This window comes from Aegilops tauschii, chromosome 1, assembly GCF_002575655.3.
Source record: "Aegilops tauschii subsp. strangulata cultivar AL8/78 chromosome 1, Aet v6.0, whole genome shotgun sequence".
Classification (NCBI taxonomy): Eukaryota; Viridiplantae; Streptophyta; class Magnoliopsida; order Poales; family Poaceae; genus Aegilops; species Aegilops tauschii.
The window spans coordinates 67,095,983-67,168,071 of record NC_053035.3 but is presented as its reverse complement, the minus strand read 5'-3'; the positions used below and the strand labels follow the sequence as shown (position 1 = coordinate 67,168,071).

The window sequence follows — 72,089 nt, the reverse complement described above, 5'->3', positions numbered from 1 at the left end:
TGTCAGGTTCTGATCCAGCAATTCCGAGAGAAACAGCCTAATGAGAAGGAAAAGGAATCAGACAAGGATGAGGACAAAGAGGAAGATGATGGTTTTCCCAATGTCAATTCCACCCTAGTGATTTTTGCTGATGTTGAGAGCAAAAGTCGACTGAAAGTGATCAACAGAGAAGTGAATATGGTTGCTCCGGCAACGACAACATACCACAAACAGCTATCACATTCAACTAGTCTGATCACCCTGCTCGCATAGCCACCCCTGGGAGGCAAGCGTTGGTGGTCGACCCAGTTGTTGGAGGCACTCGATTGACCAAAGTGCTAATAGATGGTGGTAGCGATCTGAATATCCTTTATGCTGAAACCTTGAAGGGGATGGGCATTTCGGTGTCCAAACTTAGTGAGAGCAACATGAGTTTTCACGGCGTCATCCCTGGCAAGAAGGCTGAATCACTCGGCCAAATAACCCTTGACGTGGTTTTCGGTGATTCAAAGAATTACCGTAAGGAAAAGTTGACATTTGAAGTAGTGGATTTCCAGAGTGCTTATCATGCTATTTTGGGGAGGCCGGCGTATGCACGATTCATGGCTCGACCATGTTACGTGTATCTCAAGTTGAAAATGCCTGGTCCCAGAGGAGTCACAGTCACTGGCAATCGGCAGATGGCAGAAGAATGCTTCCAGAAGGGTTCTAAAATTGCTGATGCACAAATGGCAGCAGTCGAAATGCAAGAGTATCGGAAAAATGCATATCCGAGTGATTTATTGCGAGCCAAGAAGCCTGCCACAGATTCTGCGTTTCAGTCGTCCGGTGAAACAAGCCGATTCATATTCACCCGACCGATCCTAATGCTGCTCCTACTCATATCTCAACATCACTCGACAGCAAATAGGAAGAAGCGCTCATCCAGTTCCTCTGTGAGAACTGGGACATCTTTGCATGGAAACCTTCTGACATGCCGGGTGTACCCAGGGGACTAGCCGAGCATCGTTTGCGAGTCGACCCGAAAGTGAAACCAGTCAAGGAACATCTTCGACAGTCCGCCGTACAGAAGAGAAAGGCAATTGGCGAAGAAGTGGCTCGGCTCCTAGAAGCTGAGTTCATTCGAGAGATTTACCACTCCGAGTGGCTCACCAATGTTGTCATGGTTCCCAAGAAGGACGACTCACTTCATATGTGCATTGACTTCAAGCATATCAATCGGGCCTGCCCGAAAGATCATTTCCCTCTCCCCCGTATCGACCAAATCATCGACTCGACTGCGGGGTGTGAGCATTTGTCTTTTCTGGACGCCTATTCCGGGTATCATCAGATCCGACTGTATGGACCCGATGAGATAAAAACAGCTTTCGTCACTCCATTCGGGTGCTTTTGTTATGTCACCATGCCATTCGGTCTCAAGAACGCTGGTGCCACATTTATGAGGATGATTCAGAAGTGTCTGCTCACTCAAATCAGTCGGAATGTGGAAGCATATATGGATGACATTGTGGTCAAGTCGCGTAAAGGTTCCGACCTGCTGACTGACCTCGCTGAAACCTTTGCCAACCTGAGAAGATATGATATCAAGCTTAATCCGTTGAAATGCACATTCGGAGTTCCAGGAGGAAAGTTACTCGGTTTTCTCGTTTCTGAACGAGGGATCGACGCGAACCCAGAGAAAGTTGGGGCCATACTCCGGATGAAACGCCCTGTGCGTGTGCATGATGTTCAAAAGCTTACTGGTTGCTTGGCTGCCTTGAGTTGATTCATCTCTCGCCTCAGTGAAAAGGCATTGCCTCTTTACCGACTGATGAAGAAATCTGATAAGTTCGAGTGGACTCCTGAAGCTGACGCAGCATTTGTAGAACTCAAAACTCTGCTTTCCACCCAGCCGGTGCTTGCTGCCCCAATCAACAAAGAGCCTTTACTGCTTTATATTGCAGCCACTAGACAAGTTGTCAGTACAGTGCTCACGGTCGAGCGGGAAGAAGAAGGAAAAGCCTATAAAGTTCAGCGCCCAGTGTACTATATTTCTGAAGTCTTGACTCCATCCAAGCAAAGATATCCACATTATCAGAAGCTTGTCTATGAAATTTACATGACCACGAAGAAGGTTGCGCATTATTTCTCTGATCACTCCATTACAGTTGTCAGCGACGCACCATTGTCAGAAATTCTGAACAACAGAGATGCAACTGGTCGAGTGGCAAAGTGGGCGATTGAACTCCTTATCTTGGATATCAAGTTTGAGGCAAAGAAGGCTATCAAGTCCCAAGCAATAGCAGATTTCCTCGCTGAGTGCGTTGAGCAGCAGCAACCGACTCAGATTCACTCGGAGCATTGGACCATGTTCTTTGATGGATCCAAGATGCTGAATGGCTCTGGTGCTGGGGTGGTATTGGTATCCCCCCGAGGATACAGATTCAGCTATGTTCTTCAGATTCATTTTGATTCCTCCAACAATGAAGCTGAATATGAAGCACTTCTGTACGGGTTGCGTATGGCCATTTCACTCGGCGTCCGTCGCCTAATGGTCTACGGCGACTCAGATTTGGTGGTTAATCAAGTAATGAAGGAGTGGGACGTCAGAAGTCTGGCTATGACTGGTTATTGTAATGCAGTGAGAAAACTGGAAAAGAAATTTGAGGGGTTAGAGCTCCACCATATACCCCGACTGAAAAATCAAGTTGCTGATGACTTGGCAAAGATAGGTTCCAAGAGAGAGACCGTTCCCAGCAATGTGTTTTTGGAGCATATTCACACACCTTCAGTTCAGGAAGATCCTTTCACTAAAGAGCCCCCACAGCCTAAGAGTGCCACTGATCCGACTGAAGTCGAAGTCCCAGCCGTGGTCGACTTGATCATGGAGGTTTTGGTCGTCACTCCCGACTGGACAGTGCCATACATTGCATACATTCTTAGGAAGGAACTCCCAGAGGATAAAGAAGAGGCTCGACAGATCGTCCGTCGATCCAAAGCCTTTACTGTGATAAGAGGACAACTGTTCAGAGAAAGTGTAACTGGAGTCAGCCAGAAATGCATCACGCTAGAAGAAGGCCGAACGATACTCAATGATATTCACTCAGGGACCTGTGGTCACCATGCGCCCTCTCGGACCATCGTGGCCAAAGCATACCGAGCCGGATTTTACTGGCCACATGCCAATGAGATGGCGAAAGAAATAGTAGACAAATGTGAAGGCTGTCAGTTCTACTCCAACATGTCCCACAAACCCGCATCAGCCTTGAAGACCATTCCACTCGTCTGGCCATTCGTTGTTTGGGGATTAGATATGGTTGGGCCCTTGAGGACTGGCAGAAGTGGTTTCACTCATGTGCTCGTAGCAGTCGACAAGTTCACCAAATGGATTGAGGCTAAGCCCATCAAGAACCTCGAAGCGAGTACCGCTATCAGCTTCATCAGAGAGTTAACTTTCAGATATGGAGTCCCACATAGCATTATCACGGATAATGGACCAAACTTCAATTCAGATGAATTCAGAGCTTTCTGTGCTTCCCAAGGCACTCGGGTCGACTATGCTTCAGTCACCCACCCACAGTCGAATGGACAAGCAGAAAGAGCAAACAGTTTGATCCTCAAAGGGCTGAAACCCCGACTGATGCGTGATCTCAAGCATGCTGCAGGAGCTTGGGTTGATGAACTACCGTCAGTACTCTGGGGATTGAGAACAACTCCAAATCGGTCGACTGGTCGAACCCCGTTCTTCCTTGTCTACGGAGCTGAGGCTGTGCTTCCGAGTGACTTGCTTCACAATGCACCCCGAGTAGAACTTTTCTCAGAAGCCGAAGCAGAGCTGGCACGGCAAGATGCTATTGATCTTCTGGAAGAAGAAAGAGAGTTGGCCTTGATCAGGTCGACCATCTATCAGCAAGATCTTCGTCGATTCCACGCTAGAAACATGAAAGGTCGGGCATTTCAAGAGGGAGACCTGGTTCTTCGAGTGGATCAGCAGAAACCACACAAGCTCGCTCCTGCTTGGGAAGGCCCCTTCATCATCACCAAAGTGCTCCACAACGGAGCGTATCACCGATACAACGTCGAGCACAAGAAGGACGAGCCACGCGCTTGGAATGCAGAGTTGCTCCGCCGTTTTTATACTTAAGCACTCAGTCTGTTGAGATGTAATAAGAAATAACTTTTAGTTTGTTTATCAAAGACAAAGTTTTACAGTCCTCTGAAATGATTCTCGTTGCTTATTCATATGTTTAAAATCCCCCAGTGGGTGGCTTAGCTGCGAATCCATTTCGCCTAAGTCTAAAAAATCCTACCAAGTGGTGAGCAACCCTCTCACTCGGGGGCTTAGCTGCAGTCCAGTACTCGCCTAAGTTTGAAAAACCCACCGAGTGGTGAGCAAGCCTCTCACTCGGGGGCTTAGCTGCAGTCCAGTACTCGCCTAAGTTTGAAAAATCCCACTGAGTGAAGAGCAACCCTCTCACTCGGGGGCTTAGCTGCGAATCTGTTTCGCCTAAGTTTAAAAAATCCTACCGAGTGGTGAGCAACCCTCTCACTCGGGGGCTTAGCTGCAGTCCAGTACTAGCCTAAGTTTGAAAAATCCCACCGAGTGGTGAGCAAGCCTCTCACTCGGTGGCTTAGCTGCAGTCCAGTACTCGCCTAAGTTTGAAAAATCCCACCGAGTGGTGAGCAAGCCTCTCACTCGGGGGCTTAGCTGCAGTCCAGTACTCGCCTAAGTTTGAAAAATCCCACTGAGTAGTGAGCAACCCTCTCACTCGGGGGCTTAGCTGCAGTCCAGTACTCGCCTAAGTTTGAAAAATCCCACCGAGTGAAGAGCAACCCTCTGACTCGGGGGCTTAGCTGCAGTCCAGTACTCGCCTAAGTTTGAAAAATCCCACCGAGTGAAGAGCAACCCTCTCACTCGGGGGCTTAGCTGCAGTCCAGTACTCGCCTAAGTTTGAAAAATCCCACCGAGTGGTCAGCAACCCTCTCACTCGGGGGCTTAGCTGCAGTCCAGTACTCGCCTAAGTTCGAAATATCCTACCGAGTGGAGAGCAAACCTCTCACTCGGCGGTTTAGCTGCAGTCCAGTACTCGCCTAAGTTTGAGAAATCCTACCGAGTGGTCAGCGACCCTCTCACTCGGGGGCTTAGCCGCAGTCCAGTACTCGCCTAAGTTTGAAAAATCCTACCGGGTGCAGAGCAAACCTCTCACTCGGGGGCTTAGCTGCAGTCCAGTACTCGCCTAAGTTTGAAAAATCCTACCGAGTGGTGAGCAAATCTCTCATTCGGGGGCTTAGCTGCAGTCCAGTACTCGCCTAAGTTTGAAAAATCCTACCGAGTGGTGAGCAACCCTCTCACTTGGGGGCTTAGCTGAAGTCCAGTACTCGCCTAATTTTGAAAAATCCTACCGAGTGGAGAGCAAACCTCTCACTCGGGGGCTTAGCTGCAGTCCAGTACTCGCCTAAGTTTGAAAAATCCTACTGAGTGGAGAGCAAACCTCTCACTTGGGGGCTTAGCTGCAGTCCAGTACTCGCCTAGGTTTGAAAAATCCTACCGAGTGGAGAGCAAACCTCTCACTCGGAGGCTTAGCTGCAGTCCAGTACTCGCCTAAGTTAGAAAAATCCTACCGAGTGGAGAGCAAACCTCTCATTCGGGGGCTTAGCTGCAGTCCAGTAGTCGCCTAAGTTTAAAACACATCCCGATCCGCAAGGACGATGAGGTGCAGGTGAGGGAGTCCTGGACTAAGGGGTCCTCGAGCGTCCGACCTGTTATCTGTTGGTCCGGACTGATGGGCTATGAAGACATGAAGGCCGAAGATTATACCCGTGTTCAGATTGGACTCTACTTGGCGTGGAAGGCAAGCTAGGTGACCGATTATGAAGATTTCCTCCTATGTAACCGACTCCATGTAACCCTAGATCTCTCCGGTGTCTATATAAACCGGAGGGCATAGTCCGGATAGGACAGATTCATTACCATATACTCATAGGCTAGACTTCTAGGGTTTAGCCATTACGATCTCGTGGTAGATCAACTCTTGTAACACTCATATTCATCAAGATCAATCAAGCAGGAAGTAGGGTATTACCTCCATAGAGAGGGCCCGAACCTGGGAAAACATTGTGTCCCCCGTCTCCTGTTACCATCGATCCTAGACGCACAGTTCGGGACCCCCTACCCGAGATCCGCCGGTTTTGACACCGACATTGGTGCTTTCATTGAGAGTTCCACTGTGCCGTCGACATAAGGCTCGATGCACCCTTCAATCGTCGATAATGGCGTCATTCGGGGAGAAACCTTTCTCCCCGGACAGATTTTTGTATTCAGCGGCTTCGTACTGCAGGCCAACTCACTTGGCCATCTGGAGCAGGTCGATAGCTACGCCCCTGGCCATCAGGTCAGATTTGGAAGCTTGAACTACGTCACGGATATCCGTGGAGACTTGATCTTCGATGGATTTGAGACCGCGGCGATCGCTCCCCTTCTCTCTGATGAACATGACTCAAATCTATCACCGGAGCACACCCAGGAGATGGATCATGTTGCTGCAACGGCCCCAGTACCTAAGCAGATCATCCCCTCCGAGGCCATAAAGTCCGCGGCGTTGGAGCCGCACACGGACTCGACATCCTGCAATGCTTGCGTCAATGGAACCCCGGACTCGTCTCCGGCTACACGTTCCGGATCAAGTGCGCTTGCGGACACCGAGCTGGATCGGTTATCAATTTTCGAATTTAGCGCCGCAGACATCTTCCAGCATTCGCCTTTGGGTGACGTACTAAATTCTTTGAAGAAAGTGTCCTTGGAGGGTGACTCACAACCGAACTATGTTCGGTTCGAGCTAGAAGCGGACGACGAGGAATTTTGCTTCCCACCCGCCACCCACTTCATAGCCACTGTCGACGACTTAACCGACGTGCTTGACTATGGCTCCGAAGACATCACTGGTATGGATGACGATGCCGACAATGAGCAAGGCCAAGACCCGCCATTCACTGGACGTTGGACGGCCACCTCTTCATACGACGTGTACATGGTTGATACACCCAAAGGATCTGGCGACGACAAAGAAGAGCCGGATAAGAACAAACCCTCCAAGACACAGTCCAAGCGCCGACGCCCCAAACGCCGCTCTAAGCCTCGCCGCTCAAAGGATGGCAACACTGGCACCGGAGAAAATAGTACTCCGGGTGACGCCGAAAACAATGACCCTATCGGCGCTGCATCTGAACAGGAGGATTATGACAACACGCAAGACAACCCTGATGAATAGGCCTTAGAAGATAACTCGGAGGACGATAGTTACCATCCACCCTCCAAAGAGGAGACAAGCCTCGGCAATGAAGACTTCATCGTGCCGGAGGACCCTCTGGAGAAGGAGCGCTTTAAGCTTCAGCTCATAGCCATTGCAAGGAGCTTGAAAAAGAAACAGGAGCAGCTTCAAGCCGAACAAGACCTGCTCGTCGACAGATGGACCGACGTCCGGGCAGCCGAAGAATACGGCCTCAAGTGCCCAGCCAAAAGCTACCCGAAACGCTGACTGCTACCTCAATTCAATGAGGAGGCACCGGAACACATATCTCCCTCGCATAATGCGGAACGACCACCGCGTGGCCGAGACAGGGCGGCCGACCGGCCACTACGCGGTCGGGGTAAAGCAGCAACTCAGGCCGAACAGTAGCCTACCTCACCACCCCGAAAAAATAAAGACGAAAGAGTTCGGGGTCACACATACGACCTTCGGCAGACCCTGGACAATAAAGCAGGACATACAAGATCGATCTACGGATCGCGCGGATGCGCCACAAGGCACGAAGATGGCTGCCTATTCAGACGTGACAAACCTAACCACGCCCGGGCCGAATGCCGCAGACGGACTCCATCGGAGCTATGCCGCGACACGGCCCGGTACAGAGGTGCCGCACACCCCCTCTGCTTCACGGATGAGGTACTGGATCACGAATTCCCCGAGGGATTCAAGCCCGTCGATATCGAATCATACGACGACACAACCGATCCCGCAGTGTGGATCGAGGATTTCATCCTCCACATTCACATGGCTCGAGGAGATGACCTCCACGCCATTCAATACCTCCCACTCAAGCTCAAGGGCTAGCTCGGCACTGGCTTAATAGCCTGCCTGAAAATTCTATCGGCAGCTGGGAGGACTTGGAGGAAGCTTTCCTAGACAACTTCCAAGGAACATATGTCCGGCCACCAGACGCCGATGATCTAGGCCACATAGTTCAACAACCTGGAGAATCAGCTAGAAAATTCTGGACTAGGTTCTTAACCAAAAAGACCCAGATCGTTGACTGTCCGGATGTAGAGGCCTTGGCAGCCTTCAAACACAACATCCGGGATGAATGGCTAGCACGCCACCTCGGCCAAGAAAAGCCGAAGTCAATGGCAGCCCTCACGGCACTCATGACCCGCTTTTGCGCGGGAGAGGACAATTGGCTGGCCCGTAGTAACAACACGGCCATCGAGACAGGCCCCTCGGAGGCCAAGAATAGCACTGGCAAGCCCTGGCGCAACAGACACAAACGCCGAAGCAATGACAACAACACCGATGACGCAACAGTCAACGCCGGATTCACTGGCTCCAAGTCCGGCCAACGGAAGAAGCCCTATAAAAGAAATAATGAAGGACCTTCCAGCCTAGACCGCATACTTGACCGTCCGTGCCAGATACACGGCACCCCGGACAAGCAAGCCAGTCATACCAACAGGGATTGTTGGGTTTTCAAGCAGGCTGACAAGTTAAATGCCAAAAACAAAGAAAAGGGATCACAAAGTGAGGACGAGGACGAAGAGCCCCGGCAGCCGAACACTGGGGGACAGAAGAAGTTTCCCCCTCAAGTCAAAATGGTGAACATGATATACGCTACACACATCCCCAAAAGGGAGCGTAAGCGTGCACTCAGGGACGTCTATGCGATAGAGCCAGTCGCCCCCAAGTTCAATCCATGGTCGTCATTTCCGATCACCTTTGATTGTAGAGACCACCCAACCAGTATCCGTCATGGCGGTTCGGCCGCATTGGTCCTCGACCCAATCATCGATGGATTCCACCTAACACGAGTCCTAATGGACGGTGGTAGCAGCCTCAACCTGCTCTATCAAAACACAGTTCGGAAGATGGGCATTGACCCCTCATGAATCAAACCAACAAAGACTACCTTCAAAGGAGTCATACCAGGCGTCGAGGCCCGCTGTACGGGCTCAATCACGCTGGAAGTGGTCTTTGGTTCTCCGGACAATTTCCGAAGCGAGGAGTTAATCTTCGACATCGTCCCATTCCGCAGCGGCTACCACGCACTGCTCGGACGAACAGCGTTTGCTAGATTCAACGCAGTGCCACACTACGCTTATCTCAAGCTCAAGATGCCCGGTCCACGCGGCGTCATAACAGTCAATGGCAACACGGAACGCTCCCTCCGAACAGAGGAGCACACCGCCACCCTAGCAGCAGAGGTACAGAGCGGCCTTCTCAAACAGCACCATAGTGCGGCTGCCGAGCCCCTGGACACCGTCAAAAGGTTCTGAACTACACTACAGCAGGACAGCAAGGCTCGTCAAGAGCTCGACTAGCAATTCGGCCTCTGTCCCAGTCCCGATGAAGCAGTGGCATTCATACCACGCGTACATAATTACGCACTCGAAATTCCATGGACATCGACGGAGGCACATGCTAACCAAGGATCTACAGTTCGGCTAGACCGACCCCGGACACACTTTTTCCTTTCTGTTTCAGGTTCCTTTTCCCGTGAGCCTGATCACCAGCCCCTTCGAAGGATTGGCATACAAGGGGGGCATGTAGCATAGGTGCGTAGGGTAACCTCCATAAGTTCTTCTTGACGGTATTTTTACTTATTGCCCAGGACCCGCACGCTGCTCCTTCTTGATCCCAGCATGTTAAATAGTCCGGGTGCTTATTGCACTATTGTATAAGATACGCCTTGACGTATCCATTCAGTTATAAAAAAATGATTTGCGGCCCAGTTTCTACAGTTTTCGCTTCTTACTTCATTTTATTTCGATCTGCTTATCAGCTACATTGGTACTCTTTTGTACGTTTCATATTCGCCAGGGGCTGCTTATCGCCCCATAACACGGCAACAAAGTCCGAACCTTCTTATATACAAGTTCGGCACCCCGAATTTAGCATTATATGCCTTGGCTCCGAATCATGTCTTTGGTCAATAGTTGGGTTGCCCGGCTGCTATGCTTGCTACCCTACGTTCCGCTCTATCGGCTAGGGTAGTAAAGGGAGAACTATTGCGATTGTGCCCTGGCCCTGACCGGATGAGCACCTCAGTAGAGAAAGCCGAAAACTGACTGTCACGATACGACAAGAGCCGGTCAGCTGTTTGAGGGTTACAAAATCGTTGGAGATTTTTTCCGCGTCACGCGAAGGGTCGGCACTTCCCGATCAGATGCTGACAGCACCCTGGCTTGGACCAGGGGCTACGCACTTGCTTAATTATAAAACTCCTATGGCTAAGTGAGGGCGTTTAAGCCGTATAGTCTGATTGCCTTGTTTGTTGCGCTAAACATCTCCTTCAAGGAACATATAATTGGATCAAGATTATTTAGATCCCATCCCGAACACCTCCGTACTAATTACGTGAGGGCAGAAGCCGACGACTGGCCAACCCTCAGATTGCATATAACACGGCCGCACAGGAGGAAACAATTTAAAGCATAACGAAATTACATTACAAAACAAGCTTTGTGTTTATAATACAAGGCAAAGGACAACATGAATGTATTCATTCGAAAATAATGTCCTTCGAACATTGAGCTGCCACAAGTCGAGACCCTTCTATGACATCCGCGAAATATTTCTCGGGTGTGCGGTGCTCCTTGCCCTCCGGCGGCTCGCTGGCAACTTCAACAGCGTTCATCTTCGCCCACCACATCTTGCGGCGAGCAAAGGCCATACGGGCACCTTCAATACAGGCAGAGCGCTTGACGACGTCCAACTGCGGACAGGCTTCCATTAAGCGCCTCATGAGTCCGAAGTAGCTGCCGGGCATAGCTTCGGCTGGCCATAGCCGGATTGTCAAATCCTTCATGGCTAGTTTGGCCACCCGGTGCAGCTCCACTAGCTGCTTCAGCTGATCAGTGAAAGACACGGGATGCTCTAGCGCCGCATACTGCACTTCTCCGTAGAACCTCCTCCTTCGGCTCGGTAGAAATCTGCAGCGTCCGATACGCTGCGTGGTAGATCCGCAAAAGCTCCTGGGGAACTCCGAACCCGGGTTAGTAAAAGGTACTGCCTCTCCGCATACTTGCTTTGCATCTTAAAAGCCTTACCCGCCATGATTTTCCTGGCTTCCTGGATCTCCTGGATGACGGCCTGGGCCTCATTCCGTGCGGTCTCCACGCCTTGACGAGCCTTGGTGAGTTCGGCCTCCTGAGCCGACGCATCATTCTCCAAGGCCTCACATTTTTTCACTGCATCTTGGAGCTCCTGCTGGATTTCCTTGACACGGGCCTCGAGCTTCTTACGGGCGGCTTGCTGCTGGACAGCCTTCTCCTCGGCCTCGCCCAGGGCCTTCCTCAGGGCCTCGACCTCGGTCGCGGCTCCTGCATACATTTCAACATTACAGTCAATACACAGCGTCTCCGCTTTCCGAACACATAGCAAGCCATTACTTACAGTCAATACACAGCGTCTCCGCTTTCCGAACACATAGCAAGCCGGAACGCCCTTCCCCTTTTTAGGCACCTCCGCCTCCAGATGCACCGGAGCCACCCTCTTCTTCTTCCTCTCCTCAGGGGGAGGATTGTTTTCTTCTTCCTCCTCTCCCCCGTCATTGTCCTCAGGGATAGAGGAATGAGTTTCGTCGTCTTCGGACGCCGCGTCCGAAGTACCCTTACGACGGAGGCCGCTCTTTGCCCCCTTTGCCTTCTTGGCCTTCTTCTCCGGCGCCTTATACGGCGCCGGTACTAGCATCTCCGCCAAGCACGGGATGACTGGTTCTTCGGGCAGCGAAGCCGGACACTGGATCCGCTTCGCCCTCTCCGTCCAGTCCTGAAGGAGCAATAACAAAAGCTCAGACATCATCCTCGAAACAATTAGGTTGAGGACTCGTTCGAAATAACATACCTTGTTGTCGGGGTGTGTATAATCGTGACCATGGTCCGAATCCGTGGCCGGTGGTTTCTCATTGCCCTTGAAGAGCAATTTCCATGCGCCTTCGTGCGTAGTCTCGAAGAGCCTCACCAAGGTCCGGCGCTTCTTTGGATTGAACTCCCACAGCGGCCGGCTTCGGCGCTGGCATGGAAGGATCCGGCGAACTAACATCACCTGGATCACATCAACGAGCTTGACGCTCTTAGTTACCATGCTCTGAACACACGTCTGCAGCGCTATCAGCTCGTCAGGAATACACCAATCCGGACTCTTCTCGACCCAGGAGGTGAGTCGCATAGGAGCGTCGGAGCGGAATTCGGCAGTTGCGGCCCAGGAGGTGCCACGTGGTTCTGTGACGTAGAACCACTGCTTCTGCCATTCCTTTACCGTATCTACAAAGGTGCCTTTGGGCCAAGAGACATTGGACAATTTACTCACCATTGCCCCTCCGCACTCCGCGTGCTGGCCATCTACCACCTTCGGCTTCACGTTGAAGACTTTGAGCCACAGTCCGAAGTGGGGGTGGATGCAGAGGAAGGCCTCGCATACGACGATAAACGCCGAAATGTTGAGGAAGGAATTCGGCGATAGATCATGGAAATCTACCCCGTAATAATACATTAGCCTGCGGACGAAGGGGTCAAGGGGAAACCCTAGCCCGCGGAAGAAATGGGGGATGAATACCACCCTCTCTGTGGGCTCCGGCGTGGGGACGATCTGTCCCTCGGCCGGCAGACGGTGGGCGATCTCTTTCACCAAATATCCGGCCGCCCGGAGCTCAGTAATGTCCTCCTCCGTGACGTAGGAGACCATCCACTTGCCCTGACCGCCGGATCCGGATATGGTTGCTGGGGTGGAAAGGAGATTGGAACTTGGGCACTGGAGCTCAAGGTTGGGAAGGCAGAGACAAAGAGAAAGCGTGAGAAGAGGAAGGGGAATCCTTATCTCCTTATAAAGGCAACAAATATTAAACGCCTCCTCACCCGCCTTGAGATTCGCCTATTCCCAAGGGCCGTATAAACGGCACGGTTGGGTTACCCATGCCCGCATTGATGAGAATCCCGCGATAAGGGGACACGATCTCTGCTTCGACAAGACGTGCCAATAGAAACCGCGTCTTGAAACATGGGACAAACGGTTCGAAATTATGACCGAACAGACGTAACGTCACATTGCAGAAAGTTGTCAGCGGATGGGACTCGTGTAAAGTATATATATTCTCTCTGCGGTCCTGCATAGTGTGTGACAGGTCCGGATACAATCATTGCATCCGAAGACTTTCTTGGAGTTCGGAAGAAGGGAACCCGCCTTGCAATGCCGAAGACAATCTGCGTGCCGGACTCCTCGTCATTGAAGCCAGGTTCAGGGGCTACTGAGGGAGTCCTGGACTAAGGGGTCCTCAGGCGTCCAGCCTGTTATCTGTTGGGCCGGACTGATGGGCTATGAAGACATGAAGGCCGAAGATTATACCCGTGTCCGGATTGGACTCTACTTGGCGTGGAAGGCAAGCTAGGCGACCGATTATGAAGATTTCCTCCTATGTAACCGACTCCATGTAACCCTAGATCTCTCCGGTGTCTATATAAACCGGAGGGCATAGTCCAGATAGGACAGATTCATTACCATATACTCATAGGCTAGACTTCTAGGGTTTAGCCATTACGATCTCGTGGTAGATCAACTCTTGTAACACTCATATTCATCAAGATCAATCAAGAAGGAAGTAGGGTATTACCTCCATAGAGAGGGCCCGAACCTGGGTAAACATTGTGTCCCCCGTCTCCTGTTACCATCGATCCTAGACGCACAGTTCGGGACCCCCTACCTGAGATCTGCCGGTTTTGACACCGACAGCAGGTCGACTACAGCCTTCTCCTCAAAGCTGCGCCATAAGTACAATGTGCGCTCCATCCTGATCCACAAGGACGACGAGGTGCAGGTCGACTGCGATCTTCTCCTCAAGGACGATGAGGTGCAGGTCGACTGCGACCTTCTCCTCAGAGCTGCATCACAAGTACAAAGACTATTCCGAGTGAAGAACAAGTTCCACTCGAAGACAAACACAAGCATATTCAGAGATAAACCAAGTTCAGATGAATCATGAGGTTCCAGACCACGGATTAAAGTACTCGGGCATCAAGCCCGAAGGAGTTTAACGGTTACAAAATCACTCGGCATCGCGAGGCAAATTTAAGGTGAGGCATAAAGTTTGTTCACTCCGCAGGAGGTGGGCTAGCGGGCTCGACGAACTCGTCCAGGTCGATTCCGTCAGCAATCCGAGTGGCGGCAGCAATGAATGTTTCCATGAAAGATTGGAAGTCGTGCCTTTTGGTATTGGCAACCTTGATTTCTGCTAGCTTCTCTTCTCGCGCTTCCTTGCAGTGGACACGAACCAGGGATAGAGCCACATCAGCACCGCATCGAGCAGAAGACTTCTTCCATTCCTGCACTCGACCAGGAACCTCGTTAAGTCGAGCCATCAGGGACTCGAGGTCATTTTGGAGCGTCGCCATTGGCCAGAGTGCGGTGTCGGTTCGCGATACCGCGACTTTCAGTCGAGCAAGGTAGTCGACAACACCAGCGACACGGGATTCTAGTCGGAGCATGTTCATGGCAGCTTCGTCCTTCACAGGAGAGAGGATGGGGTCCAAGCTTGTCTCAACTCGCCCAGTTTCTTCCTCGAAGTTCTGGCAAAATTCTGCACACACAATACAACGATGAGTCAATGGTTATATATCAAGTCGACAGCAACAAGTCAGTCGGACAAAGGAAAGCACCTTCAAGCATGATGAATAGCTTCTTGGCAAGCCCTCCCAGATAGTTCTCCAGGTCGTCCCGCTTGCGAGCAATGCCTTCCATCTTTTCAGTCAGATTGTTCTTGTCCTTCTTCAGACGAGTCGCCTCCTTGTTGGCTTCATCAAGAGCAGTTTTCAGCTTGGCATTCTCTTCCTCCAGTTTGTCGACTGAAGCCAGCTTCTGGTCAGCGAGTGCAGTTTTCTCTTCGGCTGCTTTCTGCGCGGCTGCGAGGTCCAGATCCTTCTTCGCCAGAGCCTGGTTCATTGTTTCTAAAAGAAATAACACTTGGTTCAGAAAAAGCAAATAACACCCAGTTCAGCAACTGAGCAGTCGACAAGTATTTTACCAGCAGCTTCATCCTTGGCCTTCTGCAAGTTCGTCTTGGCTAGCTCCAGATCGAGATTGAGCTGAATCTGCTTCTGCTCCAGGTCAGCAAAACGAGCTCCAAGTTCACAGGATTTCTGTAATCAAAGGACAGTCAGTCGACAGATGAAAAGATTGGTTACTTCAGAGCAATAGAGTGATAAATTCAACAAATTCTAAGACTACTCCCGAATCAAACATCCAACAGTAGTCCCGGGGACTACACCCAGTGGGTGCACTTAGCGTGCCCCCACTGGTCCAGTTTCCACTCGACATGGTCTATCTAGGCCGAGTGTAAAAAAAGGGTTGTTCTCAGACCATAGTCGACTACCCGCAGTCGACCACGGTCTCGGGGACTACACCCAGTGGGTGCACTTAGCGTGCCCCCACTAGTTCAGTTTCCACTCGACACGGTCCGTCCAGGCCAAGTGAGAAAATTCTGATTCTCACACCACAGTCGACTGCCCGCAGTCAACTATGGTCTCGGGGACTACACCCAGTGGGTGCACTCAGCGTGCCCCCACTAGTTCAAAGATCCAATCGACACAACTTAGTCGACTCAAGATACAAGACTACTCAGTGACATGACAAAACACCTAGTGGGTATACAAATGCAAAACGCAGACTGATGGAAAGATCCTTCAAGGAAAGTTTTCAGGTAGCATATCCTAACAGAACAAGCGACAAGCTAAAGAGTCAGTCGGTGATCAACTAACCTGGACATTGTTCTGGAGAGCTGAGCTGGCGTCGTAAGCAGCTTGGCTGGCCTCCCGGACCACCTTCATCTGCTCCATCATGATGCCCGCCTGGCGTATAGCCTCCTTGGTAGGGCCCACTTGGTCCTCTGGGACGTGATGTGCAATAAAGAGTGAAGATGGATCGGCTGGAGTCTGCGCAGTCGACGCTGAGGGCTGGGCACTCGTCAATGGTATGGCGAAAGTCACAGAAGTCCGATTGGCATCGCCGCCCTCCTGGATTACCTTTCCGTCACCAACGTCGACTGAGGCGCTCTGCCAGTTGACGTCTTATTGTTTCTTCTTCCCAGAGGCCTCAGCGGCACATCCTCGTCGTCGTCTGGAAGATCAATGACATTAGGAGGAGCTGCAAAAAGAATGAATCGCCAGAAATTCAGTCGACCAATAAAATGGCCGAGAAAGTAAAGACAGGATTACGAGAGTCGTACCCGGATTAGAGGTGACTGCATCTTCCATTTCCTCGTCTTCATTCCTGTAAGCAGAAGTCTCAGAGGTAGCAGCACTGCAAATCTCAAGATTCAGTCGGTCATGTCTGCCGCAATGAGTCGACCAAAATTCAATTCATGCTAAACCAAGAAATCAAGTCCAACTATTACCCGGAAGCAATGGGAACGGTCACTTTGATCTTGGGCAACGCCTTCCGCGGTTTTGACGGTGTAGCTTTTGATTGCTTCGGGGCCTTCTCAGTCGGCGCTGGAGAAGACGTCCGAGGGCGTTTTGAGGTCTGTCCAGTCTGCGCAGTCGCTTTGCCACGGATACTTGCCGGGTCGTGGGTTTGTTTGGATCGCCTTTCGATGCGAGGGGGTGAGTCGACTTCTTCGCCGTCGCCAGAGTCGTTGCTTTCGTCATCTTCTCCCCCATCAGAGTGCCACTCGCCGCTCTCGTCTCCGCTCGCCTCCCCTTTCGGATCCTGCTCTTGCTCTCCGTTGGGCATCGAGTACATCTCAGTGAGGGCCTGAAAGACAACAAGTGGAACAATTGTCAGTCGGTTGGCAAAAAGCAATTACACGATAGATCAAGAAAACACTCGGAAATTTAGAGTTGGACCTTATCTGGTTCATACGAGTTGTTGAGTGGAGGGATCCTCCTGGACCCTCTGGGGTTATCCTTGTTACCAGTAATGCCCCTTAGCCACTGCGCCACTGTATCCTCGTCGACCTCCTCTGGGTGGATCCGAGTAGTATCATCAATGCCCGAGTACATCCACATCGGATGGTCACGAGCTTGAAGTGGCTGAATGCGTCGTCTGAGGAAGACCTCCAGCAGATCCATGCCAGTCACGCCGTCACGAACGAGCTGGACCACTCGCTCGACCAACACCTTCACCTCCGCTTTTTCCGCCGGAGTCACTTTCAAGGCAGAGGGCTTTTCGACTCGAGCCATGGAAAAGGGGGGAAGTCCAATCGACTGGCCTGGAGTTGGCTGGTCTTTGTAGTAGAACCAGGTCGACTGCCACCCTTTGACTGACTCGGGAAGAATCATGGCTAAGAAGGTACTCTTGCCTCTCATTTGGATCCCAAGACCCCCACACATCTGGATCACATGCGTCCTCTTGTCACTCGGATTGGCCTTTTTGACCGACTGAGAACGACACGTGAAAATGTGTTTGAAGAGACCCCAGTGTGGTCGACAACCCAGAAAATTCTCACACATGGACACGAATGCAGCGAGGTACGTGATTGTGTTGGGGGAAAAGTGATGAAGTTGTGCTCCAAAGAAGTTCAAGAAGCCTCGGAAGAAAGGATGGGGAGGCAAAGAAAAACCGCGGTCAACATGGGTGGCGAGGAGAACATACTCACCCTCCTGCGGCTGCGGCTCGGTCTCGTCCTCCGGGAGCCGCCCATATCCGTGGGGAATCAGTCCCCCCTCGACCAGATCGTCGATCGACCGAAACCAATCGCGCTGGATCCAGCCGGGCGGTAAGCCGGATCTCGACGAGGACCCTCCCCGGCTCGTCTTTTTCCCTTTCGCCTTCGTCGTCGCCTTCTTCGCGCGCTCCAGAGCCACCGTCTTATCCTTCCCCATTGCGGAGGGTGGAGTTCGGGCAGAGCGGCGGCGCCGAGGGAGGAGGTGGATGCGATGGAAAACAGAGGAGGAAGAGAGGAGATGAGGTGCACTGTGCAGAAAACCCCAGCCGCGACGCCTTATATGGAACCATTTCCGAGTGGCTGACCTGTGGGCCCAGGCAATCCTGTCAAATCCCGCAACAGTTGCGTGCGCAGTACGTGGTGAAAAAGGTGGCACGAATATCGAGGCGTCCCTGCCTAATCTTCTCCGATTACCGCGGCCTCCTCCGCCCCGCACGCTTCCCGAAATTTGAATCCCGCAAGATCCGCGAGCAGCAGAGCAACCTGTCAGACTGAAGATTTTTTCCCATACCAACACTCGAAGCTTAGCAGTAAAAGTTCACTCGACGAACTAAGAATGGATCAAGGCGACTAAAAAAGAAGTTGAAGTCACCATGTTGTTCATTGATCCCAGCGAGACGCATCCGAAGCGCAAAAATTGAGTCGGAAGTATTTTCAACTCCTTCACTCGAACCCTGAACCATTCGGGGACTAATGATGAAGCTATGTACCTAGGGTAGGGTCATAGGACTGACCTAGACACCCTCCCCCAGGACATTACCCTAAAGTCAGAAGCATTCAAGGGATATCATCATTCACTCGACTAGAAGCATTCCACTCGGAAGATTCAAGTTCACTCGGCCGTAACAGGAATCACTCGACAGACAAGAGACCTAAAGTCACTCTGAATGGCAACGGTCAAACGTTTACTCTGTAGACTTAATGGAAATTTATGTCACTTTATTACTAGCGTTACCAGAAACGCCCATCTTTATGTACCTTAAACCCTGTGCAATTGAGGGCGGGAGGGGTCTGGCGAACTCTATATAAGCCACCCCCTCCTTAGGGACAAGGGTTCGCACCCCCTGTAACTCCACACACATATAATCCAGTCGACCGCCTCCGGGCACCGAGACGTAGGGCTATTACTTCCACCGTGAAGGGCCTGAACTCGTAAACCTTGTGTGTACAACTTCACCATAGCTTGGATCTTGCCTCCTCATACCTACCCCCATTCTACTGTCAGTCTTAGAACCACGACACTCCCTCCCATGTATCAGTGATGTGGCAGGGGCTGCCACCCCCACCACTGATGACCCACAAGTATAGGGGATCTATCGTAGTCCTTTCAATAAGTAAGAGTGTCGAACCCAACGAGGAGCAGAAGGAAATGATAAGCGGTTTTCAGTAAGGTATTCTCTGCAAGCACTGAAATTATTGGTGACAGATAGTTTTGTGATAAGGTAATTTGTAACGGGTGACAAGTAATGAAAGTAAATAAGGTGCAGCAAGATGGCCCAATCCTTTTTGTAGCAAAGGACAAGCCCGGACCAACTCTTATATAGAGAAAAGCGCTCCCGAGGACACATGGGAATTATCGTCAAGCTAGTTTTCATCACACTCATATGATTCGCGTTCGTTACTTTGATAATTTGGTATGTGGGTGGACCGGTGCTTGGGTACTGCCCTTTCTTGGACAAGCATCCCACTTATGATTAACCCCCATTACAAGCATCCGCAACTACAAAAGAAGTATTAAGGTAAACCTAACCATAGCATGAAACATATGGATCCAAATCAGCCCCTTACGAAGCAACTCATAAACTAGGGTTTAAGCTTCTATCACTCTAGCAACCCATCATCTACTTATTACTTCCCAATGCCTTCCTCTAGGCGCAAACAATGGTGAAGTGTCATGTAGTCGACGTTCACATAACACCACTAGAGGAGAGACAACATACATCTCATCAAAATATCGAACGAATACCAAATTCACATGACTACTTATAGCAAGACTTCTCCATGTCCTCAGGAACAAACGTAACTACTCACAAATCATATTCATGTTCATAATCAGAGGGATATTAATATTCATAAAGGATCTGAACATATGATCTTCCACCAAATAAACCAACTAGCATCAACTACAAGGAGTAATCAACACTACTAGCAACCCACAGGTACCAATCTGAGGTTTTGGGACAAAGATTGGATACAAGAGATGAACTAGGGTTTTAGAGGAGATGGTGCTGGTGAAGATGTTGATGGAGATTGACCCCCTCCCGATGGGAGGATCGTTGGTGATGACGATGGTGATGCTTTCCCCCTCCCGGAGGGAAGTTTCTCCGGCAGAACAGCTCCGCCGGAGCCCTAGATTGGTGCTGCCAAGGTTCCGCCCCGTGGCGGCGGTGTTTCTTCCCGAAAGCTTGCTTATGATTTTTTTCCGGGGTAAAAGACTTCATATAGCAGAAGATGGACACCAGAGGCCTGCCAGGGGGCCCACAAGGCAGGGGGCGCGCCCAAGGGGTAGGGCGCACCCCCACCCTCGTGGCCAGGGTGTGGGCCCCCTCTGGTTGATTCTTTCTCCAGTATTTTTTATTTATTCCAAAACGTGCCTCCGTGAAGTTTCAGGACTTTTGGAGTTGTGCAGAATAGGTCTCTAATATTTGCTCCTTTTCCAGCCCAGAATTCCAGCTGTCGGCATTCTCCCTCTTCATGTAAACCTTGTAAAATAAGGGAGAAAAGGCATAAGTATTGTGACATAACGTGTAATAACAGCCCATAATGCAATAAATATCGATATAAAAGCATGATGCAAAATGGACGTATCAACTCCCCCAAGCTTAGACCTCGCTTGTCCTCAAGCGGAAGCCGATAACGAAAAATATGTCCACATGTTTAGAGATAGAGGTGTCGATAAAATAAAATACGGACATGAGGGCATCATGATCATTCTTATAATAGCAACATATATATATATATATATATATATATATATATATATATTGTCACATGATTTCTTATGCTCAAGTAATAATCTATTCACAATGTCAAGTATGAATCAGAAGCTTCATTGAGAACTAACAAACTATGATCTCGGTCATTGAAGCAATTGCAATTTATCATAACATCGGAAAGAGTCAATATAAGAGCTTTTCAGCAAGTCCACATACTCAACTATCATTTAGTCTTTCACAATTGCTAACACTCACGCAATACTTATGGGTATGGAGTTTTAATCGGACACAGAGAAAGATAGGGGCTTATAGTGTTGCCTCCCAACCTTTTACCTCAAGGGTAATGTCAACAATAATAGTTCATGATAACTTACATCCAATTGGGTATATATATCAAGATCTTTCCAACACAATGTGCTTGCCAAAGGATAAAATATAAAAAGGAGAGGTGAAGATCACCATGACTCTTGTATAAGGTATAAGACAAGAATAAAAGATAGGCCCTTCACAGAGGGGAGCAGAGGTTGTCATGTGCTTTTATGGTTGGATGCACGAAATCTTAATGCAAAAGAACATCACTTTATATTGCCACTTGTGATATGGACCTTTATTATGCAGTCCGTCGCTTTTATTGCTTCCATATCACAAGATCGTATAAAGCTTATTTTCTGTACACTAATAGATCATACATATTTAGAGAGCATTTTTTATTGCATACAACAATGACAACTTACTTGAAGGATCTTACTCAATCCATAGGTAGGTATGGTGGACTCTCATGGAAAAACCGGTTCTAAGGATATTTGGAAGCACAAGTAGTATCTCTACTTGGTGCAAAGAATTTGGCTAGCATGAGAGGGAAAGGCAAGCTCAACATGTTGGATGATCCATGACAATATACTTTATTTCAGATATAAGAAAACATAACCCATTACGTTGTCTTCCTTGTCCAACATCAACTCTTTAGCATGTCATATTTTAATGAGTGCCCACAATCATAAAAGATGTCCAAGATAGTGTATTTATATGTGAAAACTTCTCTTTCTTTATTACTTCCTATTAATTGCAACGATGACCAAAACTATGTTTGTCAACTCTCAATAACTTTTATTCATCATACTCTTTATGTGTGAAGTCATTACTCTCCATAAGATCAATATGATCTCTTTATTTCTTTTTACTCTTTTCTTTTCCTTTTATTCCTCACGATCATAGAAAGATAATCAAGCCCTTGACTCAACACTAATCTTTATTATATAGCTCACGGACTCGATTACATAGAAGGATCATAAAGCAAAACACAAAACTAAATCATACTAAAACTTTATTCTACTAGATCAAGATATTACCAAAAGGATCGACCTAAGAAAAACGGTAAAGATAGGAGTGTGGTCGTGATATGATACCGGGGCACCTCCCCCAAGCTCGGCAGTTGCCAAGGGGAGTGCCCATACCCGATACTCAGTTCTCCTTTGCTGATGAAGAAGATGGTGGTGATGATGGATAGTCACACATCGAGCGCAGGAGATCCTCCAATTTGCGGATAATGCCCTTGAGTGCGGTGATATGCTCCTTCAACAAAATATTTTCACGTGTGAGATACTTATTTTGTATGCGAGCTAACTCAATCATCTTGAAAGCTTCAATCTCCATTGGGGTAAGAAGATTGTGATGAGGTTGGAGGATGTCTTCGTCTTCTGCTGCCGGAGCTTGGTCCTCATGGCCTTCTTGATCCCATCATCCTTGTTGATCTCCCCGGGTTCTTCTCTCTTCAGCTCTATCTTCATTAGCCAAGCATCATTGCCCTTGTTGTTGGAGGGGGGGCGACATGATGCCTGGCCTTGACAACTCTGGCAGAAAACAGCTCGAAACAAAAACAGAGGATATTTGCGTGGTACGGTGGTCAAAACCTTCGGGAGATTATATAATGAATTTTTACCAACCAAAAGAAGTGTCGTGCAAGAAAACGGAGTCCAGAGAGCACACGAGGCAGGGGGCGCGCCCAGGGGGGTAGGGCGCGCCCTCCACCCTCGTGGACGCCTCGTGTCCTTCCTGGACTACTTCTTATTTTCCTGTTTTCTTAAATATTCCAAAACAGAGAAAAATTGCCATTAGAACTGTTTTGGAGTCGGTTTACTTACCGTACCACATACCTATTCCTTTTCGGAGTCTGAAGCGTTCTGGAAATTGTCCCTTATGTATTCCTCGGGGGTCACGATTTCAATAACATTAATTTCAACATTTATAGGATTACCTGAGATATAATGTTTGATTCTTTGACCGTTCACCGCCTTTGGTTTTGTGCCTTCGAAGTTGTTGATTTTTATGGCACCGGAACGATAGACCTCCTCGATAGCGTAAGGACCTTCCCATTTAGAGAGAAGTTTTCCTGCAAAAAATCTTAAACGAGAGTTGAATAGCAATACATAATCACCTACATTAAACTCACGCTTTTGTATCCTTTTGTCGTGCCATCTTTTAACCTTTTCTTTAAATAGTTTGGCATCCTCATAGGCCTGGGTTCTCCATTCATCAAGTGAGCTTATGTCAAATAACCTCTTCTCACCGGCAAGTTTGAAATCATAATTGAGCTCTTTAATGTCCCAATATGCCTTATGTTCTAGTTCGAGAGGTAAGTGACAAGCTTTTCCATAAACCATTTTATACGGAGACATACCCATAGGATTCTTATATGCAATTCTATAGGCCCATAATGCATCATCAAGTTTATTGGACCAATTCTTTCTAGATCTATTAACAGTCTTCTGCAAAATTAATTTGAGTTCTGTATTACTCAATTCTACTTGACCACTAGACTGCGGGTGATATGGAGATGCAATTCTATGATTAACATCATACTTAGCAAGCATTTTACGAAAAGCACCATGAATAAAATGTGAACCACCATCGGTCATTAAATATCTAGGGACTCCAAACCTCGAAAAAATAACTTCTTTAAGCATCTTAATAGAGGTGTTATGATCAACACTACTAGTAGGACTAGCTTCTACCCACTTAGTAACGTAATCAACAGCAACTAAAATATGTGTATACCCATTAGAGGAAGGAAATTGTCCCATATAATCAAAGCCCCAAACATCAAATGGTTCAATAACAAGTGAATAATTCCTAGGCATTTCTTTACCTCTACTAATATTACCAATTCTTTGACATTCATCACAAGACAAGACAAACTTACGGGCATCTTTGAAGAGAGTAGGCCAATAAAAACCGGATTGTAATACCTTATGCGCAGTTCTATCTCCAGCGTGGTGTCCTCCATAAGCTTCGGAGTGACACTTGCGTAGGATCTGTTCCTGTTCATGCTCAAGTATACAGCGTCTAATAACACCATCTACTCCTTCTTTATAAAGGTGTGGGTCATCCCAAAAGTAATGTCTTAAATCATAGAAAAACTTTTTCTTTTGCTGGTATGTGAAACTAGGTGGTATAAATTTGGCAACAATGTAATTAGCATAATCAGCATACCATGGAGCAGTACGAGAAGCATTTATGACAGCTAATTGTTCATCTGGAAAGCTATCATCAATAGGTAGTGGGTCATCAAGAACATTCTCTAACCTAGATAAGTTGTCTGCAACGGGGTTCTCAGCTCCCTTTCTATCGATAATATGCAAATCAAATTCTTGTAGCAAGAGAACCCATCTAATAAGTCTAGGTTTAGCATCTTTCTTTTCCATAAGATATTTAATAGCAGCATGATCAGTGTGAACAATTACTTTAGAATCAACAATATAAGGTCTGAACTTATCACAAGCAAATACAACTGCTAAAAATTCTTTTCCAGTAGTAGCATAATTTCTCTGGGCATTGTCTGGAGTTTTACTAGCATATTGGATAACATTTAATTTCTTATCAACTCTTTGTCCTAGAACAACACCTACAGCATAATCACTAGCATCACACATAATTTCAAAGGGTAAATTCCAATCAGGTGGCTGAACAATAGGTGTAGAAATCAAAGCTTTCTTAAGTATTTCAAATGCTTCTACACAATCATCATCAAAGATAAAAGGAATATCTTTTTGTAAGAGATTAGGCAGAGGCCTGGAGATTTTAGAGAAGTCCTTAATGAACCTCCTATAAAAACCGGCATGACCAAGGAAACTTCTTATACCTTTAATGTCCTTGGGACACGGGATCTTTTCAATAGCATCAACTTTAGCTTTATCAACTTCAATACCTCTTTCAGAAATTTTGTGCCCCAAGAAAATACCTTCATTAACCATAAAGTGGCACTTCTCCCAATTCAAGACAAGGTTAGTTTCTTCACATCTCTGCAAAACTCGATCAAGGTTGCTCAAGCAATCATCAAAAGAAGTTCCATATGCGGAGAAATCATCCATGAAAACCTCAACAATCTTTTCACAAAAATCAGAGAATATAGCCATCATGCATCTTTGAAAGGTAGCAGGTGCATTACATAAACCAAAAGGCATACGTCTATAAGCAAAGGTACCGAAAGGGCAAGTAAAAGTGGTCTTTTTCTTGATCCTCTTTTGACACAGGTATTTGAGAGAAACCAGAATAACCATCTAGAAAGCAAAAATGCGTATGTTTGGATAATATTTCTAGCATTTGATCGATAAAAGGTAAGGGGTAATGATCCTTTTTAGTAGCTTTATTTAATTTGCAGGAATCAATTACCATTCTATAACCTGAAATAATTCTTTGTGGGATCAATTCATCTTTATCATTAGGAACAACAGTAATACCTCCCTTCTTAGGGACACAATGGACAGGACTTACCCACTAACTATCAGCAACGGGATAAATTATACCTGCCTCCAGAAGCTTTAGTATTTATTTTCTTACCACTTCTTTCATCTTAGGATTTAACCATCGTTGGTGATCAACAACCGGTTTAGCGTCTTTCTCCAATTTTATTTTATGCTGGCATAGAGTGGGACTAATGCCCTTAAGATCATCAAGAGTATATCCAATAGCAGCACAGTGCTTCTTCAGATTTTTCAATAATTTCTTTTCTTCATGCTCTGAAAGGTTAGCACTAATAATAACCGGATATATCTTCTTTTCATCAAGATAAGCATATTTAAGAGTATCAGGTAATGGTTTAAGCTCAAACACGGGATCACCCTTGGGTGGAGGAGGATCCCCTAGGATTTCAATAGGCAAGTTGTGTTTCAAAATAGGTCCCTGTTTAAAGAATACTTCATCTATTTCCCTTCTTTCATTCATAAACATATCATTTTCATGGTCGAGCAAATATTGTTCTAAAGGATCATTAGGAGGCACGACAATAGAAGCAAGACCAATAATTTCATCTTTACTAGGCAATTCTTTATCATGGGGTTGTCTACGAAATTTAGCAAAATTAAACTCATGAGACATATCCCCCAAACCAATAGTAATAACATCCTTTTTGCAATCTATCCTAGCATTAATAGTATTCAAGAAGGGTCTACCAAATATGATGGGACAAAAGTTATCTTGTGGGGAACCAAGAACAAGAAAATCAGCAGGATATTTAACTTTCCCACACAAGACTTCAACATCTCTAACAATCCCAACTGGTGAAATAGTGTCTCTATTAGCAAGCTTAATTGTAACATCAATTTCCTCTAACTCAGCAGGTGCAATATCATGCATAATTTCTTTATATAAGGAATGAGGTATCACACTTGCACTAGCACCCATATCACATAAGCCATGATAGCAATGATCTCCTATTTTAACAGAAATAACAGGCATGCCTACAATAGGTCTATGTTTATTTTTAGTATCAGGTCTAGCAATTCTAGCAGCTTCATCACAGAAGTAAATAACATGCTCATCAATATTATCGGCCAAGAGATCTTTAACCATAGCAATACTAGGTTCAACTTTAATTTGCTTAGGGGGTGTAGGTGTTCTAGTATTACTCTTACGAACCACAGTTGAAGCTTTAGCATGATCCTTTATTCTAACAGGGAAAGGTGGTTTCTTAATATAAGTAGTAGGAACAATAGGATCAACATTATAAGTGATAGTCTTTTCTTCAACTTTAATAGGTGCAACTACTTTTACTTCAATGGGAGGATTATATTTAAACCACTTCTCCTTAGGGAGGTCAACATGAGTAGCAAAGGATTACAGAAAGAAGATACTATCTCAGAGTCAAGTCCATATTAGTGCTAAATTCACGGAAAACATCGGTATCCATAAAAGATTTAACACAATCAAACTTAGGTGTTATACCTGACTCCTTACCTTCGTCGAGATCCCAATCTTCAGAGTTGCGTTTAATTCTTTCCAATAAATCCCATTTGAATTCAATAGTCTTCATCATAAAAGAACCAGTACAGGAAGTATCGAGCATGGAGCGATTATTGAGAGAAAGCCGAGCATAAAATTTGAATAATAATTTCTCTTGAGAGCTCATGATTGGGGCATGAATATAACATTGACTTAAGCCTCCCCCAAGCTTGAGCGATGCTTTCTCCTTCGCGAGGCCAAAAATTATATATATAATTACGATCACGATGAACAAGATGCATAGGATAAAACTTCTGATGAAATTCCAATTTCAATCGGTTGTAGTTCCATGATCTCATATCATCACATAGCCTAAACCATGTCAATGCCTTTCCCTTAAAAGATAAAGGGAAGACCTTCTTCTTGATAACATCCTCAGGCATACCTGCAAGCTTAAATAATCCACAAACTTCATCCACATAGGTTAGGTGCAAATCGGGATGTAATGTTCCATCTCTTGTAAAAGGATTAGCTAGCAGTTTCTCGATCATACCCAAAGGAATTTCAAAGTAAACATTTTCAGTAGGTTCAGTAGGTTGAGGAGAAACTCTTTGCTCTACTGGTCGGGGTGAAGATACCCCGAACAAGCCCCTCAAAGGATTACTTTCCATAGTAACTAGTGACAGTAAATTTCAGCACACTATATAAATTTTTCCTTACCAAATTCCACCTACCAAAGGCGCTTCACTCCCCGGCAACGGCGCCAGAAAAGAGTCTTGATGACCCACAAGTATAGGGGATCTACCGTAGTCCTTTCGATAAGTAAGAGTGTCGAACCCAATGAGGAGCAGAAGGAAATGATAAGCGGTTTTCAGTAAGGTATTCTCTGCAAGCACTGAAATTATCGGTGACAGATAGTTTTGTGATAAGGTAATTTGTAACGGGTGATAAGTAATGAAAGTAAATAAGGTGCAGCAAGATGGCCCAATCCTTTTTGTAGCAAAGGACAAGACTGGACCAACTCTTATATAGAGAAAAGCGCTCTCGAGGACACATGGGAATTATCGTCAAGCTAGTTTTCATCACGCTCATATGATTCGCGTTCGTTACTTTGATGATTGGTATGTGGGTGGACCGGTGCTTGGGTACTGCCCTTTCTTGGACAAACATCCCACTTATGATTAACCCCTATTGCAAGCATCCGCAACTACAAAAGAAGTATTAAGGTAAACCTAACCATAGCATGAAACATATGGATCCAAATCAGCCCCTTACGAAGCAACTCATGAACTAGGGTTTAAGCTTCTTTCACTCTAGCAACCCATCATCTACTTATTACTTCCCAATGCCTTCCTCTAGGCCCAAACAATGGTGAAGTGTCATGTAGTCGACGTTCACATAATACCACTAGAGGAGAGACAACATACATCTCATCAAAATATCGAACGAATACCAAATTCACATGACTACTTATAGCAAGACTTCTCCCATGTCCTCAGGAACAAACGTAACTACTCACAAATCATATTCATGTTCATAATCAGAGGGATATTAATATGCATAAAGGATCTGAACATATGATCTTCCACCAAATAAACCAACTAGCATCAACTACAAGGAGTAATCAACACTACTAGCAACCCACAGGTACCAATCTGAGGTTTTGGGACGAAGATTGGATACAAGAGATGAACTAGGGTTTTAGAGGAGATGGTGCTAGTGAAGATGTTGATGGAGATTGACCCCCTCCCGATGAGAGGAGCGTTGGTGATGACGATGGCGATGATTTCCCCTCCCGGAGGGAAGTTTCCCCAGCAGAACAGCTCCGCCGAAGCCCTAGATTGGTTTCGCCAAGGTTCCGCCTCGTGGCGGCGGTGTTTCTTCCTGAAAGCTTGCTTATGATTTTTTTTCCAGGGTAATAGACTTCATATAGCAGAAGATGGACACCGGAGGCCTGCCAGGGGGGCCACGAGGCAGGGGGCGCGCCCCCACCCTCGTGTCCAGGGTGTGGGCCCCCTCTGGTTGATTCTTTCGCCAGTATTTTTATTTATTCCAAAACGTGCCTTCGTGAAGTTTCAGGACTTTTGGAGTTGTGCAAAATAGGTCTCTAATATTTGCTCCTTTTCCAGCCCAGAATTCCAGCTGCCGGCATTCTCCCTCTTCATGTAAACCTTGTGAAATAAGAGAGAAAAGGCATAAGTATTGTGACATAACGTGTAATAACAGCCCATAATGCAATAAATACCGATATAAAAGCATGATGCAAAATGGACGTATCAACCACGCATGCATTCCACGTACTAACCCCACCCCACGTGTGCCCCTTTCTCTCATCTCCCTCTCTCCTTCCTCCTCCGCCTCCCTCTCCTTTGCTCGCTCCTTTCTTTCTTTGGCCTGACCTCGCCATGGACATCCGGCCCGAGCTCGAGCATCCTCCGTCGCCGGCCACCATCTTACTCCTCTACTTCCCCTATCTTTATCTTTTTCTCCCTGTGCGCCTCCATCCACTTCACACAACCTCCCCCTTCAAGCATGTGCCGCACCACCTCCCTCCCAACGCTGCCGCACCACCTCTCTTGCCATCGCACCCTGTACAACCAGCTTCCCTCCTCGACGTACCTCCCACCATCGTGTAGTTCCTCTCGATGGCCACCTCCTCTACGTACCACAATGGGGAGGGGTGCTTCGATGGTAAGATGGGGGAGTAGGAGGTACATCCACCTCCGACGACACTCCGGCGACGAATCCAGGCATCCCCCAGTCAAATCCCACTGCCACGTTCCCTGCAGGAGGGAGATCTTGAGAGGCTGCCCTCTGAGCACACACACGGGTGGCTGGACATAAACGGCGCAAATGGCTGGACATGTCCGGGAAGCCGGCAATTTTGTTAAATGGAAAATCTTTGTCATCAGCTTCATAGTCAACAGACGACAAAGCCGTGTCGGGGCCCACCTGCTAACAGAGGTCCATAAACCCTACTTTGTCGTCTGCCCGGGAAAATAACCTAACGGCAAAGACTTTGTTGTCAGCCCAACGAAAAGTTGACGGAAAATTAGCTCTTTGCCAATTTATTGTTTGCCCCTTTGTGTGTCATGGGCAAGCTAATGGCAAAGTTTTTGTCGTCTGTTTTCAAGCCTTTGCCGTCTGTTTGAGGCTGACGGCAAATTTTTAGATTTTCTATAGTGACCCCCAACGAATGAGCCTCAAATCACTCGAGGATAGTTTTGAAAATGAACATGGCATCTTTACAAACTTCACGGAGCACACCAAAAGCAAGGAAGCTTCTGGTACTTTACTCCTACTTCCTAGGAGCTCAATCTCCAAGAGTAACGAGTGTTGATGAAGAAATTGAGTGGGGAACACAATCTAGTTTGGTGGAAGTGTGGACCAGGTTTTTCTCACTCAATCCCCCAAGTATTAACAAGTTTGGGTTGAGGGATTGAGAGTATTGAAGCCTTTGGAGCTTTGGGAGCTTCCCAAGACATTAGGGTTAGAATGGAAGGTGGAAGAAAGGTGCCTTTTATACCCCCCCCCCCCCCCCCACACACACACACCCCCAATTGTGACTGTTGCCCTAAAGGCCACACGTGCACAAGCTAAAGTATCACATGCACACGAGGTCACTAGAGACGGGAACCCTAGACCCTGTGACACAGGGGATAGAGACCCCGTGCGCACAGGGTGTCGAGAGAGTTTTCAAATCAACCCCGTGCACATGGGGTGTCCAGAGAGTTAATATTGGACCCCCGTGGGCATGGGGTAGGTTTGCATTGGGCACAATTGAGGTGGGTTTCGGGCTAATTTCAGTGAAACGTGTAGGATTGCTGGTGTATATGTTTTGCATGGTCCCATACTTTCATTCAAGCACCCCGAGCCCTCTTAATTGTGCGGTTGTCTTATGACTCTAGAGAAACCAAACAAAACTCTTGAGTCTTTGGATAACTGCGCCTTTTCCCATTTTAAGGGGGGGGGGGGGGTCTCCATATACATACTTCGAGAGACCAATGACCTAAGATAACTTTAGCAATCATTCTTAGTCTCGCCAACCACATTGAGATCATACCAAAATGCCATTTAGGGATTAAATGCACTTTTAATCTCCCTCATATAGGTGAATTGATGATAATACATTTAGTGCATAGTAATAGGAATAACAATGAGAATGACATGCACTCTACTAATACTAGGTGATGCCAGGCGCGTTGCTATGGGAACTTTATTTGGAGAAATGCATAAAAGATGCTAAAAATATCTAAAACTAATGGGAGTCAAATGTAATCTTAAAAATAAATAAAAATACAACGCTTATAAAAAGAGGAAAATGAATTGCATTTAATACAATGTCATTTCTAAAAAAATGTGAAGGGTGAACTATATAAGAATGTTGCAATCGCCCAACACACATATTGCAAATACAAAATTCAAAAATTAACTTGTGAGTAACTTGCAGGAATTGATGGTGTGGCAATGCTGCAAGCATAGAGTAGCGTGAAATTAAGTATCGGGACGCGCCAACAACCGTGTCTCCACAAACTTGGGTCATGCTGCATGGGTCTTATTTGTTCAATGTTGTATCCGATCTCTTTTTGGTTGGAAAGTTGGGAGCAACTAACTCATGGGTGGGTGCGGCTATGTATCGCTTGTAGCAATCCCGAGTGCAATGTCAGCTGTAGCGCACCCTAAATAGGTCGGCCAAACACATGCAGATGAGTGAGACGCTGCTTTGTTCACTTATCATTCGTTTGTTTTAATTTTATTTTTTATACTTTAACCTATATTTCAACATATCATAAAATATAAATATTTGTATTGAAATGTTTATGCAGTGTAAAAAATGTCTGCAACTTCTAAAATATGTTATGGAATTAAAAACAAGTCATATTTAAAAATATTTATACAAAGTAAATGAATTCTCATAATTCAAAAAAACTGGTTTGTGGCATTCAAGAAAATGTATTTAACATGTTTCAAAAAATACGTTCGTGACATTTAGAAAATGGCATATAGTGTATATAAATATTTGTGTAGTTAAAAAAAAATTAATGCCACTACGAGATATTCAATGTGCGAAAATGTTCAGCATCTATTTACAAAATATTAAAAAACATTTAAATGAAAACAATATACATCATGTATTTTAAAAAATTCAGCGTGTATAAAAAATGTTCCATATGCATAAGAGAAATTTACATGTGCATAAAAACAAAAAGGGACGTATTGGGAAAAAATAATCTTCATTTGTAGAAAACCGATGAAGAAACTCATAAAACCGAAGAAAATGATAAAAGAAACACATAAATCAGCACAACAACAAATAGGAAGAGACCATGTGAAAAACCAATCAAAACAGCCACAAAGACAAACAAACAAAAAATATGTGAATTGTGAAAAAATGGCCCAAACAAACTTATAAATAAACAAGAAAAGAAGAAAGTTGATTAAAAAACTTCCTTGAAAAACCTGACCCCAGGACCCGTATTGAGCCGACCCATATGACTCTCGCCATAGGTGAGACCGAGCCGAAGTCACTAATTGAGGAGTACTCCTTCCAAGATCACTTCCACCCAAGATGCGACAAGTAGCGCACTGCATGTGCGCCACTTGTCGCAACCTGGAAGTTTTCCCTTTTTTCATAGATTTGTTTATTCAAACGTTTTATCTCTTAAACCTTGCGTACAAATCTCAAACCGCTTTCACCATTGGATTCCTCGTGTCGAGGTCTTCAAAACTAGACCCATGTTGATAGGTTTTGACAAACCTTTTTTCATGAAAAAATCCGGACAAAAAAACGAACCAGGAGCACTTTTTTCCTTTCCGAAAGAGGCAGGGTTGTGCCTCTCGCGAAAGCAAAACTGTGTCTCTCGCGAAAGCAAAACCGTGCTTCTCCCGAAAGGAAAAAAAGTTGTTTTTTCTCTTTCTGAGAGGTACGGCCGTGCCTCTCGCGAAAACAAAATGTGCCTCTCACGGAAGGAAAAAAACACGTTTTTTTCGTTTCCGACCATGCCTCTCGCGGAAGCAAAACTGTGCCTCTCGTGGAAGGAAAATAAAAAATAAAACACGTTTTTTCGTTCCCGAGAGGCATGGCCGTGAAAGCAAAACGGTGCCTCTCGTTGAAGCAAAACCATGCCTCTCGTGTAAGAAAAAAATGCATTTTTTTCATTTCCGAGAGGCACGGCCATGCATCTCGCCCAAGCAAAATCGTGCCTCTCGCAGAAGGAAATGAAAAAGAAAACGCATTTTTCAGGCACGGCCGTGATTCTCGCGAAAATAAAATCGTGCCTCTCGCAGAAGAAGAAAAAACGCATTTTTTCGTTTTCGAGAGGCACGCCCAAGCATCCCGCGAAAGCAAAATCATGCCTCTTGCGGAAGCAAAACCATGCCTCTCATGGCTAAAAAAACATGTCCTTTTTTCGTTTCCCAGAGGCATTGCACGAAAGCATAACCGTGCTTCTCGAGGAAGTAAAGAACGCGTTTTTTCATTTATAAGAGAGGCACGGTCGTGCCTCTCATAGAAGAAATAAAAACTTGTTTTTTCGTCCAAAAGCTAAGAAAGACCGATGGAAAACCATAAAGCCAAAAAACAAAGAAAAAAACTGTCTAAAAAGCCGAAAATAGTGCAGAACTTTTTTTAAAATAAAACCCAAAGGAAACGCCCAGAACACTACATGTGGTGGCGGCTGAAAGTGCACCAGGCTTCCGAAGAAGCGGTCGTTAACTGGTTGCTCTCAGACCGAGCGGGCGCCCCAATGTCTCGCTTAGAGGAGACGAAAGGAACCCTCGCATTAGGAGCTGCTGGAGATGGGCCAGCCTAGGTGCGCTGGAGGCCTCCTCCTCGTTTTATTTTTGTTTTTCCACGTATTTTGTTTTCATTTTTTGCTTTCATTTTTTACTTTTGTTTATAATTTCAAATATTATAAATAAATATATTACAAAAGTTAATTTACATAAAATAATTAAATAAACGTTGAACAAACATTTGAAAAATGTTAAATGCGTATAGCAAAAATGTTTACCACGTACACGAAATATGTACAAAAAATATGTAATAAAACAATTTGATCATGTTTTAAAAAAAAGTTAATCTAGCATTTGAAAATTGTTAATCAGGCACAAAGAAAATATTAAATGTGTATAAAAAAATGTTGACCTTGTATTAAAAAATGATGAAATAAATTTGATCATATATGTGAAAATGTTAATGAACCACTTGAAAAGATGTTGAACAAGACTTCGAAAAGTGTTAATCAAGAATTTTGAAAATGTTGAATTTGTACAGAAAAACTGTTGACCGGTTATTAAAAAATGATTGCAATTTTAAGCATGTATCTAAAAATATTAATCAAGTATTCGCAAATTGTTGAACAAGTATTTCAAAAACATTAATCAAGCATTAAAAAAATGTTAAATGTGTTTAGAAAATATGTTGAACATGTGTTAAAAAATTAATACTGCTTTTGTAAAATGTTAATGAAGCATTTGAAAGAATGCTAAATGTGCATAGAAAAAATGTTGACCATGTATGAGAAAATACTAATCTTGTATTTGAAAAATATTAATAAGACATTTGAGTTTTTAAAAGGGTTTTATAAAAAATGCTAAACATCTGTTAAAAATGTGACCTTATATTTGAAATATATTAATCAAGCATTTAAAAATGTTGAAAATTTGTATAAAAAATATTGACCATGTATTAGAAAATGTTAACCTCGTATTGGAAATGTGAAACATATATTAGAAAAATATTTTTGACATATACAAAATTGTATATTGAAAACCAAAACACACAAACAAAACGAAAAAGAAACCAAAGAAAACTAATGATAAATAAAAATTGAAGAAACAAATGCAAAAACAATGGAAAACAATACAAACTAATAAAGAAAAAAAAGTTGAAGACTAAGAAATAATGAAAAGAAAAAGGAAGAAATATGAGAAATAAAAATCAGATAAAAACCATGAAAGAAACAAAAAACAAAAGAAAAAGAAGGAAGAAACGAAAGATATGAAGTATAATGACAAAAAGGAAAACCGAGAAAAAAGAGAAGAAAACAAAAAAGGCAAAGAAAACAGATTAAAATAGAAGAAAGAAGGAAAACAGAAACCCAGTGAAAACCGAGAAATAAATAAAGAAGCATAAACAAAGAAACCAACAAGCCAGGAAAGAAGCAAAGAAAACCATGAAAAAGCAAAAAAAATGGAAGAAAACAAAAGCCTTTGAAAACCGAGAGAAAAAACTAAGAAACCCACTGAAGAACTTAATTTATGACAAAGAGAAAAGGAAAACAATAAAACCGGTGAAGAAAAAAAATCCAAGAAAAAATAAAAAATGAAGAAAACCCATAGCGAGCGAACCTACAGCGAATGCTAGCGAGCGAAGCGATCAAACATACACTAATAGGCCGGCCCATATGCTCACACCCTTCAGCCAGAGTTCTTTTCATATCGCCTGAGGCGAGGTATACCTCTCGCGAGACCGAGCTAAGTCGGAACAGGATTGATATAGCCTTTGAGGAGAGATCCTAGTTGACGCCTATATTGGCATCAAATACAGTAGATTAGCCTACGCTAAGCTAGGCGTAAATCATTGTAGGTCGGCCCACTCTAGTGAGCTCACTTGGTCATTTTTTTCCTGTGGTTTTCTAGTCTGTTATCTCAAAAAGAACCGGAAGATGGATATTTCATAAAGGTAAATTCTAAAAATTAAAGAAAATATAAATATATATTTAATTCACAGTGTATTTAAATATTGTTCAACATTTACTTAGAAACATATTCATCATATATTTAAAAATGTTAATTGTATTTTATAATAATGTTCAATGTATATTTAAAATATGTTCACCGTGTTCGAAGAAACATTCACTGTGTAATTAAAAAATGGTCATCTCATGTTAAAAAATGTTCAGTATATATTTAAAAAGTCTCTTCACATTTGACGAAAGTTCAATGTATTTTTTAAAAAAATTACTGTATAAAAAGAGTTATATGTATAAACAAATAGATTTACAAAAGAAAAGAGAAATGGAGATGGAAAATATATGAAACGAAAGAAGAAAAAACGTCCAAAAAATAAAAAAAATACCTATGAAAAGAAATAACCGTAATAACATGAGAAATCAAAAATAATAATAACCAGCAAATCTGAGATGCACAAAGAAACAAAACAAATCAACAAAAAATAAAACAACACACATGGGTCGCCCTGTCTGAAGGGCGGCTCTCAGCGTAGCCACAACTATATTGCTGGAGCCTCCACGTGGTGAGCGTTGGATACTTCTCCTATAGGAACTTTTTTTTTGTTTTTTGTTGTTTTGTTTTTGTTTGTATTTTGATTTACTTATTTTCTTGGGTTTTGATGGAGCACAAGCATGTGCTTCACGCGGGAGCACAGTTTATCCTTCACATTGAGAGCATGAGTTAGTACTATGTGAAAATATGTGTTAGTTTACGATGGAAGCACATGTGTGCTTCTAGCGGGGACATGGATCTCCTAGTGGGTGGAAGCACGAATAATTCATATTGGAAGCATACCTTAGTGTAGTTGAGAGCAAGAATGTTAGTAATAGATGGAAGCACAAAAGTTGAGGAGCACAAGTTACTACTAGGTGGAAGCATTGTTTAGTTCGTGTTGGCAGCACATGTTAGTTTAGTTGGGATCACAAATTTTCCCCAAAAATATTTCATCAAAACTAATCAACCTCGGATCTCTTTCGATAATCTCGACACGAGGAATACAACAGTGGTACCGGTTTATAATTCGGACTCACGGTTCATGAGATATTTCATTTTTTTAAACAAATGTAGAAAGAAAAAAACATATATTGAACCTCATATCCCTGATGGCAACAAATGACACACATGCATTACGCCACTTGTCATCATCTGAGTAGTTCAGGGTAATCTTTGCAAAGGATACCCTTTAATTAGTGATTTCGTGTAAAATTTGCTATAAGGAACATTTGGCTGTAAAATTCAGCACAACAACATTCCAAAATTATAAAAGGAGCACCTTTGGTTGGTGACCATTTAAATGACTTCTCTTTACAAATATTAGACTTTATTAAATAAAACTCCAAAAACTGAACAAGAAGCAATGAAACATCGTTGCATTTCCTGCAGCCACCCACGCTGAGTTCCATGCATTACGCGAAGCTCACATCAGCAGCGTACATGGTGTGGGCAAAAAATATAAATTTAACCTGTAAACGAAATGAATTCACAAAGTGAACTGTTCTTGAAAAAAAAATCACTTTGCTGACTCTTTCGTGTAACGCCCGACAGCTAGGCGCCACACTACACTGTGCAGCGCCTGACTAACAGGCGCTACACGCCTACCCTATGTCACACCTCGGACTGTCTAAAAATTTCTAAGTCAATGTGCAACGCCTAAGAGTTAGGCGCTATACTATACGGTGTAGCTGCACTAACAGCTACACGAGGGACAAAGCAGATCGTGTACCAACGCACTACACGCAACGGACGGATCACCAAATCACGTGCATGCATGCCGTGTGCGTGCATGCGTGGCCACAGCCTTCCTACAGCAACATACTGCATGCATGAGTGTTGTGTGCTTGTTTAGATCTTTCGTGCTGCTAAATACGAATCCTTTTAATTAACTGGACATCAGTGTATAGTGTAGCGCCTAGCTCTTAGGCGTTGCACATTAACTTAGAATTTTCAGGCAATTCGAGGTTCGACGCTGGTTAGGTATGTAGCGCCTGTCAATCAGGCGCTGCACAGTGTAGTGTGACGCCTTGCTGTCGGGCGCTACATAAAAGGGTCAGCGGAGTGAAAAAATTTCAACAACAGTTCATTTTATGAATTCTTTTCGTCTACAGGTCAAATTTATAGTTCTTGCCCATGGTGTGTGCCTGCAGTTGTAGACAAGACGTACGGGCTGACTTCATTGAAGTGCTTGGGGTGTACGAGTTGACAACACTGAAAGCAGCCTCCACCGCGCTCGAAAGCTTGCGCGCACGTAACAGTACCACAGTGCTTACCGTCGCCATGTGAAAACGATCCGCGTGCGCGCGTACATGCATGGGGAAATGCATATTTCCTGGTAGGTTGGGTGCAAATTGTAATTCAGTTCCTCATCGTGAAAAGGATTGTTTGGCAACAAACCAACATAAAAAGTTCACACCATCCCTCGGAACATACTACGATTGGTTTGCGTTGAGATTAAAAGCTGAGAACTCGGCGAGAAAAATTACATGAAAACAATCATGCGTGCAGAAAAAGAACATAAATGCATATAATGTTTATACAGTTTTGCTTGCAATATTGGTTAGCAACTATGAACGTTTACAAAATAAATAAATAAACAAATACTGTACAAATTATGTAACTTGTGAACATTCTTCTTATGTTTTTTCCACAGATACAGGCGGTCATCCTTTTGTACAATAGTGCCAAGTTACTGTCCATTTTTTCCAGCGAGAAAAGTTGCTCTCCATTTCATACATGCACGAGTTTTTTGTATTGAGAAAACTTAAAAAATATATTTGGTCTTCATTATTTAAGGATCCGAATATCAAGAGAACGTCAGATTTTTAGGCATGGCAAATCGAACGTTTTTCATAGCAATTTATATTCACCGAGGATTGCAAGTTTAGTTGGCGAGCGTGGCAAATCTGTCTCAATTTATTTTATGCCACTAAATTGCTGTCCTTGCCAACTAAATTTGTCATCCTCGCGCCAATATAAATTGTCATGAAAAACGTTCGATTTGCCATGCCTAAAGTCTGACATCAGGTTTTAGCATTTCCCTTATTTAAAAATGAGTTCACATGTAGCCAAGCACTTTCCCTAGTACCTCGCATAAATCACCACGAAATGAAAACATCTAGTAACACTTACTTGCATGAATTTTGCCTTAATCTCGATATGAATCTCAATTTTCCGCAACTAGTTTGATCTTTCCAACAAATTGTTACAGATCTCTACTGAGAACCAATCACTAGGTGGATGGTTCGAAGGGTGGTCATACCTTTGGCTTACCATGGATCAAACTTCAGGCATAGTTTAAAAACCCAAACCGGTAAGGCTGCCAATTCAGGTTATTATTGGTCGGACCGCTAGTGCACCGGTTCATTTGTGACAAAAAATGTAATATTTAAGGTATTTTTTATTTTGACCTTACATGAAATGGATACACATAAAATTGATGTAAACCATTGAAGAAAAATTCAAAAAGTGTTATTAGCCTAGCTGGTTATTGGGCCTTTACCATGCCTTGCCTGAAGGTTAGGTGTTTGATTCCTTGTTGATGCACCTTTTTTAATATATTTTTTAGTAAAAGATTGCTACACCTAACAAACCTTGCCCGGCTCATGGTTTTCCTGTCGGGCCGTTAGTTCGGTCCGGTTTTACAAACTATGACTTCAGGTATGATATTCTATTTATCTCTCTAAAACGGAATATCATTCAGAGGCTAATGTCATTTATGTCTTATAGTAATGCACATGTGGCAATTTCGTCAATTTGAAACTTCCAGCACTCTGATCTTAAGTAGGCCTTATGGCAGTGTGAGTGGGTCTCTGTGAGTGTGGTATATTCGTGTGCATGTGTGCCTAAGTTGTAATCAATATTTCTAGGAATATATTAAACACTTGTATTTTCTAGATTTACGAACATTTGTCTCCGTTGCCAATGAGCTACATCTGCCTATGATTTTTTTCTCAGAAGAAGGCTTTTTTAGGCTTAAAGTATTGTGCTCAGCTCGAGCTCGTATGAGCTTGGTACGAATAGTCAATCCAAATATTTTTAAAAACTCAAATATTTCTTTAAAAATGGTAAACTTTGAAAAATGTTTTGAATGCTTCAAAGTTCCATCACGGAATGACATCCGTGGAAGTCGTGGCAAAAAAAGGATACAAGATTCTTTTGAAAATAACATTTTGAAGCATCGATTTTCTTGCCATGTCTTCCACGAATTAATCCATGATGAAACTTTACAAGCAATCAAAACATCTGCCAATGTTTGCTAATTTTTATTTATATTTTTGAGGGATTTACTGTTCACCGAGCTCATACGAGCTTGATCTTAGATAATCCGCGCATGCTTTAATGATCAATTTTAAGGGTTGCTACCGGGAAACAAAGCTTACAAGAAATCCAACCAACCGCCAAAAAGGCGCCCGGATATGATAAGGTCGCACCAAAACAGAGCAGGACATCACCTAGAAAAATCCACCCGCAAAAAAAGAAAAAAGAAAAAGAAAACCATCCTCTAGAAAGAAAAAAACGGAGCACGACATGCCTATGATCACCGCACTGTTGATCGATGCATCAGTCTGTCACACAAATGCAAACCAATCATGCATAAGCTGCATCCAAAAGAGAGTTAGTGGAGGAACATGTCACTGCTGATGCGAAGTACGGAGTACTAGTATCAGTGCTCAAACTAGTTTGAAGTCTCTAGCTTAGACGGTCTTCACTCAGCAGGCAAAGCGAAAGGCAATTCATCTCAATCTCATCAGAAAATAAAAAAGGCAATTGATCTCACGGTCAGGATCCTCTCCTGGCTTCCCAGCTTGACCAATCAGCGCCGGTCGTTTGGGTCCTGGGGGGACTAAACTAATTGCGGAACCCGCACGAGTGGGCCTGGCCTGCCTTATCTGGTCTCCGACGTCATCGCACCACGTGGGGCCACGCCAGGTTGACCGGGCGACCGTCGCCGGAGACCGGCGACCGCAGCTTTGACCTCCCAGCTGGCACCAAGGACCAAAGCTACTACACGTGACACCTCATGCGCTCGGCCGGTTCGCTGGCTGCGGCTACTCCCATTGCACGTTTATTAGGAGATTTTTACGCAGTCAACTGGACAAAGCCCTCCTTACTTGAATTCGAAAAATACTAGTATCAAGCAAGTATAGTTTACTTGCAATGTTTATTTGTACCTATTTTTGCGTGTCTAAGATAATGGAATTTTCGTTCCATTGGAACCTCTTAGAAGAAATGCTCTGTGTCATGTGTGTAGCAAAAATAACTTCAAGTAAATATGGCATGAAAAAACAAAAGGATAAGCGAGACCAATTGCTAAGAGCATCTTCAGCCGGACATAGCAAATATGAACCATTTGCTCGCGAACGCGCCCGGTCATTGACCGGGCGTGTCTGTTTTGAGCCCCTATTTATCCGTCTGCGGAGCCATGCTTTTTATTTTTCTTCTCATATGTCCGCTCACTTGCACGTGATTGATGAAGATGAAGAGAGAGAAATAAAAGAATGAGTAAAGAAAAAGAAAAGGTGGTCCATGGTGGGGCCGCATCCTACGTGACGGAATGTCCGGGCGCGTCCGCGAGCCCTCGTATCCTTCCCATATTTGAGATGAATATGAGGATTCGCGGACAACTCGAGCATATAGGGATGATATGAGGGCTTCGGTTGGGGACATTTTTCCTTCTCTCTCCTGTCTGTGGGCGCGTCCACGGGCGTACAAGGGATGGTTTGAGGAGTCTGGTTATAGATGCTCTAAGGTGGAGTAATATTTCCAAATTCAAAGGCTACACAATTATGCGGTTTTAACTATATAAATTGCGTTTCCATGCGACACACTTCTTTTAGTAATTGATTCACCAGTCTAAAGAACTCTCAGAATCCCAATTGGTGTTCTAGTTGGTTTTGATATCATGCATGGTGCGATGCATGCATGCATGCCACACTCATGAAACCGCGATTATATATACGCTTAAAACCATTAGCTAGGTCTCCTTACCTAAAGAAAGGTGGAAGCCGTACCAAGGTGAGCTTATCCAGGCATCCTGTAGCTATGGATAAGCAAGCCAAGTTGTGTTTTACATATATTACGAAGACCAGACTTGTCATCTCGCTCAAGTCCTTAGCTTGGCCCAAACTCCAAATTAATGTGTGCAATGAAGTACGTGGTGGAATCTCTCCAATTCACCGACCCCTTATCACACCATTGACTCTTTTTTTCCTTCCTTTTCTCCCTTCTCAAGTCATTGAAGCCATTGGAGAGGCATACTACAAGATGCACAGCAAGCTAAAGGCATTGTGCACTTGCACAACAAAGTACAGAGGCTAACTAATTCTGACTTATTCTTGCTTTTTTTTAGCTGTTATTCTTGCTTCTTTGAATCACATGAATGGAAAACGTCGTCAAAACACAATGGGTTCCTACAAGATCAACAGCCACAAGAATTCGGCATAAGATGCCATTGGATGGTGTACTAGAAATATACACAGGAATCCTTTAGCTATGGATAAGCTAGCCAAGTTTTTTTTCCAAGCATTAAAGGACTCATTTCTACATTTGGATATTCTTTCATGTTGCTTTGGGTCAGCTTATGTGGATAAGATGCTAGCTACTTGAATTCCTTTTATGTTCTGTGCGAACTTAACTATGCAATAAAATTGGTCACATTCATCCATCGATGCAGAGGCCGAGGTTTCCCCTTTTTGAAAAAAAAAACATGAGGATATTTGCCGCTCAAGTGATGAACATTCCTTGAGAAAATAGTACTCATGCCTCATTCAGAAATTCCACATCTTGTGAGCGCAATTGAATATGATCTCGAAAATGTCAATACTAACTAATCTCAGTTCATTCTGGCCTTTTTGCATCACATGAGTAAAAACATACGAATAGGGAAAATGTAAACTTGAGAGGTCATGAGCAGAAGTTTCCTACAGGATCTCAAAACAAAGATTTTTGCATGTCATGTCTTTGGATGGTGTACAGAAGGTAAACACAGATCAGAGGAGCAATTTTCTTTGGTAATTATTGGAGAAGTGCAGAGGAGGGGGGGGGGGGGGGGGTCGAGAGAGTATTGAATTTGAGTCTTTTGAATATCGCCTCCTAAAATGTGATATTTTTATATGATTTCACTTGAAAAATTAACAAGTTTATATACAATGTCCAGAATCATTTTACCCATGTTAAGTATATGGGAAAATTTTGTTTCTGCCACTCTTGCTTTTGCCAATTTTCTTTATGCCATTATAAAAATTGACATTTCACTTTTGGCACTCTTACCTTTTGACCATACACCACAATTGACATTCTGTGGCAAAAGAAATTTGACAAAAGCTAGAGTCGCAAAACAAAATTTCCCCTAAGTATATTCCTTATGTCACAATTGTTCAATTTATTTGAAATGTCAACCACCTAAAATTACATATCATTTAGCCTTAAATTGTAATATCATGCTTTTTTCAGAATGCAATTTCTATTGTGTGTGTTATCTACTAAATGAGGCCAGTATAACTAGAATCCAAGGTTGGGAAAGGTGAATCGGATTTAAAATACACTCCCTTTGTAAATAAATGTAAGATATTTTGGCAGTTTAATTTAAACTGCCAAAACATCTTGCATTTGTTTACAAAAGAGTATTTGTTTGCAGGGATGGATTTAAAAATAATTTGAAGCAACTTTTAAACACACAATCATATTTATGCCGTCCATGCGTATAGTTCCCTTCTGAATTTGGTTTCTCTAGGTTTTAATATTTGTTAGTGTATGGGGGTATAAAATACTTGGTAACTTGGCAGAACCACAGTAATTCGCATGCTTACTGTTTTAGTTTTCTCATGTAAGATTTACCTTTACATATAAGCACAAAAACAATCCAAATCTTCTAGCCGTGTAGAAGAATTAAATAAAATATTTAATATGCACATTTTTGCATGCTATATATATGTAGTCCCTAATAAACTAGTCACTCTATGAACGTGAATTAGTTTCCTGTCAAATTTCCTTTCATGCACCCTCTCTTGTCAAATTTCATTTTTGTTCAGCTCAGTTTGGCGCTCTAGTTAAGTTCATCGTCAGCAGTAAATGTCCTCTAGGCTCCACAAGTTGTCGTCGAAATTTCCGAACTCGAAGTCCGGGATATCGGTGGCGGCGAGGAGCTCCGACCAGCTCCCGCTGAGGCTGTCACCGTGGATGACGTAATGATCGCCGCCTATGGCCCCAGCCTCGGGGCCGGCGCACTGCATCATCGAGCCATCAACGTTCGCCGTGGTAGTGGCAGCGCCCCACGCTGGGAAATGGGCTCCGTGCGACGTCTCCGCCGGTGACAGAGAAGACCGGAGCGTGCTCGAGGTGTCAGGGCTCATAGTCACCGCCACCTTCCGGCTCGGCTCCCCGCTGCTCGCGTGATCGAAGCAGTGGTACTGTGATGCACCGGCCGGCGAGCTCATCGCCCTTGTCAGCGCCGGAACACCCACGCCTGCAGCAGCGGCGGCGGAGGAGGAGCTTTCGGCCTGGATGCGCTCGAGGAGGCGGGGCATCCAGACTTGCCTGACGACGTCGCGGAAGCGGTCGCTGTTGACGTCGCAGTGGAGCTGCTTGGCGTGCTTCTGCACCCTGGTCCGCCAGTAGTTCTTGACCTCGTTGTCCGTCCTCCCCGGGAGGCGCTGCGCGATCTTGGACCAGCGGTTGCCCCACCGGGAGTGCAGGTCCAGTATCAACAGCTGCTCCTCCGGCGTGATGTTGCCGCGCCGGACGTCGGGGCGGAGGTAGTTCAGCCACCGGAGCCGGCAGCTCTTCCCAGTGCGCCTCAGGCCTACACGTGCCGAAACCAAGCCCAGGTTAGCGAAAAAGAACTTGAGGAGGGACCTAGGCGAATAATGAGCTGCAAGTGATCAGTGCACATAGCTTAGCTACACGCTAGGTACGGCAACGGAAAGCGCTAGCTCATCTTATCTCTTGCGACGTGATCGATCAGAAAGAACTAAATTAAAGCAGATGTGATATGCATGATCTTGCCACTAGCTAGATTGCTAGCTAGCTCTCAGTTGCATACATAATTAACTGATTAAGTACCTGCGCATCGAGCGAGCGAGTTCCAGCGCCCCTCGCCGTGCTTGGAGATGTAGTCGACGAGGAGCATGTCCTCCTCCGCCGTCCACGGGCCCCTCTTCAGGTCGCCCTCGTCCTCGCTTGCCGTCGCCGCCGCCATGGCTACCTCTGTCGTCACCGCCGACAGACCGGCCGGGCTCATCGGCAGCGCCTCCATGCCCATGCAGGCCTTGTAGTACTCCTTGTCCATGTCCATGAGGTCGAGCTCGATCGATCAAGCTTCAGGAAGACGTACGCGAGTGGTGGCTAGCTATATGAGTAGTAGTGATTGACCGGCAGGCTGTAGCTTGAGGAGAGTGAGACAGGGAAGATGGATCGATGGTTTTATATAGGGATGGATGAATATCGAGAGAGAGCCGACGACTAATGGCGACTGTGGTTAAGGCCGCAATGAGCTTAAGGATTTGGACTGGTAAAGCCTAAAGTGGAGGGGGGGGGGGGGGGGGGGGGGGCGCGCGTGCCTGTCGCCAGATTAAACAACTCAAGCGGATTAAGAAAACAGCGTGTCTGATTCCGTCCCCGCCGGTCCACCTTTGACCGCTGACCAGCCCACGCAACGGCGGAGCCAGCTGGTAGTACGTAATTCTTCTTCTCCATCCTTCTGCTCCGGAGAGTGAGCTTTGCCTTCTTATTTCTAGATCATTCTTCGGCTTCGGCACAGCCGTTCCCAACACAGCCAGCGCAAAATTGGTTTTCCTCACGGCCACAAGTACGATGCAAAACACTACGTCCATTTCGCCAAGGTAAACCTTTGATAATAAACCAATTTATTAATATATACAGTATTTTTTAAATCAATAACAGTAAATACTGTTTGAAAACATATAATGATACTAATTTCATATATCTATAAGCTCAAATAAGTTAAATATTCCTTGTTTTTAGCACCAGAGCCTCAAATATTCATTTTGCATGAAATTTGACATTAACACATACACCAACATAACATGTGCCAAAAAAAAAACTCATCAAAAATATACTAAAAGTCCACTAAATAGAAATATGCATCTCTTCCTTTCGTAACTCTAAAAATATTTATTTCTATTTAACGGGCACATAAATTCTTGATCTCTAAAAAATATATGTCCCTACTAAAAGTCCCAAAGCGGAGAAAATTGTAGCTCTGTCCGGTAGATTATGGCCTTCGCATACTCCCACAACGATGAATCCAGTGGAAGGGAGGGGGCGGCGACCTACCGATAGAGGGGATGTGGCTGAGCAAAAGCACCCAGAAATTGCCTCTCTAGGGTTTGGAGACGAGAGGACAGTTTGCTGTTTTTTTTAATTGCTTCTTTGACATATGTCAGATGCGAAATGTCGTTGGGTGTTTCCTCTTAAGATAAAAACACAGACAACAATGCAAAAGGTCAATAGAACAGGAGGAACAAAAGCAGCCTGATGATAGAGGCAAGTGTGAAGGAGGAAGAGCGGTTGCTTCACAAAGACAGAGTGTGACCGGCTGCACCAAGTCTAGTTCTACTTTTACTACTGCGAGCTGACATGTAAATCCCTCGATACATTGGCCGGAAATGGGGGGATAATATCACTAGAATGTATACCAGAGATATTCTTCCTGCAAAGTAGTGGTACTTTCAGGAGTTGTTTGATTTAATCGGTGGGATCAATTATACTACCGAAAGAGGAGGGATGTTCAGCTAAGGTCGAACTGATCCTAGTTGAAGCTCTGGGGGCATCTTTGAACAACAAAAGGAACTTCGGCCATTATTTAAAATTCGAATATACTGGTTGCATACAGGCAATTGTTTCTTTTTCATGTTTGGAAGCCATGTTGTAGTTGTTATTCTGAGTCAAGAGAACTAAGTTTATTTTTTCAACTGATTCGGCAATTTTAGCTAGGGAAATTACCGTTCACTATTTTTATTTGGTTCCATAAGAACTACCATTTTAGATATGGTGTAGCCACAATTCGAATAAAGAAAAATAATTGTAACCACTAATATAGTTGTAACCACTAATTTGTACTTCTCTTTCACCTTTGTATTGGTAGGAAACTGAGAGTATTGAAATACATGTACAAAATAAATAAAAAATATAGGAATCTAGAAGTACCTTTCGAGACAAATATTCACATATGAATTTTCAAATTTCCCATATGAATAGTTAAAACGATATTCGCAGTCAAAATTTTGTACCGTCGGCTGATGATACAAGTGTAAACCGCACTTATCCTATTTACTTAAATAATTGATCCACGCTACTTTTATTTACCTCAACATGCAAACATGTCACCTCGTCACATATGGCACATCATCAGCCCCACTACTTTTATTCTCTCAACATGTATGATAAATGTTACTCATACTATTTCTTTCAATATGCACACCTCTCACTTCATCGACCACAATATTTTTATTTCTAACGTACATGGAAAATACTATTTATATTAATATTTTACAACTATAATAGTCACATACAATAAATCATATATATTTTTGGTCTTCATTCTTATTCGAATTCCTACAACCGAGTCTCATTAAAATAACAGATTGCAACCAATTTCCGTAAGAACGCACAGAGTATCATCTAGCTTGTGATATAGCTAGTGGGAGTACTGTCGCATTTGTATTGTAAGGGCATCTCCAACGGCAACCCGTAAAAAACCTCCCACATCCGTCTGCGGACAAGGGGACCAGTTCGCGGACACGGATACGGGAGGCAGCCATCCAACGCTAGCCGCATACATTTCAAACCGCATTTTAACTAACCGGACAAAATTCATGCAAACCGGTTGATATTCATCAAAATTCGGATAGAAAATGGCACAAATCATCCACACATAGCATGCAAATTAAGTCTAGTACAACAAGGTCTCAAATTCGACTAGATCCCGGATGTCCGACATGTTTTTAGGAATGGATCACGTCCTCCCACACATACTTCCCCTTCAGCTTCATCCAGCAGTGTGCGCACGTAAATGGCCGCCCCTCTGACCTGTGGTACAGCACAGCAGCGCGTGCGGGCTACATATAATGTGTAGACCAATATTGAATGAATGAATCAATCAACAAGTTTAGCAAGAGGAAGTAAAACTTACCATCTCCTCCATGCCCGCGTGTGATGGCCACCTTGCTTCGAGCTGGCTGACCAAGTTGTAGAACTTGATGACGCTGACCTGGATAGCATGCCAACGATATGACAATGATCTCACGTTGCATGGTCGCATGATGTACACGTCGTAGGGCGCAATGTGCTTTCCTGCGTGAAACTTTTCATGCACTTGCTCCCAGAAGGGTGGCCCTCTGGTCCTGCCTATGAAATCCGCGGATACGGCCAGTCACGCATAGCACAATAACTCATCCTCAATGGTCGAGTAGCTCACCATCCTTCGTACTCTAAAAAATTACATAGCATTTGAAAATAAGCTCAATGACATTTGACCGAACACCTGCCGAGCGTGGTGTCCGCCATGGAGGTCGTCGACAGGGGGCAGAGTGTACCTGGGTACAAACGGCTACAGGGCTGAAAGCTCTGTCGGAACGGCGAGCGGGCGCGGCGGTGCTAGTTGCGGACATCCAGCAATGCCTCTGTGGCGGCCGGAGACGAACAGCAGCGGCAGCGGCGAAGGTGGAGGGTGTGGATGCAAAGCAAGGGGGAAAGGACGGAGTGGAAGGAAATGAGACCGGGAGGGGGGAGTGGGTGGGCCGGGGGTGTCGGAGTCCTACATTTCGTGTGTCCGGACTCCCGCAAACCTCCTACACTTTTGTCTCCAATTTGCGGGAGAAATCACGTCCAGACCGCCCCGCGGACCGATACAGGTTGGCGTTGGATGCCTTTCAAAGTCCGGGCGGTTGCGGGAGATTAACGGGTCCGCCATGGAGATGCCCTAACTTGTGTTTTTTTAGTAGATCTAAATGATCATATGCCAAAATCTAAAAAAAAAGAAATCGACATCCTTTTCTACACTTGTAATTACTTTGAATTTTCGGAACCTGGAAGTTGTTATTTTTACTACAAATCCAAAAATTAGGTTTATATTTATATACCAGATTTGAAAATTCGGTTCTGTCTATCTTAACCCTGTCCACGGATCCTCTCAACCATGCAGACAACATGAAGGGTTCTTTTCATAGCTCGAACAATGATCCATGGCGGCGCCAAAGCCGCCTATTTAAATAAAACGACACTGAGTACCTAATATAGTGCATGTGTGCTTAAACTCATTGATATTTTGTCTGTGATGTAGAGAGGTTGGTTCTCTACTTGTCTCCTCGAGTCCTCGTAAACCTGTACTCGTCTTCTCACAGTTGGCGTATAGTTTAGTGGGAAACCAGACGAGATTTCAAGTCAAAGAGAACAGAGCATGGTAAAAGAGACTTGGACCAAACTAACATGGTAGTGTGATTTAAGCGATAAGAGCGGTAACTTGTGTTCATACTCCATGCAGGCTAACCTCATTCGAAGTACTCACTAGTTACCAATACACTCCCTTGTACAATTTTGTGACAATGATTTCTCTTTTTTTTTAACAAAAAAGACCAAATAACATATATTAAGTAGCACTGACCTTTACAAGAAAACCCTTACAAAATTTGAAAAATACATCTAAATCATTGGGGGTGTCGAAGTCTTCTTCCTAGTACATCCACAGCCGACGCACCGTAAGCAAAGCTTGTTGCCGCCTTTGGGCATCCAACTCAGCACAACAAATTTGTTGAAACCCAGGAGCTTGTAGAAGCAGCGGCTGGTAAGTCGTCGATGTAAACCAGAAGATGCTAATGACCGCGATTTGCGTAGCAGATCGCCACCCCGGAGAAGAAAATGTTGGAGATGGCATGTGTGACGCCCTAGATCCAATCAGACGGAATCGGGGAACACAACTGTCACACACTCCCTAACGGGGCCGAAATTGGCCAACCTTCGTCTGTCGGAACTAGAGTGGAAGAACCAAGATGCACAACCACGCCATCCCCTCCACATGAAAGCGCCACCGAAACCAGGTCTATGGAACACCACCCTTGACACGCCTCCCAATGATGCCAGGAAGCACCATCAGAACTAGGGCTAGGCTGGGATGATTTATTCCAACCCGACGGCAGGGCCATTGCCACACCGGTGATGACAGTGGGGAGCCCATGCCCTCACCGTCGCCGAAGCTACGGGGCAGAGGGAAAGGGTGCAGTGGTATCTCCGAGAAGGAGGTGGATCGTCGCCACCACCCTAGCTCGTGAGGTATCGCAGGAGGAAGGGAGGAGGAAAAACGCTTCCACGCCCACGAGGTTGTCTGTGAGAAGGATTGTTAGTGGGGAACAGCATGGACAAATACTGAACAAGTATTCATTATATTTTCATTTCTTTCTGTTCTGTTAATTGTATATGCCATGATACTGTAAGTGCACCACAAAGCCCCACAAAAAAAATTAGAACCAAGCAATTCAGATGGCCCATGTATCTGCAACCAAACTACATACTAACTAAAAAACAAATGTTGGCAAACAACTTTTGTCCTGTATCTGTGACAGCTTGATCCCACCTTAAAGGCACCAATATTTAATTTAGTTGCTCGGCACAGCTCGTGGGTTAAGGTTGCCTAAGCAATTGAGATGTAATATTCCAAATGATTAAGCATGTGACCCGCAGCCTCTTTGACTTGGCCAAAAGACCTCTGTTTAATTGTTTAATCATCCACTTAATTCCATTCCTGACGACCTCTCTCTTACTACAAATTTTGACCAGCGTGTGCAATGGATCAACTCCTTAGCTGTAGTCTCTGTCCTGCGATGCCAGGGAAATATAAGTGGTTTACTAATGTCGGATGGTAGGATCCACTAACGTCTTCGACCAAATGTTTAAGTCAGCCTGTCGTTTGACATGAGAATCAATCACTTAAACTAATGAGACAGATGCACTGATGTTAATTGGTCAACCAAGTGTTCGTGTTAAGAATCTGAAGACATGGCTTAGAAATAGGGCGAGTTTGATCTTGGTTTCACCTCTCTCATATATAATGGCACGTTAGGTGACAGACACTATAGACGAACATTTGCGCCATACTTGGCCAAATGCCACCGTTCAAGTTCGACGGTTCGGTCTCCTGCATACACGGGTCATACTTTCTTTTTCGAAACGACGGGTCATACTTAAAACTTGACAAATGAATGCTTCTAGGAAACAACCTTTACAAGGGATGCTATCTCCAGTACAATTTTGGTCGTCAATTTGTGAAATAAAAAATATAACTGTAAATATGTTTTTTTCGAAACGGAGGCAAAAGATTTGCCTCATCTATTAAATAAGGGAGAGTAGATTAGAGTTTTACAGCGACCACCTCAAACACGGCATGCGAACTACTCACGAAATACAATAGGCCCTAGTTTCTTTGCACCAGCTGTAACCCAAAGCTTGGCCTCCTCAAGGATTGTGTTAAGAAGAATAGGCGGCGGAGCACCTTTGTGTCGGAACACCCTAGCATTACGTTCATTCCAAATGGTCCAGGAGACGAGGAGGGTGAGGGAGGCCAAGGCACTCCTGTTGGGGACGTGTCTCCCAGTACCATCTTCCCACCAATCCAGGACGGAGTCATGAAGATGCCATCCGGAGGTGTCAATGTGATGAAGGCCAAGCTTGGCCGCGAGAGACCTCCAAAGCCGAATAGTGAAGCGACACATGAAGAGAAGATGAGCACCCGTTTCCTGCTCCCTAGAGCAAAGAGGGCACAGACCGCAGTTGGCCCACCCGCGCCTCTTCAGGCGGTCCGCAGTCCAGATCCTATCTTGAATAGCCAACCAAGCAAAGAATTTGATCTTCGGAGGAGCCCAAACTTTCCAAACCATGCGATCCATTGGGGACAAGGTTAAGCCAAGAAACTGCGCTTTATAAGCACTGGTTGCCGAGTACATCCCATCATTGGAATGCTTCCAGGTGATGTCGTCCTCCCGATGCTCCTCAAGATGGACGTCATCCAAAAGCATCCAAAGAGTGAAAAACTCTCGAATGTGGTCTCCGGTAACGACGTTGTTGTAGCTGATTTTGAAGATCCAAGCGTCCTCTCTAACAGCCTCCCTGACCTTCCAATTCTTCCTCCTGGAGGCCTCATAGATGTGCGGGGCGATCTCCTTGGGCTTACGGCCAAGGAGCCAAGGAGAATCCCAGAAAGGCGTTTTGGCTCCGTTGCCCAGAGTAATGGTGGTGGAGGCATAAAAGAAGCTGAGATCGTCCTCCGTACAAGGGTTGCCAAAACCAACCCACAATCTGTGGGGCTCCTTCCATTCGTACCAAAGCCACCTAAGGCGAAGGGCACGCGCAAATTTTTCAGAGTTAAGCACCCCAAGGCCACCATACTCCTTCGGCCTACAAACCGTGTCCCACTTCACTTTGCACTTGGCACCCGTAGTCTTGTCAGCACGTTCAATCTTGTTCAGACTCTGAAGAGTGCTTTGAGGCACGACGAGCGGCGTGATTGAGAACACCGCTTGGGAGCAAAGGACTGACTTGACAAGGGCCGTGCGCCCCATAGTTGTGATGTTTTGGCCTTCCCAAGTAACCAATTTGCCGGCCGCCTTGTCTTCGAGATACTGGAAATCCACCCGCTTGAGTTGCCAGACCGAGAGCGGGAGGCCTAAGTATTTGACCGGGAAGGACGCACGGGTGGCCGGTAAGTTCCCAAGGATGGGCTCAAGATGAATGTGGGCGCACCTAATTGGCATGACCGAGCTCTTCTGAAAGTTGCAACAGAGGCCCGTAACCTCGCCAAAGCCTCGCAAGATCGCTGCAAGGTTGTCAATGTCCTGCTTGAAAGGAGCCACAAAGACGGCCGCATCATCAGCATAAAGCGAAGTCCGCATCTCGGCTCCCCGGCCCCGGACCTTGCGAAGGAGACGTTTCCTTGTTGCCAACTCAAGGATTTTCTGAAGCGGGTCGATCGCAATGACAAAGAGCAGGGGGGAAAGGGGATCCCCCTGCCGAAACCCGCTGCCGTGCTTGATGGGAGGCCCTGGCAGACCATTGAGAAGGATGCGGGAGGATGAAGTCGAAAGAAGAGCAGCAACCCAAGCACGAAATCTGTTGGGAAACCCAAGCCGTTGAAGAAGCTCCAGGAAATATCCCCACTTCACAGAGTCAAAAGCCTTCTTGATGTCAAGCTTGAAGAGGAGGGCGGGAGTTTTGCACTTATGTAACCTCCGCGCGAAGTTCCTCACATACATGAAGTTGTCATGGATACCGCGCCGCTTGATGAATGCGCTTTGAGCGTTTGAGACAAGACCATCCATAAGAGGGGCAAGCCGGAGCGAGAGGATTTTGGCGATGATTTTGGCAATGGAGTGAATGAGGCTAATGGGCCTATAGTCAGAAATGCCCTCAGCCCCATCCTTCTTGGGCAAGAGAACAACGTTGGCAGAGTTGAGCCAGTGGAGCTCGTCAATGTGAAGGGAGTCAAAGCGTTGGACCACCCTCATGACCGTATGCTTGATGAGCCCCCAACACCTCTTAAAGAACAATCTCGTGAAGCCGTCAGGGCCAGGCGCTTTATCGGAAGGCATGTCCTTGATGGCCTCCCAAACCTCCTCCTCAGAAATGGTGGCATCGAGGCCGTGCAAATCATGGGGCTCAATGCCTAGCTCCTCCCAGTTAAAGTCCTTGCCGCTCGATCCCCTTCTCCCCATCACCTCATGGAAGTGGTCGTGAATGATCTTCTCTTTTTCTTTGTGCTCGGTTACCCAACCATGTCTGTGCTTGATCCGATGAATGTGGTTCTTTCGCCGCCTAGCATTAATGCGTCGATGAAAAAATTTGGTGTTAGCATCACCATCTTTCAAATTTGCAACCCTTGCACACTGACTCTTTCGAGCCCTCTAGAGCACCGACAGGCTAATAACCCTTCTCTTCAGTCTCGAGCGGAGGTCCCGCTCCTCAGGGGAGAGGGATCTCCCCTCCCGCGCAATGTCAAGGTGAAGGATCACCAGCTGAGCCGCATGAAACTGGACCTTCGCCTTGGAGAAAAGCTTCTTACTCCACTCAGAGAGACGCAACGCGGTTTTCTTGAGCTTTTGATACAGAATCTGGTACGGCTCAGTGTGTCGCACCCGCTCGGCCCAAGCCTTCGAGACCACCTAATCGAAACCGGGCAAGGACACCCAGAAGTTTTCAAACTTGAAGGACCGAGGCCGCCTAGGCCCCCTGTCGTCGGCGAGCAGCAGAGGGCAGTGGTCGGAAAGGGACAACGAAAGGGCGTGAAGCACATGGGTGTTGAAAGACAAGTCCCAGGTCGCATTACAGAAGAAGGAGTCCAGCTTGCAAAGGGTTGGGTTTTCCCTCTCGTTGCTCCACGTGAACCGCCTATTCTGCAGATGGATCTCCTTGAGCTCACATGACTGAAGAGTGTCACGAAAGCGCTTAATCCTCCTCCGGTTGAAATTTCGCTTGTTCTTGTCCCTAGCACGGTATATTTGGTTGAAGTCCCCAATCACAAGCCAGCCCAAACCCGGAAGTGGCTTGTAGGAGCATATCTCAGCAAAGAAAGCCTCCTTGCATGCATAGTCAGTAGGCCCGTAGACATTAGTGAGCTTGAAACACACCTCATTCTCGTGGACTCGGACCGAAGCCGAAAGGCAATAAGCCGAGAAAGAAATGTCGGAGACCTCGAGAACGCTGTCATCCCATAGAAGCAACAGTCCACCCATTGTCCCCACAGCCGGACGTTGTGCAAAATTCCGCAGCCTGTTACCACCAAGAAAGGCAGCAGTAAACACATCCACGTTCTCCAGTTTTGTCTCTTGCAGACACACAATTTGGCAGGAGGAAGACGCAATCGTAGCACTAACAGTTGCCCTCCTGGCCGGGCAGTTTAATCTCCTAACATTCCAACACAGTGTGTTGATGGGCTGACTTAACATGGAGACCACAGGAACACACATGGTTGAGTAGAACCATAGGAGTCTAAGTCTGAGAAGAGACATCGCAAACTTGAAGAAATCAGGCGCATTTGAATTTGAATACTCGAGGCACAACATCCACCCATGGGCAGGCAACGAGGTTCAGAGTACAGACACAACATAGAAGGAAAGATACAGACCCCTCTGGGCCAACTAGCCATACTTGCTAACATAAGAACGTGGCAACATCCAGGGCAAACAAGCAGATCAGACTGCATCAAGGCCCACACTCCCCTGGAGCACAGCGCCGTCCTGAGCCGAGGCAATCTCCAGGGCTCCTTCGCCGCTGTGGTCGATCAGGGCATCTTCAACATCATTGACAGCCTTGTCGTCGAGGCGGAAGAAGTCACGCATGGCCACGATCACCTCTGGGGGTAGCTGCTCCTTGAACTTGGCGGTGAAGTCGTCCAGAGTGGCTTCCGTCACATCTTTGCCATCCTTAGTAATACCCAGGCTGCGAGAGACCAGCCGCTCAGTAGCTTTGGCCACCGGAGCAACCGCCGGGCCACTAGAGCGCCTGATGCGCTGAAGGGAAAGGCCACCCTTGGAGGAAATCCGCACTCCAGCCAGGGTCTTCCTGCGAGCTGCCGGCGGCCTGGGAGGCGATGAACCAGGCGAGGCGAGGATGCCCGGCTGACGCTCCACGAAGAGAGGCGCCACCGCCCCTTCCCCAACCGGGGCCACGCCAACATGCACCGGAGAAGGGGTTCGCGACACCGGACCATCACAGCGCAGCGGCGGCATGGGCGACACCTCGAAGCCCGGGGGCTTAGCAGGAGAGGGGAGCGGCTCCAGCAGCATCCCAGGCGAGCAGAGAGGCAGCGTGACGGGGTTGACATGCAGCAGCGGAGAACTCTGCGATCCAACCCTCTTGGACCGCGGGTTGGACAGCAGCACAGAAGTTGGGGAGCTGGGCGGGGACGCCGGCGGAGTGAGAGCCTCCAGCGAGCGCCTCCGATCACCACGGGGAGAGCCGTGCCGAGAGGTGGAACGCCCCCGGTTCCCAGCACGCTCCCCCTCTATAACGGGCAGGAGCTCGCCGGCACGATCAAGGGCACTGCCACCCGATCCGGAGCCACGCAGAAGACCAGAGCCGGCGTCCACATCCTGAACAGCAGCCGGCACCAGCGACAGGGGAAGGGCGGAGAGCTCCGCCGCGCGACGACGACCACCCGACCGATCCCTGGAGCGATCTTGTCCAGCCTCCCGTTGGCGGTCACGTGTGTTGCGGGGAAGGGAACGACGCACCCTGGCGCTCCAGCCTTCACGAGCCCGGGCACCATCACGGCCACGGCGCCCATCGTGGTCTTCATCATCCCGCCGGTCATTGCGTCGAGCTTCACGGGCCGGAGCAGCGCGCCTGTCCGACGGGACGTAGGTGCCGTCGACGAACTTTCTATACCAAGTGAACTCCTCGACGTCCGGCGGCGGCGGGTTGTCATCATCTTCTCCGGCCTTGGAATGGTCCTCAAGGAGGTCAAGGTGGACGATGACGCGGTGGCGAAGCCCGCGACGCCCACGACGCCGGTGCCCGCGGGCAGGCAGTGTGAGCCATTTCACCTGAGGGATGGCGCTGGGGTCGGCAGTACAAGCCCAGAGCGACAAGTCGCGGGTGTCCTCCTTGCGACGGGAGCGGGGCTCGATGTAGTCCAGAGAGCAGCGACGGCCGATGAGGAATGTCGCCACATACTCGTTCCAGGCATGCAGGGGCACCCCCTCTAGGCATAGCCGGACGTGCAGGAGCATGTCCTCATTGTCAGCATGAGCCTCCAGCCTCCATTGCTGCGCAAAGATGCGATAGCCCGAGCCAGGCAGGAAGTCGCGGGACACGGCATCAGCGCAGTGATGCTGGTACATGAAGCGGATGAGGAATCTCTCCGGGTAGTGCTTGACCACTTCGACATCCTCCTTGCGAGCCCCCAAGGCCTTGGCGATGTCTGCCGCCACCTGCTGGCAGGAGACATCTTGACGGTCACCCTGGAGCCAGGCAACCGCCGCGTTGGTGGAGAGGACGGCCGACTCCGCCTGCATCTCAGGCGTCGCCGGGACGACGACGAAGTCTTCGGCCGGCCTGAGCGAGGCATCCCCAGGCCGCAGCGCCATGCCCAAGGGGGCGGACGGCAACAGAGGCGGTGGATGAGGCGGTGGCACAGCACCAGGCGCAGTCGGCACCCTGGATTCCCACCCTCGGCCTGGGCGGGCAGGAGCTTGGGCAGAGGTCGCAGCGGGGCGAGGCAGAGGGGGTGGTGGCAGGACGGGGCCGTCAAGAAAGCTCAGGGGCATCCATCTGTTACGGCAGCCCCGCGATTTATGCCCGTTCTGCAGGCAGTGGGAGCAGCGAAGTGGGTCTCGGCAACCTAAAGCCCTATGGCCCTTGAGCAGGCACCTGCAGCAGCGTCCGAAGAGCCAACGCGGGATGGGCGGCAGCTTGAATGCCGGAGCAGGCAAGTCCGGCTGGCGCGGCCCTTTACACGACGTGACCAGCGTCCAGTCGCCGGTCACCTCCATCTCGCGCCCCGCGCCACCAGAGCCAGCAGCCAGCAATGAAGGCGCGCCCGCGGCAGGGCGGGGGGAGGCCATCTGCCCCCCACCATCGCAGCAAAGAGGGGCTCCCTCTTGAATGCGCATAGAAAGCGCAGCGGAAGAGGCAGGGCCCGAGCCGACCAGGGCGCGGCACGGAGACGCCCCGACCGGCTGCGAGTCCGGGACGAACTCCACGGAGGCAGCGGGGCTGGCCCGACCCCGACCACCCAGACATGGATCTGGATCTGGGTCCGACGAGGAACGCATCGGGGGCGCCAGCTGCGCAAGCTGCACAGGGGAACGGAGCAGGGCACCAGCAGGAGGAGGTGGCAGGGGCATGAACCAGGTGCCAAGCACCAGGCCTGGAGCAGCATCCGCCAGCGCCGGGGTGGGAGCGGTAGCTGGCGCGGGCGCCGCCGGGAGCCGCGTGGGAGGGGGCATATTTTTCAACGGACCAGTAAATATGTTCTTTGGTAGTACTCCAGCTTGTAGTAGCAATCCAGCGGCAATATTTCTCATGACTGAATAGTTATGTAGATTTCAGTGTAAAAAATGAAGGAATAGTTTTAGGTTACTTTATGACTAGCCGTCACTTGGACCAAGGATAAACTCGGAGACAGATGCCAGTAGTGCTGGATGCCTGGATGTGTATATTACTTCAACCTGTAGCAGCTAGCTCCCAAATGTTGCCATCAAGCATTGAAATGTTCTCAACATGTTGCATTGTCAGCCATGATATATGTTGTCAAAGCGCGCGGTGGCTGCTGCTAATGCAATATGCACGCATGCATGGGTCAAAGCTTTGACTTAGTGACACGGAGTAAGACAAACGGGGCAGATTAGTCTAGAGTATATATGTTGTAGTATTGGTGACAGCCACCGGGTTGTTTTGTTTCTAGAATGTCGCGTCTAGGTCGAAGAATCCTTTTCAAAGTCGGCTCGACCATAGGCAAAAAAATAATTAACATGCCAAACTGATGTTCTAACAAAAGTCAACCGAACAATGTCTGACCTCACAGATTCATTGAACTTGCTTAGGTGTCCATGCACTGACGAGCATATATTGGTAATAGGATGGTTAATAGCTAACACAAAGATCTAGTTGCAAATGGGCAGGTAACACCGGTTTGATCTCGGTTGGTGTTTATGCCAGACTCTTGCCAACCTGATTAACATGTATCTGTATTTCTAAGTTCCTTTTTTTTGGAATGAGTGTATTTTATAAGTGGTCATCTATTTGCATGTCCACTCAACTTTCTTAAATCATGGTTCTGTTTTCAAGATTTTTGGGCCAAGATCCAACCATGATCATCCAATATCACTGTACATACAATACATGCTTAAATTGTGATCACCAGAGAGATGCCATATGTCACGTCCCTCAAGTCGCCCCTTCCATGCGACTCTGGCGCGGACCCTCAATCACAGTCCCCTTCCCTCCTCCTCCTCTCCTCCCTCACCTCGCTGCCCCCAAAGGAGATGTTGGGCGAAGTCTCGCGGTTGCTGATGAAGGGGGTGTGACGGGTCTCCTCATGGTGGAGGCAGTCGAGTAGCACTGGGAGAGGAGGTAGTCGGTTGTAGTGTCGGCACGATGCATCGCAGCGGCGGCTAGCAGGGTCAACAACGATGGTGTGGCGTGGTGGAGGAAGTGTGCGGAAACAGTTCGATGACTGGCCACTTGGTCTGTGGATCCCAATTCCCAGCAGCATGGCGGGTCTCATCTAACCTCGAGTGCATAATCCCCCAGCATCTCGTGGCTCATGCCAACCATCTCGTATCGGTGTATGGTGCTTTAGCAATATACGTGTATTGTGGCAGAGCTAGTGATGTCAGATTGTGCCTAAGAAAGTGGTGGCGCGCAAAGAATTCGTTTGGGGGCAAGGCCTTCCCCAGATCTACTAGTGGCTTACATCAGCGATGAAGGTGCAGCTTGTTTGAGTGTCCCCAAATGTGGGATATTGGCGGTGTTAGAGGCCCTCCCCTCTCATCAGACGGTGCACGCTAGATTCGCCTTTGTTGGATCAGCAAATGGTAGGGGTAACTCATGCGGCTTCATTTTGGTGGTGCTTCCTCGAGTGTCGATCTCCAACTTCGTGCTGAAAACCTTAAGTCCGACATTAATTGGTTGTGCATATCAATCCCGATGTTATTGCATTGGTCCATTGTTGAAGACAGTGTTTGGATTTTGATCGAACTTAATCTTCAGGTTGAAAACCCATGATCTGACCCTAAGTGGTTGGATTTAATAATGACAACGCTTGCACCTTATTCTCTTCCTTGACACCTTGCTTTTTGGAGAACCATTCTCACAATCCACATGTTGTCAAGGGATGGTCGGTGTTGCTTGGATCATCGTTGCTCTTTTTTTAACATCCTCGATGTCTTGACTAGTTTTTAATATTGTGGCATTGCAGATGCCTGGTGTCATCGGCATCTTCTTGATATTACTAGATTACTGTGTATGCAAAAAGCATTAGTACACGGTGCCATTAACGGAACTGATATTACTATAGTTCCATTATGGTACATACAGTTTTGTGTATGATGTTCATCTTAGCTAACTAAGACTTGCAAAGACTTCAGGTAGCTAAAAATGCTGAAATTTGTTGTTTTTATTAATTAGTGAAAAAAAAACTAAGCTAGTGCCCTTGTTAAAAAAAAGGAGGTCGTTTGCCCGTTAAAACGACGAGCACTTTCAAAAAAGTTAGCTCGGTCAATTCAAAGACTTTTGAACTGAACCCAAGATATGAAATTGCTTCTTTAGTGGTGTAATGCCGTTGCAAAGCCGGCTTAATCATTATTTGTAGTTGCCAAGAAGAACAAGCGTGCGACTTTGGTTGAGCTGCAAAAAGAAAGGCAGGGAGACGTGAAAAAACGAAAAGGTGAAGCTAAGTGGCACGTCAATCTCTCTCACGCCCCACTAGCAACAATTTCCTATTTTGATTGAAGTGAAAACTCAACAGCCAGAAGTAAAATGAAGACGTGTTTGTTGTCTTTTGCACAAGCCACAAAGAGCCGTGTTTATTAACAGATCTTTACATGCGTAGCTTTGTGAATAATTCTTTCAAAAATCTGGAAAAACTTTTGCCTCACATTTTCCCATTGAGAGTACCAATTCACTCCCACAATCAAACTGTCATATCTTAAAGGGGGTAGCTATGTGTTTTGATTTAGAGAAAGCTATTTCTCAATCAACATTTGGTGGCCATCAAATCAATGTTTTATCATCCTCTTGCACTTGCATGAATCGTGAAGGTTACGAATGAAAATATCCCCTTCATCTCATAACGTAGGACGTTTGCGAAGGGAATAGTTATTTCTCAACCTCTCGTTGACAAGTAATAGAGCCGTTTTGGTACTATATGAAACTTGTCTAATCACTCTGAAACCGAGAATATCTTTGGCCATCTCTCCATGTCAACTGTCAAAAGTCAATCCACAGTGGCAGATAGAAAGGTTAAAAAGGTCCCAGTACTATTTTAAAAATATAATGTGACGCTCAACGCGTGTTCTCGTCATTAGCAAAGATCCTACAATCTACAATGATCGATATGCACACACTAAGTAGAGAATCAATTAGTAGAGAGCCAACCCTAGGCCCGCACTGCTGCTTTACATGAGATCCGGTTAAAACTGAGATGATATCCCGATTAGTTTAACCACTACTCATTACTGACGAATCGGGTCGACGCGTATAGGATCTCGCCTGCCTGCCTTATCCCTCTGCTCCGTCGAGATGGCGACGGATCCACCGATCGGACGGCGGAGCTTGGATTGACTCGTGGGGAAAGGGAGGTCCGAAGTTCAACGAAGATTGCACGCTTGAGAATCAACGTGTTTCTTGGATGTTTTACCGTCTCTGAACTGCTTGCTTGCTTGCTTGACTGCGATGCGATGCGATGCAGCTTTTTCGGGTTGACACGTGCGGGGAGTCTCCGCGTAGATCGGCGCAGAGCCACTCATGCACGGGTGATGGGTCTGCATCGTCCATCATCCATGCTTGATTGATTGACCTCGTGTTCAGGTACGTCAACTCTCTGCGCTGCTCCGAGGCAAGGTTTATTTCGCTGGTCATCGTGCATGATACTGATAACCTAACCTCGCTTGGCCACCTTTGCGCCAAACGCGTGTGCTCTCTGTGCCAAATGCAAAGGTGGCATGGCACGACTACGTGGCAGCGTCGCCGCGTCCGGCGTACTCCTACCAACTTATCTTCGGCCGTCGGCCGTCGGCCGGCACATGCCTGACACGACACACGTACAACTGGAAGTCCACTTGCCTCGTACGCCACGCCTCCCTACTGCGGCGCGAGTTCCACGCTTCCCAGGCTTGCACAGGCAACTCCAACACCGTGACCCGTGCCTAAATGTCTGAACCACGCGACACATTTTATCATCTATGCGTCATCAAATGTCTAAGAGCAACTCCACCGCATCGATCCGAACGGATGTGCGTTTTGTCCGTTTTTTATTCATTTGGATCGGCATGTCCACTTTTTGCGTTTAGGTCGGCAGTGCGTCCAACACGCGGACACATTTTCATCCTCACGACCTGTTTGCAGTTTTTTTTTGCGATATATCAAAAAAGGCCCAAAGTTCATATAATTCAAACAAAATACAAATATATCATTGTTTCACCACCAAATAAATATCTCATAGTTTATTACAAGCCAAATAAATTTAATTGTCTCAAATACATTTGAAAGAAAAAATATCCAATACATCTACTGATTGCCAACGTGAGCCCACATATACTCAACCAAATTATCTTGCAGTTGAATGTGAATTTTCCAATCACGCATTTGATGATGAAATTTATTAAACTGTGCAAACGTGGTGCTCCTCCATGCTCAGGCACAATGTGTTTACCCTAAAATTGAAACCCTTGGTCGTAGATATCATCCGGACGCTCACCCTCTACTATCATATTGTGCATGATCACACATCAGTCATCACCTCTCATAATTTCTTGGTGCTCCAAGTGCTCCAACTTCTTGATCACACAAATGTGGACTTGCAACTGGGACAAGAAAAAGGCGAGCCCCAATTGCATGTCTGCAGTGGAGTTGCAACTGGGACTTGCAACCAGTTGCATGTTGAGGGTGGACTTTCAACTAGGATAAAAAGGGTCGGACTCCCCACCCCCCTAGTTGCATATCGAGGGTGAAGTTGTAACTAGGGGGGGGGGGGGGGGGGGGGGAATGGTCAGGCCCCCAGTTGCATACCGAGGGTGAACTTGCATTTGAGATAAAAAAGGCGGGCACGCAATTGCATGTCAAGGGTGTAGTTGGACTTGCAAATAGGACAAAATGGACTCGGCCCACTTGCGTGTCGATGGTGGACTTGCAACTAGAACAAGAAAAAGGCGAGCCCCCAAATTGCATGTCAACTGTGGAGTTGCAACTGGGACGAAAAATGGTTGTCCTCTCAGTTGCATGTCGAAGGTGGTCTTGCAACTAGGACAAAAATGGATCGTGCACCAATTGCATATCAAGGGTAGACTTACGACCGAGACAGAATTGGTGGGGCATCCAGTTGCATCTTGAAGGTGGACTTGCAACTGGGATTAACAAAAGGAAGACCGCCAATTGCATGTCAGAGATGTAGTTAGACTTACAACTAGCATAAAAATGGGTTGGGTCTAATTACATGTCAAGGGTGGACTTGCAACTAGGACAAGGTGGCCCCCAATTGCATGTCAGGGCTGGAGATGCAATTGGGACAAAGATGGTCGGCATCCCAGTTATGTGTCGAAGATGGACTTGCAGATGAGACAAAAATGCTACGTATCTGGTTGCGAGTCTATGGTTGACTTGCAACCGTGGCAAAAAAAAATCAAGGGCCCAGTTGCGTGTCGATGGTTCACTTGCAATTGGGATAAAAAGGGTCAGACCTAGTTGCGAGTTAATGGTGGACTTGCAACTGTGCCAAACTAAAGGCAATCCCTAGTTGCAAGTCGATGCTGGACTTGGAAATGGCAACTGCAGAATAAAACTATCGGGCCCAGTTGCATGTCAATGTTTACTTATAACTAGGATAAACAAGTCATGCACAGTTGCTAGTCGACGGTTGACTTGCAACTGGTACAAAAAGTCACCCCCTAGAGGTGAATTAATGGTGGACCTACAACTGAGGTAAGACAACTAATCGGGTCCAGCTGCAAGTTGACGGTGGACTTGCAACTAATGCAAAAAAGAGTCGGGGACTGTTGCCATAACAAATCAAACATCAAGTCAAGTTAGGAATCGAGAGTCGACTTGCAGCTAAAGAAAAAAAGTTTTGGATCCAGTTACAAGTTAATAGTGGACCTGGAGAAAAAAATGGTTGATCCCAATTGCAAGTTGAGGGTAAAATTGTAACTAAAGCAAAAAAAATGAAGCACAAAAAAGGTTAAAAAAAGCGTCGACTCTAGTGAAAAATAAGACGAAAACGAAGAGAGGAGAATGGGGAGAGGCAAAGCAGCCAAAGAATGGAGGTGATAAAAAGAGGCGGCAAACAAAGCACCATGTATCTTCCGCTTCTACAAAGCAGACCAATACCAAACGACAAAAAATGGCCATGAAAATAGCTAAGAAAAAACATATCAGAGGCCAGACAAAAAAATGAGCCTAACAAAAATGGGTCGGCAATTGGACATCGCGACAACGTAAGACCCACGAAAAAGTGAACCGTATCAAGTTTGCACAAAAATCACAACAAAAAGATCAGACGGACCACAACTTAGATGAGACATGCAAGTCTGGAGCGGGGACGACATTACGTATCCAATGGTGGACATGCAACCAAGGGAGTTGTGTGTCAATGCAACTGGGCTAAGAGGACATGCATTTAACCACAATTTCTTTTTTCTGCATTGGCTACAACGAAAAGATTCATTGATCCATTCCTACTCAAAGAAATAAAAATGTATTTGAAAAAGTTTGCAAATATGAAAATATTTATAAAAGTGAATTTTTAGAATTCAAAAAAATAAAACATAAAAGTTCATAACAAACAAGAATTTGCAAAAAAATACAAATTTAGATAATGTTTCTAAATGCAAAAAACTATTCGTGATTTGAAAAATATTGATGAAATGTTTTTTCACAAATTTCAAAAAATAAATAAAAAGATAAAAGAATAAACAAAAAATTAAAAAAGGAAAGAAAACAGGGATGAAAAATGAAAAAAAAACATGACGCACAGCACGGGTTCAACAGACGGAAAAGAAAAACCACAAGCCCATGTGCTGGTCGTCACTCTGTACTGAATGAGAAGGGAAATGGGAATGAGAAAAGAGACACCGGGGAAATGCGAGGATAACACTCGATGAGAATACGTAACAAAGCTAACACTCTTTTCAATTCTATAAATCGTGCGTAGGCTTGAGAAAGAAAAAAAAGAATCACAACACAGACCATACATAAAACACAAGGCCACACCCACACCGGACGCACGTGCTGAGATACGGAGCAACGCGCAATAACTGAAGACCAACGCAAGACACAGGACAGATACATACATCTGAGAAAAAAAACTTTTTGCACGAATCTTGCAGCTCTAATCATGTGGAGGACAACTTAGATGTGACATAACTAAAAAACATCTAGATGTGAATTGTTTTTCATGTTATATGTCACTTGACTGAGACTTGGTTAAGTCTCGATCGACTAAGACATAGCCACGCCCAGAAAGAAAATGAAACTTAGATTGAACTGGCACAGATTACATCCAGCACCTTCTCACCAAGAGGGAGTTTGCAATCACTGCATTCCGCACACGAACCACAGTAACCACCCCATTCAACAACACCACCCGCCGTATGGATGCTGGTGCCAATTTATTCGTGCCAACACGCAAAGTTACATACACATTATTCCCCAAAGGTCAAGACACACACGGCCACAAGCAACCAGCCTGAGGGATGCGCTTACAGTTACAGGCAGCAAGAGCAGTCAAGCTCTACTCATGAGATTGTGATCACCGGAGGCAGTTTGTCTGACAGACCGCCGATCATCCTCTCCGCATGCACTCCGCGTTCGCCGGTGCGTACCCTTACAACATCCGCGACGGGTATCACTGGGAAAAAGGGCAGAAAGATAGACGAGGCCTAAGCATAGAGATCATGATGAGGTGCGTCTAAGGATAGTACTGCTAAAGATCATGACTCCTAGGTTTCTAAGAACACAAGCCAGCTGTAGAAAGCATTGGGATACTATGCATGTGATGAAACAACGCTTCAGGACTAAAGCACACACTTCTCAGAGGGCATGTATGTTGTCGTGATACTCTGTTTAGTGTTCACTAATACTCCCTCTGTAACTTAATATAAGACGTTTTTTGACACAACAAGAATGTCAAAAAACGTCTTATATTATGTTATGGAGGGAGTAGTTCGGTATTGTGGTTAGCTTCCTGGAGAAGCATTTCAGAGTGGCAAATACTAAATGACAGCAACGACTGTACGGGAATAAGATTAAACCCAACAGCGTGATTGCAGACTTCTAACAGTCGCCAAGAAAACTATGCACTTACAGAATATCTTCCCATCACCAATTTCTCCAGTTCTGGCCTTCTCAATTATTTTGTCAATTACTGGCTCAACCTAGACAGTGCAAAAACACATTAACATAATGCAAAACAAAACCTTCAGAAAGATACACAGAATGGACGGCACAAATATTTTAACAATACAATATATATAAAGTGAACAGCAAATCAAATTGAAACATAGAGAAATAAGGTAACTATCTGTATCACAGAGAAAATCTGTATCATTTCGATGCTATGATCAGCTATCTCAACCAGAGGCCATGAAAGATGTGCACTTTCTTTTTCAGGACTAATAAAAAAATAAACAAGCAATTACCTGCTCCTTGCACACGACTATTTCCATTTTAACTTTAGCAATAAATGTATCTTCTGAAAATTCTGACCCTGCAAACCAACAATGAGCAAGCATCAGCATAAGAACTTAGAACTGCATAAAGTAAACTAGTTACTGAATAGCACTAAGAATTAATATACTTGATCAATTAGGCATGTAAAATGACAATACTGACAAGAATGCCAAAATTACTCAGAAGAATCCATGTCTTTATCCCGATGTTTCTCTAATTCCCAGTCATTTCGCCCTAAAGTTGTTGCAATACTTTCTCTTGCTTGCCCATTATCTTTTCAGGTCATATTTTGTTCATGGGTATCCACTTTCACAAGCAAACATGACATAAACAGAAGTAGAATAAATCCATATTTTGTGACATACTCCCTCCGCCCCATAATATAAGACGTTTTTTGACACTACACTAGTGTCAAAAAACGTCCTACAATATGGGACAGAGGGAGTAGTTGACTTGAACTACTAATCAGTCCAATGTATGTTTCTACATATACAGAATCTAATTTCATATGAGTTGCTCAGTATACCAATATCACTTAAGCATATACGGAGTATAAGACTATGGGGAACTTATGTAAGAAAAATGCAAGAACGACTTTGTTCAATCTTTAGCTGTTGCTTCATCAAGGACCTAAATAAAACAAGAACGGAAATGTAAGAGAGGAAGGTACTAATGAGAAACATCAATATAACTTCTCAAAGCTTCGACTGGTTTCTGGTGTGATTCAACCTCATTCTAGTTGTTGCAATTGGCTTGTACTCATAACCAACCATCGGGATGCTCGAATGTTTGATACAGAAAATATAGAAAATGGTGCAAATGTGAAGTAGGAACTGTGTTACAGATATTTCATGACAATATACTACATCAAAAGAAACTAATGTAATCTCAAGTGCGACATTTGTAATAATCAGGGGTTGCTTCCAGTCCCTGGATATCTGCAGCTTCTTTAAAACAGAAAACATACAAACCACAAAGGATATCTCAGCACAGAACAATACAAGCAACAAAACCAGGCAAAGCAAATTACAGCCTTCTTTAACAAATGGGGGACTGGGGGGAACTAACATGACCACATTCAAGAGGGTGTGGTGATGATTTGTCAATTATTAATGAAAACCATTTATAACGACAATCCCTGACCCACTCCTTTCACAATTCAATGCAACGTTGGCTCTAGGGAACACATTAACACAAGGATCACAACTGATGGAAGCAGAAACTATACACGACGAACCACAAACACTGAAATACAGTTCAGCAATTTAGGCGCCACAACCGCGGGCCGGGCCAATACCTTCGTACCGCTCCGTCGACCCGCCCTGCGCCCCATAGCCCCGCACATCGGACACCGTCACACCTCTGATCCCCATTTCTAGCAAACCCTGCAGAATTTCCGTGGAGCTATTTGAACGAACACCTCGTGTACGTGAAAGAACTGCACAGACGGCTTGCAACAGCAGCCCGCACTCACCGACGAGACATGCGACACCCTCCATGGCCTGCACCAATTCGGCACGATTCACCATGGGTAAGTCAAATCTACAAACAAACCAGGAAGGCCCCGAAGCTCACTGGTATACTGACGCACTGACCTCAGGATGGCCTCGATCTTGTAGAACTCCGAGTCCGGCAGGTACCCTGAAAAAGCGATGGATGGAAAAACAACTGAGCTCGATCAAGGACCCGAACGGAGGCGAAAACGTTGCGTGTCAGCGAGGGGGGGAGGGGCTCCTGACCTGGGGAGGGAGCGCTCTGGGCGCGCGGGGGAGTGGCCAGGCGGCGATGACGGGCCGCGTTGACCTGGAGCCTAGACCAACGCGGCGGGAGGAGGCGGGCGGTTGGCAAGGGTCGCCGGCGATGTGCACCGTGGGGGAGGAGGCCGCCGGATAGGGTACCCACCGCGGAAGAAGTCGCCGGCGACATGATGAACGCAGTTGTTGGCGATTCAGTGTCGTCTACTGACTGCTGTTTCCGCACTCGGTCACAGGGTCAGACAATCCACCAATTATCGACTGAAAATAATTTGCCACTGTACAAAAACGTGTCTAATAGTACTAACGATTATATAATCTCGGCCGTTCAGGAATACGAAGGGTCGACCTCTCTTACCGACCAAGGAACAAAGATATCCAATATCGACAACGTTATCCCTCCCCCCTCTCTAGTCCAGTATAGTAAAATGTGATATAAAATGATGGATCCATAAAAATGTTCGAATTTCCAAACTCGTGTCTCTCACCAAACTTTGGCAATGTTGATGTTTGTTCAAATCTCTTCTCCTGTGGCGTATATTATTCAACATTTGTCCTATGTTCCCATCAAAATCAGGATCCACGGGGGCAAATTATTTTCATTTGATGACATATAGTGATTCCGTCTGTAGGAAGATAGGCAGAAGTGGGATTTCTATAAGACGCACTAATGGTTGTGAGTTACTTTCAGATATCAGAAATGTCGAAGAATGCAGCTCTGAACTCCATGCAGGTATAGATTCAAAACATTAGCAAGACGTATAATTTTTCTAAACTAGAATTAAAAAATATCTTTATCCGTAATCCATAAACACATAACTACTCTTGAGTGGCGCACACATGCACTGAGCAAAAGGGGCATAGCAGAAGTTGACCTTGATATTTTTTAGGGGAAAGTTGACCATGATAGTCAGCATGCAAATTGTTGTCTACAAAGTTACGGTGTATAAAATGTACAAAAAATCTCCAACAAGCAAATACATCTCGGTTTAGTAGATATATGAATGCTCTAACATCCTTACCAAAAAGTGTTGTATTCTTCAATTGCAACACCTTAAAATATGGCAACTCAGTAGCAAATTGTTAGTCATAAGTATTGCAATCCGGTCAATTGCCCAACTATAATTTGTTTACCATGTCATTTGTTGTTTCTGAGAGAGATGCCACTAGTGAACCTATGGCACCCTGGGTCTATTCTCCATCACTTGATTCTTCTGCACAATTGTCACTATTATATCGTTCTACTTTTGCTACTATCTATTTTTATCATTTGCTTTATCTTGTAACTAGCAAGACAAGGGCCTGACCAACCTCTTGAAGTGTTGGGGTGCAAGTTTGTGCTTTTTTGTGCGCAGGTGCTGCTAACGTTGCTAACTTGGTAGACTCCTACTGGATTGATAACCTTAGTTCTCTAATTGAGGAAAATACTTTGTTGTTGTTCTGCTTCACCGTTCCTCTTTGGGAAAACCCAACAGCTCCTACGGGAGTAAGCAAGTGCTACCGGAGCTATGTACGATCCTTCACCACACTCTGCTTCCCCTTCTAAACGATGGACAACGCCGCTCTTGCGTGCATCCGCATAAGAGTCTCCGGCCTTGTTACGAAAAATATATTAACAACTATTGCAGGAGAGGCCAAACAATATATCTACTACAAAGAAAGGAAATATCACTCCTGTGTCCAAACAAATTTGGCAAGCATATATAGCTCATGTTAGTTTGCTATTGGATGAACAAATCCTACGAAACTAATTCTTTGTCGGAATTAGAAAGGAGTCATCTGATCGGTTATTATTTTCAGGAGCATAACTAAGTAGTCTGGTTATGTTAAGAAAAGTTAATGAGCCATGTGATTGGCGTGACTACTTGTTGAAACAAAAGATGACCGTGTGACCCAGCTCTCCCTAAGTACAATTTTAAAGAACATAAAATTTATTTCGCTAACAAATTTGAATTGTTGAATGTGGGACTCGTTTCAGATAGCACCTTTCTCTAACCAAAGCTTCTACCCTAGACTTTGATCAGCAAAGCCAAGCCACAAAATATCAAACACTTGCAACAACACGCTAATAATCCCGCATGTGCAATACACGTCGAATTTAATAGTATCATGAGAAGTTTTATCTCGTCGTCTCTAGTTCTCATGACTTCCCCCTCTTGATGCACATATGTTGTCTAAAGTTTTACCATTTGGAAATCTTATCTATGGCATGTGCCCATAAAGTCATGGCCACTTTGCATCGGTTGCAGATTGATACGTCTCCAATGTATCTACTTTTCCAAACACTTTTGCCCTTGTTTTGGACTCTAACTTGCATGATTTGAATGGAACTAACCCGGACTGACGTAGTTTTCAGCAGAATTGCCATGGTGTTATTTTTGTGCAGAAATAAAAGTTCTCGGAATGACCTGAAACTTCACGGAGAATATTTTTGGAATTAAAAAAATACTGGCAAAAGAATCAGCACCAGGGGGCCACACCCTGTCCACGAGGATGCAGGGCCCGCCCATCCCCCTGGGGCGCGCCCGCTGCCTCGTGGGCCCCTGAGGCTCCACCGACCTCAACTCCAACTCCATATATTCACGTTCGGGGAGAAAAAAATCAGAGAGAAGGATTCATCGCGTTTTACGATACGGAGCCGCCGCCAAACCCTAATCTCTCTTGGGATGGCTGATCTGGAGTCCGTTCGGGGCTCCGGAGAGGGGAATCCGTCGCCGTCGTCATCATCAACCTTCCTCCATCACCAATTTCATGATGCTCACCGCCGTGCGTGAGTAATTCCATCGTAGGCTTGCTGGACGGTGATGGGTTGGATGAGATTTACCATGTAATCGAGTTAGTTTTGTTAGGGTTTGATCCCTAGTATCCATTATGTTCTAAGATTGATGTTGCTATGACTTTGCTATGCTTAATGCTTGTCACTAGGGCCTGAGTGCCATGATTTCAGATCTGAACCTATTATGTTTTCATGAATATATGTGAGTTCTTGATCCTATCTTGCAAGTCAATAGTCACCTACTATCTGTTATGATCCGGCAACCCCGAAGTGACAATAATCGGACCACTCCGGTGATGACCGTAGTTTGAGGAGTTCATGTATTCACTAAGTGTTAATGCTTTGGTACGGTACTCTATTAAAAGGAGGCCTTAATATCCCTAGTTTCCCATAGGACCCCGCTGCCACGGGAGTGGACAAAAGATTTCATGCAAGTTCTTTTCCATAAGCACGTATGACTATATTCGGAATACATGCCTACATTACACTGATGAACTGGAGCTAGTTCTGTGTCACCCTATGTTATAACTGTTGCATGAGGAATCGCATCCAACATAATTATCCATCACTGATCCATTGCCTACGAGCTTTTCACATATTGATCTTTGCTTAGTTACTTTTCCGTTGCCACTGTTACGATTACTACAAAACTGCTACTGTTACTTTTGCCACCGTTACCGTTACTTCCATACTACTTTGCTACTAAATACTTTGCTGTGGATATTAAGTCTTATAGGTGTGGTTGAATTGACAACTCAACTGCTAATACTTGAGAATATTCTTTGGCTCCTCTTGTGTCGAGTCAATAAATTTGGGTTGAATACTCTACCCTCGAAAACTGTTGCGATCCCCTATACTTGTGGGTTATCAAGACTATTTTCTGGTGCCGTTGCCGGGGAGCATAGCTCTATTCTTTGAGTCACTTGGGATTTATATCTGTTGATCACTATGAGGAACTTGAAAGACGAAAGAACTAAGATTTTTCCCTCAACTACGAGGGGAGGTAAGGAACTGCCATCTAGCTCTGCACTTGATTCACCTTCTGTTTTGAGTAAACTTGCGACACCTACACCTGTTATTGATTCTGATATGTCGCATGTTATTGATGATGCCACTTCTGCTATGCATGATGCTTATGATGAAACTACTTCTATGCTTGATAATACTGTGCCACTAGGTGAATTTCTTGATGAACAACTTGCTAGGGTCAGAGAGAATGAAGTTATTGAAACTGGTAATATTGATGAAAGTGATGATGAAGATTCTCCCCCTAGATATGAATTGCCTGATGTGCCTGAGGGTTATTGTCGTGGAATTTTCACGGCAGATGTCCTCGTGCAAGGACTTAGTCGTGGAGCCATCGCAACTAGAAAGCTTAAAGGGGTTAAACGGGACAAAGGACACGAG

At 45.7% G+C, this 72,089-nt stretch overlaps 2 protein-coding genes across 2 annotated transcripts; both read right to left on the bottom strand.

Annotated features, from left to right (window-relative positions):
- Nucleotides 1-43,573: 43,573 nt before the first annotated feature.
- Nucleotides 43,574-45,158, bottom strand: LOC109750270 (transcription factor MYB2). Its single transcript, XM_020309229.3, has 2 exons — nt 44,826-45,158; nt 43,574-44,565 (listed from the first exon to the last, which is right to left on the bottom strand). The coding sequence occupies exons 1-2, from the start codon at nt 45,055-45,057 to the stop codon at nt 43,826-43,828; spliced, it is 972 nt and encodes a 323-aa protein (XP_020164818.1). The 5' UTR covers nt 45,058-45,158; the 3' UTR covers nt 43,574-43,825.
- Nucleotides 45,159-64,942: 19,784 nt separating this feature from the next.
- LOC109750271 (nitrogen regulatory protein P-II homolog) lies at nt 64,943-68,195 on the bottom strand. Its single transcript, XM_020309230.3, has 7 exons — nt 67,892-68,195; nt 67,748-67,793; nt 67,627-67,654; nt 67,450-67,537; nt 66,122-66,189; nt 65,788-65,857; nt 64,943-65,331 (listed from the first exon to the last, which is right to left on the bottom strand). Exons 1-7 carry the CDS (start codon nt 68,076-68,078, stop codon nt 65,219-65,221), a joined length of 600 nt encoding a protein of 199 aa, XP_020164819.1. The 5' UTR covers nt 68,079-68,195; the 3' UTR covers nt 64,943-65,218.
- Nucleotides 68,196-72,089: the final 3,894 nt, after the last annotated feature.

Coding starts and splice junctions, on each gene's coding strand:
- LOC109750270 (XM_020309229.3), bottom strand. CDS start 45,057: ATGGACATGGACAAGGAGTACTACAAGGCCTGCATGGGCATGGAGGCG. Junction 44,566..44,825: donor CTCGCTCGCTCGATGCGCAG/GTACTTAATCAG, acceptor CGGCACGTGTAG/GCCTGAGGCGCACTGGGAAG.
- LOC109750271 (XM_020309230.3), bottom strand. CDS start 68,078: ATGTCGCCGGCGACTTCTTCCGCGGTGGGTACCCTATCCGGCGGCCTC. Junction 66,190..67,449: donor GTCGACGGAGCGGTACGAAG/GTATTGGCCCGG, acceptor GTTGGTTTGCAG/GGTCAGAATTTTCAGAAGAT. Junction 65,858..66,121: donor TAGTCGTGTGCAAGGAGCAG/GTAATTGCTTGT, acceptor TGCACTGTCTAG/GTTGAGCCAGTAATTGACAA.